Here is a 60,948-nt window from a genome sequence, read left to right as displayed (position 1 = left end):
ACATGCATTACACCATGAGAGCCTGTGTAAGACCAGTGGTGGAAAGTACGAAAACGAGCCATTTTCTTCCGCTTATCTGAAATCAGGTCACGGGGCAGCAGCCGAAGCAGGGAAGCCCATACCTCCCTCTTGCCACCTCCTCCAGCTTATCCAGGGAAGTATCATGCCATTCCCAGGCCATCTGATGGATGTAATCTCTCCAGCACACCCACGGTTTACCCTGGGTCCTCCACTCAGTTAGACATACCCACCCGGAACACCTTTCCCAGTCAGTGACAGCCTTAGCCTCTTTGTGATGTGGAGGAGCGGCGGCTCTACTCTGAGCTCCTCCTGAATGACTGAACTACTCACCCCATCTCCAAGGGAGAGCCCATCCACCCTTCAGAGAAAGCCACTTGTACCTACAATTTCATTCTTTCACCTTTAAAAGAACTTTAAAAGAAATAGCACAAGCTAGTTATGGTAATAAAAGAGTAAATCAGTGAAAACACAAGAATGCAAAGGCAATATTGTTCATCTAAGAGTTGTGCACAGTCCGTGTTGTGGTGAGAGGTTTGGCCTTAAACGTGGCAGTTTTAGGTCTCATAATGGCTGACATCATTTAAATGATTCTGCGTAATGAGCACTTTTAGCCAGTTCAGGTCTAATGTGACACTAAAATGTTTGGACTATTACTTATTGTAATTAGGATTATGAATGTAACTGAAGTAAAGTGTGAATACTGGTTTCACCACTTTGTAAAACAGTTATTCAATAAAAAAACAAATGTTAAACTCAGAGTATTATACATCTGTGTTAATTTACAGAGCTGCAAATGAGCCTGAACACTGTGCCTACTATGCCAGTATATTTGTCTTGTTAAATACTATAATTGCTTTGTTCTTGGTCCATCCTGTGTTGCCCTACTTAAAAAAAGAAAAAGTCCCCGTTTGATTGTCTGGTTATGGAATGAGGGTGAGTACGTGCAGGGGTGTTGTACCGAGGGAAAGCGGGAGTGACTAGGGAGTGATGGGAGGGGGCTGTTGCAAGCTTGGAATGAAAAGTTTGTTTGCATTTTTTTAAAATTTCAAACAAGTTGGATTGTTATAACGAAATTGGAATAAATCGGTTGGGTAACTGAAATGAAACCATGGTTTAGCAAGCTAATTTGTTTAATCTAGTTGACTGCTAATATGCAGTGCATCAGTGTGTCTGTGTGGGACAATGCCAGGTGGTAGTGTTACATTTTCATATCCATTTTAGAATTTAAGAATAGATTAAACTGAGCATGTTACAGGACTAATATATCACATTTCCTGCTCTTTTGCTAAGTAAACATAATAAGGATAAATGGAAGCATAAGTTTGTTCTTGTGGCCACATGTGAAAGTCTTTCTATACTCCTATATTCTTTTATTTCACTGTTATTTCAGCTGCTGTTATGTCTGGTAACAGGTTTTGACATTAAAAACAGTATGTATTCACTGTTGCTTCACTTTCTTTGTGGTAGTTTCTATCATAGGCACCAAAATCTGCAAATCTTGTAATTCTTGGTAATTTCTCCTGGTGAATATGATCAACCTTCTCCTTCTGACTATAATAAAAACGCATTCCCTTCATATGCATTGAATAAAAGGCAGATTTTAGAAAAGTGTCTTGTCGAGCCAGTCAAAATTTCTCATGTTTCGGACTGTCTGGACAGGGGTGGATAATAAATAAATATACTGTGCAGGCCTACACAGGGGTGCTCAGGTGGTAAAGCAGGTCACCTACTAACCAGAAGGTTGGTGTTTTGATCCCAGTCTGCTCCAGTCAGCATGCCAAATAACCTTATAGGCAAGATACTGACCCCACGTTAGCATACGTGTGAATGTTAGATAGAAATCACAGCATAGAAAAAAGTGTTTGTGTGAATGTGTGTAAATGGGTACTCAGAATAGCAAAGTGCTATATATGAACCAGTCCATTTACCATAAGGAGGGAAATGTTAGGAGAAGGAGTGAAAGAAAACTGAAGGAAGGAAGTAAGAGGTTATGAATGGTTTATCTGTCAGCAGCTGTTAAAGACAGTGAGACGGTACTATATCTATCACATTTCCCTAGTACAGTTTAACATACTCAAATGCATATACCTTAATTTGTTTATGCTTTATTGGACCCAGAAGCCAGTCTGCTCAAACAGCATTTTAAAACACCACAATGACACAATAAGGTGCTGGAAGCATTTGATAGGTCCTCAGAGAGTTTCGTCCATATTGACATGATACCATGATTCGTCATGTCCAAGAAACCAGCTAAGGGATGGATTTGGCATTCAACTGCAGCTCACTGGGTATTTTCTCTTTTTCTGATAACTCTCTATAAACCCCAGAGATGGTTGTGGTGGGAAATCCCACTAGATCTGCATTTTATGAAATACTCAGATGAGCCTGCCTGGCATTAACTAACATGTGATGTTTAAAGTAACATGAATCTCTTCTCCATTCTGATGCTCACATTGAACTTTAGCAAGTCGTCTTGATCATGTCTACATGCCTAAAATCACGTGTTAGCCAGCAGCCAAACACACATACATCTGTCTACATTTGTCACATTTTAAATGAGGTTTCATTTTTGGTGATCAAACACTAAAGAAATGTAACTGCCCTGCTTCAGATGCAGCAAAACAGGCCCTGACCATGATACTACCACTACCAAGGATCACTTTTCACTTTACCTTTCACCGTCTTCCTCCGAGTATGGAGCCACAGTGAGCACTGATGTAAAATCTGTTAGTGATTCAGGCTGTTGCTGCCACCGGTACACACTCCTATTGTTACTACTCGTGCGGTGAATGTGTGGTGATATAAAACTCGTGTGACCGGTTTAACCTGCTCTGGTCAGACCCTCTGCCCTGAATAGAGTCTCTATGTAAACAGAAAAACAATGAACAAGCTGTTGACAATCAGCAGTTAGACATCATCAGAAGACTGAAACTTGACTCAGTGAAAAGGGGAAATAAACACCACACCCTCACCACTAAACAACACATAAAAATATGGGTTAATCAACAGAAGCCATGGATACTGCCCTCTATTTTATATTAAAGCAACATAATTTTGAAGCAAAAAACGAACACACAGATCAAAGTAAAGATATTGAAATAATTTATTTCCCTGATACAAGTGTAAAGTATTGCTATAGTACAATTATAGGCCTACAAAGCATCTTAAAGCACGGATTTTTAAAGTTTTTAAGGCATGTGGAAGATAAGAAGACAGTATATACATGGGACACACTATGGTGTCTTTTTACTACAGAGGACTACACAGTTTGTAACAGGATATAGTTTTATGAAACGCCAGTGCAGATAAAATGGGTGTAATGAGGTATGACACACTATAAACAGAATATCACCTTGTCTAGTTTTACCAACATTATTATTATTATTATTATTATTATTATTATTATTATTATTATTATTATATCATCTTGTATTGATTTAGATTTTAAGAAATGTTAGAAGAAAAAGAAAAGGTGGGTAGTCTCAGAAACTTTGGTGGAAGGGATCCACCATCCAGTTATCTTCTTAAGCACTTAGGTTCACAAAGCGTTAGAGCCCCAGTCCATCAACAGGGGATAAAACTAAAACACAAAATCTTCTACAGTAGGTGTTCAGTTGGGTTTGAAAGGCAATGTCATACATTTCACAAAATGTTCACTCTTTTTATCATTCTTTGAACTCTTATTAGCAAAGAAACATTTCATCAGAGGACAGAGGTGATAACCCAGAGCCACAGCATCGTGAGTGAAACCACAACACCGACCGTGTTGCTTTACTGCAGAGGGCAAGGGTCCAGTTCTTTCCTTTAAATTGTCACGTGTTCAAACATCATTATAGCATGAAAGTTGACCTTTGTGAAATGACGTAGAAGAAAATCTTACGTAGTCTTACGTAGCAGAAAATCTTCTGTATGTTTAAACAGGTGTAAGAGCCATGCCAGCAGCTCCGTGAGTGCTAATTTTAGTAAGCTATTGTGGTACGTTGCAAAGTAGTCATTATGAATGGGAAGTTTGTCTGAAAATTCAGTTCATCTAATGAATTTGTCTTTTTATTCATTTTTTAATCATGTAATTTTGTAATGTTCTTCGGGGTTAAAACAGGGCGTTACTCATGCAAATGTGAGTGAATGTACAACAGCTGTTGTTGTTGTACACTGGTGTTGTGATATGTTGGTGAATGTATATGTTTGAAATAAAAAATGAACTGAACTGAACAACTAATGTGGATTTTCACACATACATCTGAAAAACCTGAATGATCTTTGAACATAGCTCTACGTAAATACAAGACAAACGAGCACTGATCTATTTCTGAAGCTGATGAGCTGATGTTTACTTCCTCATGGAACCAGCCACTGAGAAATTTAAACATTTACAGAAAATCAGAAATATCAGCAAAGAAACACAAGGATTTACTAGCAGCAGTGTAAACGATAACAGGCAAAGAAGCAGCTTTGTAGTGTTTTACTGCACGTCAGCACAGTAGTTCAGTGCTACTAATACACATTAACACATTAACATATCTGCTAGTTGTAGAGGTGTTTCCATTGATTTGGAAAGTCGAGTTTCACCTAACATTAAAAGAAAGAGGAACAACAGAGCCTAATGCACTTTTTTTCAAGAACAAATGCAGCCATTTTTTTTTTAAATGAACAAGATGTACATGCAATAATTCTTATATAACTTTTCTTGAAATTAAAAATATTTTTCTGAATTATTAATTTGGATACTTATCTTAGAAATTCCAAAAACATGTAATAAAAAAACTGCTCTGTTTTCCTGAATTAGATTAGTCCAGTTTAATTTTTTATAGAACCAGTCAAAAGTTTGGACTCGAAAATAAAAAGTATTTCTTTTTTCACTAGCTATTTTTGTGCAATGCTAACAGCAGTGTCTTGATTTCATGTGATGACATCACGAGCTGTACTTTTCTCTGTCTTTGCTTCACACTCATCTTCCCTGCATGTGTGGGGTTTTTTTGTGTGTATTTGCATCTTTCAACTCTACACCTTGCATATCAGTTGACAGATACACCAGTGGGACTGTCTTTTATGTGTTATCATTCCCTACATATACATTCATATTGCTATGATGTCTGGAAGGTGCACAGTGAAATAATAACACACCTCAAATGTTTTAAAACTAAAGTACGATTATTAAATGTAAAGTATAGAAAGTGGTTAAAGTGTAGAGAGTAAAAGTAAAAAGCTGTTAGAAGATTTGGGAGTCAATGGAAGTACAGATGGATTAAAAACTGGCAGCAGAAGTAACAAGCCCTACTCGGCGTAAGCAGGAAGAACATTCCCACATTCATGGAGGAGGCATCTCATTATTTTGGAAAAACAGAGCAGATTTTTTCTGAGATTGAAACACGGGACTTTTTTTTCTCGAGTGACTGCATTACGCTTCTACAAGGATCATAGTGATGCTCACAGTGGAGAAAATGAGAAGAACAGGCTACTTCTTGTAGTTTGTGCCATGTTTGCTGAAGTCCTGATGCCTTCATGTTGTTGGACTGCGGTTGGTGTTTCAAAGTTCACAAGTGCAGGTGGTTGGAAAGGAGCAATAACCTTGTTTCTCCTCACTAGAAATCAAGAAGAGAAGATTTTAATTGCCTTCAGGTGACAACAGACACATCTGTGCAGTCTTGGGTGTGTTAAGTAAAAAAAAAAAAAAGAGCAGTTTTCAAAAACATCCTGGCATCTTTTATATTTTCTTATGTACGCTCTATTGCCAAAAGTATTTGCTCATCTGCCATCACATGGATATGAATTTGGGTGACATCCCAATCAGTCTCTGTACTAATTCATCCCAAAGGTCTTGCTTCAGGTTGAGGTCAGGACTCTGTGCAGGCCAGTCAAGTTTTTCAACACCAGACTCACCCGTCGATGTCTTTATGGACCTGCACTGGTGTGCAGTCATGTTGGAACAAGAAGGGGGCGTCCCCAAACTGCTCCCACAAAGTTGGGAGATGAAATTTTCCAAAGTGTCTCAGTATGCCGAAGCATTAAAAGTTTCTTACACTGGAGCAAAGGGGTAAAACCCAACTTCTGGAAAACAACCCCACATTATAATCCCCCCTCCACCAAACTTTACACGTGGCACAGTGCAGTCAGACAAGTACTGTTCTCCTGCCAACCACCAAACCCAGACTTATCCATTGAATTGCCAGATGGAGAAGTAGTTTGTCACTAGAAGTCTCCACTGCTCTAGTGTCCAGTGGGGGCGTGCTTTATACCAACGTTTTGCATTACACTTGGTCATGTAAGGCTTGCATGCAGCTGCTCAGCCATTGACACCCATTCCATGAAGCTCTCTGTGGCGTGTTCCTAAGCTAATCTGAAGGCCACATGACGTTTGGAGGTCTGTGGTGATTAACTCTGCAGAAAACTGTTGACCCCTGTGCACTATGCGCCTCAGCGTCCACTGACCCGCTCTGTGATCTTACCTGACGTACCACTTTGTGGCTGAGTTGCTGTCATTCCCAAATGCTTTTGCTAACAGTTGATTGTGGAGTATTTAGTAGCGAGGGAAATTTCCTGACTGGACTTGTTGCACAGGTGATATCCTATCACAGTACTATGCTGGAATTCACTGAGCTCCTGAGAGCGACCCATTCTTTCACAAGTGTTTGTAGAAGCAGTCTGAAGTCAGGTGCTTAATTTTATTACACCATGTGGTTATGGAAGTGAATGGAACATCTGAATTCAATGATTTGGATGGATGAGTGAATACTTTTGGCTGTATAGTATATTTTATTCAACCCTCCAGTGAGCAGGATTTTTGCCACAGAGGATGAGGTTGTCCATCAAAGTGAAGCTGTCAGGCTGCATTTATTTCTGTCATGCTTGAACTGATGTGTTGAGTGCAGAGTCTTTACTGCATTCCCACAGTAAAAAACCCATTGTCTTTGAAGTCAGGCCTTTTTTTTTTTTTTTTTTTTTTTTAGGAGGTTAAGGGTAACAGCTGGGAGCATGCTTTTCATCCACCCAAGCCAAAACATTTATTTTACTTAATTTTTACTTGAGGAGACAGATAGGTTCATGGCTCAGATTTCCTTTTTTTTTAACCTACAGTATTTTCAGTGTTTCTGAGTCCCACTCTTAATGTCAGAGGCTTTGAGATCAGATTAACTCGGACGTCTGCGGGCTTCCTGCAGAGCCTGAGTGGGACCGCTTAATGTAGACTGAAGAACGGCTTCATATAAGCCTGAATGAGGATTTTGTGGTTATGTAAGAGAAGTGCTGTAGAAAAAAAAGAATACATGAAGGTTTCTTAGGCTGACACAAGGACCGAGGGGCAGGGAGGAGGGAACTGGACTCAGCTGAGTCACACAGAGTGGATGTCAGAGGGGGCTTCAGGACCCCAGGGCTATCACCATCAAAGAAGAGAGTTCCAAGAAGATGAGATAAATTGCATGTGAGTGTTGAGCAAGAAAATGTTAGCATGTATTAGGTAGTAACATCTTATGAATAAAGGTCAGTTTGTTATGGTCATGAATCACTACGTGATTCTATTCTGTTCATGGAGCGCCTTTATCGGGGCTAAAATATGACATCATGAGAGCCTCCACATCTTCTTGCCACAATCACAGGATCAGTACAAATTAAAAGAAAGTATTATCGGTGTAATTTGCTGCTTACACTTTATTGACGACTGATCAGCTCCAGCTGGGTCGCCTGGGTGAGACTGTGTGAGGCTGAAAATGCAGAGATACCCAGTGACCCCTGAGTTCATTGTGCACAGTGTTCCTAAATACAGCAGAACAACTAACTATGGCTTCTTTTATGTAATTTTATGAGGACTAAATATAATATCTCAACAACAGAGTTGATCTTGTTGTCATGACTTTGTCTTATAAGGTAGTCTTAATGGGTTTTAATGAGCCCCTTAATGAGCCCTAGTTGAAGCCTATAGTTTCAGGCATCCATTCAAACATTATGAGCCCACTAAACGGCCAAAAGGTGGCATCCTACAAAGTCTACTCAGAGATCACCTCATTTAGTATTTAGTATTTAGTATTTATTTATTTATTGTCATTGTCAATTGGGATTTTTCACAAACATGGCCAGTAGAGGTTGACTCTAAAAGTGAGCAAGTCCCCAAAGACTTTCATGTTTAAAGCACACACCTCTAGAACATATATGAACTTTTGGATACTTTTTAAAATGATATTATGTGACAAATAATGGAACTTCCTGTGAAGGAAGGGTCATCCAAGAAGGTTTTACATGAGTTTTATATTATTCTGTCTCTTGGAGGAGATATGAGACTGTGCTTTAGACGTATACATCCACAGTGTCTTTTGTCCTCTCTTCCTCCACTCATCTCCAACCGGTTGCAGCAGGTGGCCGCCCCTCCCTGAGCCTGGTTCTGTTGGAGATTTCTTGTAGTACAGATGGAGTTTTTGCTTCCCACTTTCTCCACGTGCTGGATCAAATTGGGTTGTTTGCTTGTTGGTGTTTAATAAAGCGCCTTTAGGTGACTGTTGGTGCGCTTTGTTGCTTTAAATATATATAATAAAACTCAATTGCACTGCACTGAACTGAATATACAGTTTATCGGCTTGCCAGCCATACTTGGCACTTGATTATGTAGTGCTCCAACCACCTGACTCCAAAATGGCTCTACATGGTTGCAACCAAAAACACTAGTATGAAAGCTTCAAAATGCATGGTTAAAATATGGGTGGGTTTGTGGGTGTTGGTGGCTTTATCTTTCATGGTCTTTGGTAAAGCAATGTCTTGAAAGACGTGTGCCAAACAAACAATGTTGCAAGTGACCCCATATGGATGTGAGAATATATCGAAAAGTTTGGAGCTTTTATGCACAAAGCGATTTTTATGAGCTGTTTGGTTGGATGTAAACCCCAAAATAAAATAAACCTAAGCAGGTAGTTTATTTTAGGCACCAAAAGCATAACTTAATTGCTACGGTATCTGCAATTGGAGATTTTACAGTCACTTCTTGGCATGACCACCAGATGTATACTTTCTGTTTCTAAGACTGAATGAAACAGATGAGGTGACACGAATGGAACTATTCAAACAATTCAATGGGCTGATAACATTTAAACTGTCGTTTCTGGACATAGAAACATCTGAGCTTGACCTCCCTGAATATTTTTCCCCTCCTCCCCCTTGTGTGACAAGTGAATGTAGCCTGAGATCTGTTCTCTAGCTAAATAATTCAGTTTGATGCTGTACTGAGTGAGGGGTGTACAACCACAGATGGATGTTAAAGCTTCAGCTTGAAAAATAATCTTGTTCACTTTCTTTTCAGGAGCCAGTCTGAGCCTCATTCAGCAGGGCTCCGACTGGATTGCTTGTTAAATGTTTACTGGTCTTCGGTGCTGGGCCTGGGTTGCTTGTATTCTAACGATAAGCTATAGCATTACAGAACCCATTAAGACTCTGCAATTGAAATTACATGGCTTACCAAGTAGACATCCAGTTCAGAGTCAGATTGGCTTCTGCTGAGGGACGGCAGTGGATCGTCCAGAGCAATCGTTGAACTGGAGGCTCGTCGGTCTTCACTGCAACATAGAAATACAATTTACTGTTGTGTATGAGCCGAGTTAATGTCTACATCATCATTCATCGTTCAGCATCCTCTCAGAATATATTGTTGAATATCAAAAGAAAGATGTAGCTTTAGCTCTTTAGAAAACAGTAAAAACACAGTTATTTGGAACATTTCATCAGTGGCAGGGGAAAAAAACTGCAGCTCACAAGCCACAAGAAGCAAACTTTAGAGCTGAAAATGAACTGCAACTCCTAAAAACACACAATTCCTCAAATGGCCACTTCATTGCTGGCTCCATAAGGAAGTTGATCCCCATACACTAAAGCCTTTTTGAGCAGCTTCCTGATAACATAGTTCACCACCCTGTCATCCAAATATGGTCCTTTATGGCTCCAACAACATGGCAACGGCCAAATTTCAAGGCTTCAAATATGTGCAAGTTAAACAATGTCCACAAAAATAATCTCAATGGTTACACACTTTCATGTCTGTGTCAGTGTGAATCAGATCAAAATATCAACTTTTCAACTTCTCTTCTGAAAACTGGGCTTTGATCTGAAAGCAGTACATGTGAAGTACCTGTTTTCATAGTCTTCTTCCTCTTTTCCGCTCAGTTTTAAAGAAACGGCAGACTCAGGTAGAAGATCCGGCTGTTTGGAGGAACTGTAAACTGTTAAAAACAAACACACCGTCAGCGAACAAGTCAAGCAAAGCTTCTAATAAAACAAACATAAACAAAAGAAACAGCTTACAGTTTCCATCCAGGTTGTCCATGCTTTGGGCTTTCTTCTCCTCCTTCATCTCCTTCAGTGGTGACAGAATCTCCTGGGAGAATGACTTTGCATAAAGAGAGTTCTTCTTCCTCTTTGAAGATGCTCCCCTTAAAGCTTAAACACACAGAGAAAGAATTTAAAACAAAAGCTGCGTTTATGCAGGAAACAGAATGGTGGCAGGTTAGCATGACTTACGATGGCTCTTCTTGAAAACAGTCGTGCCCATGAATTTCAGAAATCTGTCTGCATAAAAACTGGGCCTGTGCACTGACACTGTGTCCTGAAATGAAAACAGGGCACACGTGTGAGCAGCTGCATACATAAGGGATAAAACAGCCTGGAGTTAAGGAGAAGTAAGAAGTATTACAGACCCCGTCATGTACAAGAGCCTTCCAGGAGTGTTCCACCTTCTTAACGAACCTGAAAATGATTAAAAATTGAAAATCAAATGAGTTCATTATGTAACATTTTTACTTGTGTAAATATTTATGCTTGCTCTCGACCATAGACTGTATATAATAAAATGGAGGTAGCCACTGTGGTTGTGCTGCACAGCCTTGAAATTTTTGTTTTTTTGTTCTTGCTTTTCACCACCAGGGGGCAGTGGTTAACCGTATATGTTCACATAAACGTGAGCTGTTTAGCTTTTTAGATTTCCTTTTAAATACCTCTATTTCCCCTAGGGGACAGGTGTCGAACTCCAGGCCTTGAGGGCCGGTGTCCTGCAGGTTTTAGACGTGTCCTTGATCCAACAATTAATTAAATGGCTAAACTACCTCCTCAACATGTCTTGAAGTTCTCCAGAGTCAATGAACTAATCATTTGATTGAGGTGTGTTGACCCAGGGTGATATCTAAAACCTGCAGGACACCGGCCCTCGAGGCCTGGAGTTCGACACCCCTGTTCTAGGGGCTGCAGTTATAAATAAGAATGTGCTTTTATTAAGGACTTGCCTGGTTGAATAACGGTTGTCCTGACTGCACCATCTTGTGGTACAAAGTGGTATTACCTGAAATTATATCTTTTCAACACAATTTACTGTCACAGCTGTTGGTATTCGTTCATCCATTTTTGTTGCAAATCCAGCTTTTACATGCCTTCTATGCTTCTGATGGCTTTGCTGCAATGCATCTCTTTAATTTAGTTGTGGGTTTTGGACTTGGAAGGCCACCTCAGCCAAGTTGAGCCTGAGCTGCAGCCGTGCCTCACAGCCATGACTGTGTCAATCTTGCCATGAGAGATGGGGACAGATCCCATTTTGGTAGATTTTCCAAGTTTAAATAATAAATAACAAATAATATAGCCTGTGTTTACTGAGCCAGTAATGAGTGTTTAAACTAATTTAAATGTTTCTGAAGCAGGAAAACAGGATGAAAACCTGAGAATCATAAAATATAAACTAATAATAATGCCAAGGAAACAAGAGTCACAAACAAAAAAAGAGTCGCATGTCTTTGCCTATTTTAATGAATTTGAAAAAAAAAAGTCTACAAATGTTTCTGTAATGCTGCATGGGGATGGTTGATCCAGGTGCAGCTGAGTAAGGATGATGAGACAGTTTGTCTTCTGCATGTTATTTTTGTGCATGTTAATGCTGTGAGCTCACCTGTAAGACTGAAGAATGTCGATAATTCCTAAAAAGATGAGCAGACTCTCGTCTTTATGTTTGGCAGGAATTCCACCAAATCTGGAAAAAAAATTATGATAATTTTACAGTTTTTTAAATGAAATTATGCTTTTGAATGTCCAGCTTTTCTACATTTTTGACCAGATCAGCGAGCAGTGGGGTTTTAAAAAAAAGCCACTAGAAAAATAAGGGAAACAAGACCTAAAAACAGGCGTTTTAGTATGAAGCAAACCGTTCTTATTAGATTTGACTGTGTGCAAACTAGTATGTATAAAGTATATGGTAATACTTATTTTAAGATAAAAATAACTTGTGATGTGAGATGTTAAAAAAGGTTTCCTCTATCATATGTGCTGCTTAGTCCAAAGTGTCCACTTACGTGTCATCATCTGCCACTGGTTCTGGGTCCTTGACATTCCCCTGGATGGACTCGAGGGCGGTGGAGTAGAGGACTTTCTGTCCTCTCCTGCTGTCACATCTGCTTCCTCTGCTCAGCGGCTTCCTATCCAGAACGTGAATCCCCAGCAGGAGACTGTAGTCCATGATCTTAAAGCTTTCCAGGACCTGATAAGAGACCAAAACTGAACTCAGGGAATCAAATTTTAAGAACCCCCTTTGAAAATTAAAAATTTTTCTTTAATGTTTAATAATTAGTTTGTCAGCGCTAAAAATTTTTAACCTTCCATTCTTTTAACTGTTTAAATACTACACATGCTAGTGGCTATCAGGTCTGAAACCATGACACTAAGTTCCCCAGAGCCCACTGATTTACAGGGACACTATAAGGTTCTGGCCAAACAAACAACCTGCAACTACTTCAGTGGCATTGTTTAAAAGAAACTCCCATTCTGAAATGCCCACCTTTAGAGCATCAAAAAGCATGTCACAGTGTGACCTGCACACTACAGACCTTCTGGTGGACCTTGAATGCGGTAGGCCATGAAAGATTTACATTATAAAAATAAACAAAGCTAACAGAACAGCTGTGGGATTAAAATAATCCATTACTCTTCATTTAAATAAATCTGAATTAGTGTTGTATTTTCAGTAGAGGAAAATGAATGAAGTAATGGTGGCTATGGCATGCTGAAATCAAATCATCAAAACATTAAAATGAGGTAAAGTTCACATCAGTCATTGTTTAGGCAACTCGTGTAACGAAATACAGACACGAACCACTAAAAGGGTCAATCGAGCCTACAGAACAGAGCCTGCGGTATTAGACATTTTGTGGTTATGTGTGTCCGAGGCTTCTAGTTGCTTACATAGGCCTAGTATCTCTCTATATTCCCAAATAAAGAGATATTTCATTTGAATCCCACAGCTGAGCTGAACAGGAAATTTTGCCAACTGTTAATGAGATTTTGTCTGAGCAAATAAACATTTATTTATCCCTCAGAATGATCTGGTGATCCTCTGACGTTTAATCTACCAAAAAGAAAGAGGTCAATACTTTAATTTGTTCCCTACTTAGACCTCATACCTAAACCCTTCCATTATTGGCATTTATGAGCTAACAGGTTAGCCACGTGGAGGTTACAAATGACATGCCTGCTAAAGAAAGCTACTTGATACGGACATGAACCCCACAGAGCTGCACGAATGCTTGCTTATCTGTCAAGCAATCAGCTGCAATCACCTTTCTGATTTCCTATTTTTTCTATATGTTTGTCACACTTAAATGTTTCAGATCACCAAACAAAGGCAATAGAGAATTTCCCGTCATTATTTTGTTTATTATATCACCTTTTTGATATATGTCCACATTTTTTACTCAGTGGTTTTAACAATATAATAATTTGAGTAATAAAATAAAACAAAAATCACCTACAGTTCAATTTTCTTTATAAAAATAAATGAATAAAAAGTTTTACTTTGAAGGAAGTCCCACTCCCAGAGATCAACCCTGGATCTATAAGCAAAAATACAGTAAAGCATAAGCCTCAATCCCTCTGACCAAGCACTTATGTCACGAAGTACCTCTTGTAAATAAAGAGGGCCTTAAAATGTGCTGCGTTACCTAATGCACTAACTGAGGTCGTATACAGCAGCCCAGTATGAGCGTATTACATCCAGTTTGCGCTTTAGCGTCCAGCTGCTCCGCCTGACCATTAGTCAGGTGTTTCGCTCTGCTGCACGCTAATCCTTCATCAAGTGACCACTATTGTTTCTCGCTAATGAAACAACAGGCATGCACTAATGCAGTCATCAAAACAGCTCAGGGAATAACAAACAGGGACACAGTTCCAGGTGCTGGCCTGTGTGATGTTATCAAAGTAGGGGAATTGCGCAGTTATCATTGGCTGAATATAAACTCTGGATTTTGGGTTTATTTTGGCATAAAAACCAAGTGAGTGATGTTTTTCTGATAAAAGTTTTATCCTCATGACCATTTAGTTTGGAGCTCTGGAATAACTGGGATTTTCTGGGACCTTTCCTTTTAGAGAGTATAGCTAAGCATTTGAAATTTGGGCAACACTTACCTTCCAAATTCTTAAGAACAAGCTTTGTGGAAGATCCTATTAAACCCGCGAGATAATTCACAGCTAGTGAGCATCAGGTGTCTTGTGTCATATCGCCTAAATCAGTTCTGAGCATGTCAGACAAACCATCTCTTATTGTTGCACAACATGTGGAAAAGGTCAACCGACCAGAATCTCTGAACACTGTCAAAAGCTCATGTATGAAAACAGGATGTTCTTACTGTGTCAAAGTTATTAGCATGTCTGAGCTGCAAGCAAGGTACATGCAATGTAAATCAAACACTGATATCATCCTAACTCAAACCAAGTGGTTGTAATTAACCCAACCAAGCACCTTTAAGTGCCTATTGTAGGATTTATGGTCCCATGTTTGTGCAATCCCATGAAACTCCAGCAGTGCATCGCCCTATGATGATGGCAATGGCAATTTCATTTATATGGCACATTTCATTACAAGCAAACTCAATGTGCTCAGCACAGGAGAACATGAAAACCAGTGTAGGTTTACAATGCCAAACTCAGTGAAAACAGCAAACTATAATAAAGAAAGACAAATTAGAACAAAAACCAATAACAAAAACATACTGAATGCAGGCATGTGTACATAAAAAGGTTTTTCCAAATACCTGAAAGCACCTTGGGCACCCTTAGATCTAATTCTGGGAACAGTTAAAATATCTGCAACTGATGACATGAGAGGTCTGACTGGACAGTGAACAGTGAGGTTAAAAGGGCGATAAATGTAGGTAGGATGATGATTAGTTCAAAAGTTATTGTGAACAACAGGGGAGGACGAGTGAGAAGCAAAAACAAAAAGATTAAAGATTAAAGAGGGCGCGAGAAACACAAACAATGGCTGCTTTTAATGACTCAGTTTCACTTGATTAAAAAGAACAAAGACACCAGCAGTTGTAGCCCACATAACTTTGATGTTATACCCTTGCGACAATGCACAACCGCAAAGTGCAGCGCCTACAACAGACAATAACCTGCTGCCATGCCTAAACAGCAGGACACTCCTACAATTAAGAAAAAAAAAAACCGCGTCAAAAGAAAATTAATTAGCGAGTGTGCAAAAAACAAAGCAAAATAAAAAGGTATAAACGGACTGTTAAGCATAGCCTCCTGACTAAAAAACTTCCAGTGTCTCTAAAATGGGAGCATTACAACTCAGCTCCCAACTTTGCCATCCTGACACACACGATGTTCATAAAAGTGAGATGCAAGCAGCATCGGATAACCCCGCATTATGTGAGCCCTCAGGATGAGAATGTATTGCTGAAGGCATGCTAGACTAAACACTAAATCTACTTCACTAGCCAGCAGTTTAGTGGATGTGGCTTACAACATAAAAATGGTAGTTTAGCTGGATTTGGTGTCCTCGGGATTCCCATATACTTGTTTGCCATTCACCTAGGGACCATTTTTTGCCCGAGGACAACACAAAGGTTACGGTTTTAATGGTCCCCAAATGATGAGCTAGCAACCCTCTTAAGGCAATCTTTTTTTTAATTAAGTTGTTAGACTATGTTGTTTCAAGTATCATGAAAAAAGTACATTTTTGACTTGTGATCTTTAAAAATGTTAGCGGTTGATATATCCGACAAGTAAAAATGCACATCTTAAAGGTGTTCCATTCAATATCTATCTATTGAATGCAACACATAGTTGCTAATGGATGTAACATCCTCATGTAAACATACCCGACAGTCCCTCTGCAAGGTTTTCATCAAGGCACTATATGTGTCCGGGTCAAAGACCAGGCCCTCGTGCATGTCCTGGAAGTCCAGGTCTTTGAATGTGGGTGAGGGCTTGGAACGCTCTTTGCGTGAGGCACGGCGTTTGTACGAGGATCCCTTCAGGTCGTACTTGTAGTGCATCTTCATGGCTCGCGGCAGCACATTGTTCATGACCACCACTCGAACGGTGATGCCTCCACACTGGATGCAGTAGAGGCCGTAGAACTTGGGCAGTAACGTCCTCGGGTTCTGATTGAGATTCTACAATAACAAAGATGATGGGTTTTTTTAAGTGATAAACAGAGAAGGAGTAAATGTCCCTGATAATATTGGTCCAAATGAATCATTTTATTGTCCATTTTAAGTCAATTTAAGAAGAGAAAGACTGAAACTGCAACTTTCAAATAGGAATTAGTCCAAAATAAGTGGTTGGAGAAGAAATGTGAACATACACATGTAAACAGGTCATTTTGGGAACTGTAGATTATATCAGTGGCATATTAAAAGGTGATATAGTAATCAGTTCCCTTTCCCCAAAAGTAACATTTTAGCTAGTCATGTCCATGTGCTGATGCATGTGCACAGCAGTTCCATTTTAGGTTCAGCCGACAGAAATCTTCTTTTCTAATAAAGATTATAATTAGGGATGGATTGTGTGATCCTGACCATCTGTTAACTCCTGCACCTCCCTGAACTTGGTTGTGCTGGGTGTTTCTTCCTGTCAAATAGGTGTTCTTTCTCACCACTTTCACCAATTAATTTTAATAGGTGGGGTTCTCGCTAATAATGTTGAGTGTTTTTCATTAGCATATAAAGCAGCTTGAGCGAACTGTTAAAACTTAAGTAATTACTAGTAGTATGGAACTGTATGTTGCACTTACACAATACTTCATGTGTGGCCAGAATAACCCCCCCCCCCCCCCCCCCTCCCGCCCTTTACCTTGCTTTGAGTAATGCAAACATATGTTGCTGTATGGCTTTAATGCAAATGTGCTAAGACTTGTTTATTTAGTAGCTCACCATGTAGTAACCAGGAAGCAGCTTCTGCAGGAACTCTGCCTCTTTAGGCTGCACTGTCTTGATGATGAACTCATCATCGCTGGTGAGGTAAAACCAGGAACTGCTAGCACCGGGGTTGGACAGCTCTATCAGCGGCTCATTGCATATGGAGTACTGAAATTCAAAGTGAGGCAACAGTTTAAGCCGAACAATGTTTTGCAATCAACTCAGGGGAAATTTACACCACATTGTCGTGAGCCAGAATGTGAATTTGGGTCTCCACCCTCACCAGATAGTCGTCTGGTTTGATGCCAAAGAGCTCTCTGAAGTAGCGAAAAGCCAGTGGGGCGTATGTTTTCAGACGGAAATCTGGGAAGTGATGTGCCGGGGTCAGGTTGCTACCCTCACTGGAACACATACAAAATATTCATTAGTCTAGCTATTTGCAACTTTTAGGAGCACTGTGACATGAGCATGTAACAGGTCATGGTTAGAAATGCACAGGTGTAACTATTGAAAATTACTGATAGCTGATATCCATGAAATGAACTACTGGAAAGAAACAGCTGCAGTATTATCTTCCTCTAGTGACCAAGTGCAAAATGCCTACTGAGAAATAATGGGGTTGCTGAAACATGTGGTTTCTGTCAACCCACAAGTGATTATTTGCACACTTCTAAAGGTAACTTCCCTCTTTTCTTAACAGCAATACAGGTTGGCTGCCACTGTGTTTGTTTAAATAACTTAGAGTAAGATTTCTCATAATAATAATTTGCATTTCTTTCTTTCGTTGGTAATATGTAGTCAACTTATTTTTTTTGTCACACTTAGCTGACTTACATAGTTTTGGTTCATTTTGGGGTTTAGGCTTAGTACTTGGATTGTGACTTGATGTGCTATGTAATGAGGCCAATCTGGGATTTAAAGCTTACTCAAATCTCCCAAAAATGCATTCAGTTCCTTGGTAGGTAGTGATAAAATTAAACTCCCTGACATTTCAGAGTAAACCTAACATGCATAGAAAACATCCTAGATATATGGGGGGGAAATCCCTGTGCATGTGCATTGGTCATTCTCTGAAAGGATTGCAGTGCAAATGTGAGTGTACCTTGGCAGGAAGACGCTCTCCACCACAGAAAAGTCCTGCATGAGAACATCTCTGTCTGGTTTCGAGCTGAGGTTTCCCACAGCATAACCGATGCCCAGCTGGATGGCGCCTTTGAGTGCAGCTGGTGTAGGCTAACAAACAAATTAGACATCCTAGAATTAGGAATTTTTTTTGTGGCACTTAGTTGCACATTTTCTTGCTTTCTTTGTAACATAGTTTATCGTTGTTCAACACTTTGGTCTGGTGCAAAAATACCTCAACACTGGATTAGCTATAGCATTGGCAAGCTTCTCTCAGTAGGAATTTTAATCTCCAGTATTTGTTAGCATGCTGACATCACCAATAATGGCTCCTTTAGTTTGTTTTGTAACTATGAGCATGTTAGCATTTAATTCAAAGTAAAACTGTGCTTACAGTTGCCTCACAGTGAGGACAGCATTAGCTAGATTAATGGTCTTATTTATATCATTTTTAGATATCGTGTTAATATACAAAGAGGATAGTAAGCTGAAGCTTTTTGATGTAGGAAGCATGTGAAACACAAACAGCAAACTATAAAATTTAGCTAACACTGAAGAACCAGAAACTGTAGTTTCTCTAGTGATCACTTCAGGTTGGCTCTCTTCTCAAAATGTACAAGTTTACAGCAATAAAAGACAGATTTATCACCTGGTACCACAAAAAATATTTTGTCCTTTATGAGGGAGTTATTTTTATTCTCTGATCTCCCTGACAGATCTCCCGATTCAGGTAGCTAGGCCTCTCCTCTGCTAACATGGAGCTCACTGTTATTATCTCCTCTTTGAACTTTCCAAGAATCTATTGCTTTAATTTTGATAAGAAACATTCCAGTATTTTGTTACTCTGTTACGTATCCCTGTTATTAGCCTGCATGTGTATCTGTGTGTTGCATGCATAGAGAGCATAAAACATGGATGTAGCTAACAAGTGATTAGCCAATGAGAATACAATTGGTACTCCAAAAGTTAGCATTCCCATTGTCACTTATAGTCACTTAATACTGAAAAACAAAACATATGGCCTAAAATTCTAACACTGGGGCTTCAAAACTGCAGAAACCTAAAACAATGGGTGATGCCATGGGTGTTATGGCCATCTTTTATACTGCCTGTGATAAAGTACAGTCTTCAATGATAAAATTGTGCTAAATGCAAAATTATAATCATCCCTACAGATTTTAATGGTCAGCATTTCTTTTTGTTTTTGTTTTGGTAAGATTCTGTGTATGGATACAAAGATACCAAACAGATACAAAATATGTCTGTTGTTTTTAACAGGGGCTCATTCTGGATTTTTTTCAAAGTGACACCTGGTGCTCTGTGAGGCTGTATTATGGGCACAGTTAAACGCCATAGTGTGTTACAGTAAGTCACAGCATTTCATTGTGGACCAAATGTAACGATATAGTGTGACTAAAACAATTGTCTTCATTTATATCAGAAAATAATTAAAATAAACAAATCATTTAAAATAAACTGCTTTGATTATATTGCAAGTCTGGAACAGGCTCCCGGCACTTCAGGACAACCTCAAATACTAAACGAAGCCTTAATACCTGTAAATTAATTTTTCCAATTAAAAGAAAAGCAGACATTTTACTTTAGAACTTATTTAGAGCTTTTTCCTGCGAGCCAGAGTGTGAAGCCGATCAGCCTAATCACACCATTTTCCCACCACTTGTTCCCTACCTCACAGAGCAGCTCTGTTACATAACACAGCTGATGAAAGAGTACACTGTAAACCCCAACAGTCTACCTGACTTATAAAGTTTGTGGATATAACAATTAAAATTCCTCACAAAGTTGAAACAACTTAAAACTTTTCTGTTCGGTTAACGATTCAAACAGTTATAATTGTACATGGCTTAGAAGTTAAGAGTAAATACTGCTTTCTTAATTATGATTTTTGAGTAAATGTTTTTTTCCGAGCTCCGCGTGTGGACGTCATGACGTCATGACGTCTTCTCTCTTCTCTCTAACCTGAACGACGTTGACAGAAAATTCTGTTCAATATGGCTGCCCTTCTCGAGCGACTGGAGAACACATTTGGAGAAACTTGTAAGTAAAACGGAACCTTCGTTATGTTTATTTTTTCCGTAAAAAAGCAAGTATATTAATATGTTGCAGCCAATAACTTGTTTTCGAATGCGCTGTTGTGTTAAAAAGCACAGACCCAGGTGGTGAATAGTTGTTCGCGGTTGTTCGCGCTCTTTTTCAAACATAGATTATGTCGTCAGTTTTACAGTTTTAACCGATTAAAACACAGTTTTACGAAGAATCACACATAAAGAAAGGGTCTTAGTGATATTTTAACGACCCCTTGCCAACGCAAGAAAGTTGGCGTTTTTACAACAGCAGCCTCATTGTTCGGCAGGTTTTTTTTTTTTTCCTTCTCATTAGCATCATTCAAAAGTGACTTAGCTAGCAGTGGCAACTTCTATCTAAAACAATTGAAATATAGCAAGGTGTTGTATATTTAGTGTGCTGATAAGGTTTTCAATATTTTTATTTTTTCTTCCAAGGCTGAAGGCCAAAGACAAAAAGACAGAAGAAAAAAAAATTCAGACTGCAATTAATTTCAGGTGGAGACAGTAAACACAGGTGAGTTGAAAGATCTATTGAAGAAACCATTCATTAAGTCCCTTAAGGTGAAGATTTCATATATTGATAATGATAAAATTAACACAAATTAAAAGTTTCACTGATAAACACACAATTTTTCCTTGCTTTGAATCCCATGTTCTATATAGATCACAGCTCTGATCTGGAGAACACTATTTTAAAATACTGTGTAGGGTTTTTGTCAAATGATTAAGAAACATACTCTCTGTCACAAGAGACAGAAAGGTTGTGTCTTAAAAGAAAAGTCTCCAAAATTTAGTAGAGTCTGATGTCATGCAGTTTCATAAACATGTATTCTCCCCAAAGAATGACACCTGAAAACTTTGCGTTAAATGAACTTTTCTTTTCCCTTTTTAGGAGGCGCCTGATATCAACGTGAAACGCACTGCAGTACTTCGTGCCCTTCCTGTATACCTGCGGGAGGAGGACCCAGAATTCTTTTAGACATGTAATGTAAGTGTATTTTTGCATTACTTAAATTCTGCCAGTAAGATAAAATGCTATGGATTTTTTTTAAATACAATTTAATACCCTAGCAGCTACCAAATTGTACAAACAAAATACCCTCTCTGTAGAAAACCCACACACACACAGGTCAGGAGCAGGGCACAGGCGTATCACAGCACTATGGCTATGCTGCAGGTGGCCCAAAAACCAGGCTGAAGTCAAGATTTAGTTTCTTTTTGAGATAAAGTCATGAAATAAAAAATTACTTTTTTTTTTTTAGAAAAATAATAAAAATACAAATTATGTAATGCAAGAAGCTAACACGTTAATGTACATTTTTCAAAAAAAGTAGAGTACCCTAACTCGTTACAAAGTAACCCACTACACTGCTGAATGTTTTGCTAGATTACAGGTCATGCTTGTCACATTCTCTCAAACCAACCTTACTTATTTAATTGGGGCGATCGTGGCTCAAGAGTTGGGAGTTCGCCTTGTAATCAGAAGGTTGCCGGTTCGAGCCCTGGCTCCGACAGTCTCGGTCGTTGTGTCCTTGGGCAAGACACTTCACCCGTTGCCTACTGGTGGTGGTCAGAGGGCGTGGCGCCAGTGTCCGGCAGCCTCGCCTCTGTCAGTGCGCCCCAGGGTGGCTGTGGCTACAATGTAGCTGCCATCACCAGTGTGTGAATGGGTGTGAATGTCTGGATGACTGAATGTGTAAAGCACTATACAAATACAGGCCATTTACCATTGATACTGTGTCTATTCCAGGCGGACGCATTGGATGAGTCGACCCTCATTGACACTCCAGTTGCCCTTCTCACAGTGGTTACCGACGGCGCTTCCCAGTCCAGTCCATTTTACTTCCTCAAGCATGGCTGTTTTGGTGAAAGGCGACTAGGTGATGCGTGATATTCCCAGATTTGCAAATGCATTTGCTTTATTGTTTGGCTTGATCTATGCTCTGCATTTAGACTACCCCAGGAAGCTGGTTCACACATTTGCCTTAGTCCAAAATATCTTCATGGGGCTTGATGACGGCAAACCCCTGAAACCCCTGCCTACATGCTCTTAAGGAATATAAGGCAATGTTTGTTAGGACACGCACTCTGTTACTGAGCACTTTGTTTGAAGCACTTTAAGCACTTTAAGTTTACTACAGGCTTTGGGTGGATTTAACTCCATCAGTTTACCTAATTTTCCTATACTTGACTGCCTTATCTGGTTATTTGGAAGCTGATCGTCTTTGTACCCATTTTAAAAAGTTGTTTTTCATTTCTATTTAAAAAAAAAAAGTGATTAGTATTTGACTTTTTGTTTTGCATTTTTGTGTATTTTGAGAAAGATGCAATTAGGACTGATGTCGTCCTTTGTGAGTTTATAAAAAGATAAAAGATAAATGTTCTACACAGAATTTATAATGCTCACTTTTTGGTGCCGATGTCCATGTTAGTTGTTTTATAAAAACATTTGTGATGTTTTTAAATTTTCATGAAAAAATGTTAAATAAACAAAATGTAAAGTAACTGAATTTCTGTACTTTTTTTTAGTAGTCTACACTCACAACATAAATATCTTTTAATTAATAATCAGATAATTTGAGTTTAGGTTGTAATATAATTGCATTGTGTTGCATCAAAATAATAAACTACAAGAAACACAAAAATATTGAAATTAAAGTATACAGTCTTTGAGTAAAGCTCAATTAATAAAATATAAAATATAATTTAAAATTTTTAGGTTAACAATAAATACAAATTTTGAGTACCCCATACTTAGAAGATATGAGTTTTTGTACTTAAATCTTTTGAGGTAATCAGTTTCCACAAAAGTTTTAAGTTCAGTCAACTTGTTCGGGTTTACAGTGTAGCTGCAGTCACGTTATTGCACTTCATTTGACTTAAAGTAATATTGCACATGACTTTCTGTATGACTTTTTGGATTTTTATTACCCCTTTAAGCTACTAATTATTTTTCCCAAGATCATGGTGTAGTCAATAATTAAAATAAATAGCTCAGGAAAGAAAATAATAAGTTTCACATTTAGACTCTCAAATAAAAAAAACAACCTTTGGTTTCAGTGTTCTGTTTGACCGCAGATATTTTCTGTTTTGACATCAGCAATGACTTGGGTGGGAGTAATTTTGTTCCTACCTGAAGATTTTTCCATTGCTTGCTTGAAATGATCCACTCACCTTTTTATGATCCTTTGACGCTTTAGAGGTTTTGGTTCCCCTTCCTAGGGTGCTGGCAGGGGATGCTGACATCTTTTGGACAGAGAGAACTGGACTAGAGGGAAGCTCGGCTGTCCTTCCTCCAACTTTGATTCTGCCCGAGTTCCTTTTTTCCCCTCAGTGGTAAATGGACAAACAAAACAATTTACAGAAAGTGCATTTTCCAGGTAGGCTGCTCCTGTGGATGATGTAAAGAAAAAAGGAGTTACACAATGTGTTGCATTTGCATGAATGTCAATGCAAAGCGCACACACACTAGTGAAAAGCTTCCCAATCAGTCTTGTCTAGTTGTTCCTGTGACTTACAGTATATCCTGGGCTTTCAATAATCTTTCTGTCTGGGGTACTTCTGGACTCTGAGGACCTTTTGGTGAATGTGTTAGTCTTTTAACTCCAGAATACTTCACAACAACGCTTGATCCCAATTAAGAAGGATTGGGAACTATTACATGTTCAATCCCCCCGTGTTATAACAGTGCACAGTGTTTTCCTGATTATGTGATCATCAGCTTCCAAAAAAGGACACAGTGATTAGCGAAATGAAGCCATATACCAAGATCTGTTCATTTCAATTGCATGGGCTTTAGATTATGGTTTATTTCCAATGTAATTCTCCTGAAATTACAAAAAATACAGACAACCCCAGCTAAGGGTAATTAATGTGAAAAGGCAAGAGGGGATACTCTATAATACAGCCTGCACCCATGTGTAATTACCAGTGTAAGAAACTTTAAAATTAAGTTTTCCCTTCCCCTCATATACCACCAAATATATTTGCTAATTTAATTTCATAAATCTGAAGCTTTGTAGTAAATATAATAGAGTAAATCATGTACCCCACTTTAAACTCACCTGAACTGCCTTCTGTGGTGTTGCTGCTAAAAAGAGACTGGGTGGTTGCTGTCAGCTTGCAGCATAGACATCTGTGCAAAATCTAAAGATCTAAAAGCTTCTTTTAACACAGACAGATTTCACTTTGCTTTCTGTTTAATTTAGTTGCGCTATAACCGAGTACAACAAACCACTGGTGGATTTGAATAACTAAAAAGACTGTTTCAAACTATCCAAACAGGTGGCGTGATAAAGGACATGTATTGGTATTTTAATGTGAAACAATTCACAGGTGACCTTCTTTGGCTTGAACAGAAGTCCAACCAATTTGCCTGCATACTTTTTTTCTGGCCCTAAGCCATTGTGCCACTGGATATATTGAACCCTGCCGTTCTTTCAAATATCCTGAAAAAACTCCCTTCTTGTACTCTGCATAAGTTCTAATTTTAGATGCTGAAAATAACTGTAGGACTATGATGTGGAAAGTTGAGGGCTGTATTGTGAGGTGTTACTTTCAACCTCGTGAAAATATATGCAGTTTTAAAACTGTGAAAATTAACTTCAGCAATTCCCCATAACCACATATTTATATCATTCTTTATCATGGATGAAACTCCAGGAAGGTTTATAATTAAATTACAACATATTCAGTACCTCGTATTTTCATGCAAATGTGCATTCAAAACATACACAACCACTTAAACTTCAAACAAACAAATATGGAAACAATTGAAAAAATTAATCTGCACATAAGCAGTATTGGAGATTCAAGCATTACGTAAGTGTAACAAATAAATTATACACCTTTAATCAGCAAAATCTATAATCTGGAAACCTGGCAACAAGTCCATATAGGTTACAGCTGCATTATATTTGTGCCAGAAAATGGGCAGATGCACTAACACTAACACAGTTGACTTACGTGTGTACATAAAGGCATCAGCTGGAGGTATTCTGTGATTCAGTTTGCAACTGCACCAGCATTTTAACCAACATTAGGAAACACAAGTTACTTTTCTTCTAGTAACATCATCTTGTTTAATGAGCAAATTTGAAAACTCTATCCTGGCAGACAAGCCCCTGTCTAATTTAAGCACTGTTTCAGGATGTGGTTTCGCGGTCTGTCTCTAAGAGAATGCAACTGTCTTTTCAGGGGGTCGTGACGGCAAAACTTGTTTTTTCAAGGATCTCACATGCAGCTCTCCTTTGCATGTTTAAATTAGAAGCTGAATAGATATAAAAACCTTGCTAAAGATTATTAAAAACTGACCTAGTGGATCAGATCAGTGAATGAGGTTAATTGTATGGACATAAACTCTTTGGTAGATTATTTTTGGTTTGGCTTTGCAACACTTTACATATTGACTCCAACTTTACTCCAACTCTTCAGAGGGGACATTGAGGCTTGGCCAAGCTAGTAATGCAATGCAAACTCAACTGGGTTTGCTCCCGATAAGACATAAAACCCCTCACCTAGGAGTCATGCTAGTCAGATACCTGAACCAAATGAGCTGGCTCTTTTCGATGTGGAGGATTAGTTGCTCCACTCTTAGCTTGTCAGAAATGACCCAGCTACTAACTCTATATCTAAGGGAGAGCCAAAATTGAGCCAATTGAGAGCCCAAGATATTTGAATTCCTCAGCTTTGGTACAGGAAGTCATCGCCAACCCAAACAGCCACTGAAGGAGTGTTAAGACAATTCAGTCCATCAAAAAAAGTATTTATTTACATTTAGGAGTTATCTCTATATTCATGCCTGGATGGCTTAAAAGGGGCCAATAGTGATGCATTTACTGTATATAAAAGCTGAATGTTCCTTAACCCTTTAAGACCTACCATAAAACCAAGTCCGCCAGAGCTTATTTTATATATTTTTACATGCTGTGGAGCCATTTCTGGGAGCATTTCAAGTTGCTATACATCAATACAACCATTATAGCCTAGATTTTAATAATATGTATTCATTAAGTGCATAGTAATTACATAAATTGCAAAAAAGTGCAATAAACTACAAAAAAATTGAAAATCGTTTTTGCTTTTTTAACATATATTTCTAGTTAGAGAAATTTAAGAGGCTTATCCCTCATAACTGTAAATACAAAAAAGTTGCACAAAATAGTTTCCCACCACAGGAAATTTATTTTGAGTGTCTTCATAGTTTTATTTTTGAAATACACCAATTTTTATACACTGCAGGAAAAACGAATTTGCAAAAAAGCAGCATCTGCATCTAAATAAACTATTTCCAGCAGTGCAATATGAGTCCTAAGCATCCCAGAAACGACACAGAAAGTCATAAAGTCAAAGATAACTTTTAAAAAGACCAGTATAGGCCCTGAGGCCCTGATGGTAAAAAAGACTACATTTCCACGAAAATGACGTCACTTCCAGTTTCGGGCAGGTAATGGCGGAAATGCAAAAGTTCGCGCTGACGTCTATTCCAACGTAGGAAGTGTTATGAACAGCTGATCGGATCGGCAAAGCGTGTTTCTGGAATATTACGTTTTTGTTCCTGCAAGCGCTTTTTATGCAGTTTTTGCAAAGCTTTATGTGGAAGGAAACCGTGACCTAGGACAAGCTGATGGCATAAGATGTAAGTACAACTCCTCCGGTTTCATATGCAAAAAAAATTATTGCGCTAGCTTACATGGTTGCAGTGCTACCGGGATTTAAAAATAGTTACGCAAAACAGAGCGTGCCCGCTCCGATCGGCTCTAAAGGGTTAAGGCAACTGAAAGGCAAAGCTAATGTGATCACGTCTTAAACCTGATTCTTTTTCTAACAGTCAAAGATGGCGACTTCTCTCCTTATATAAAGAAGATCCATTAATATAAGCATGTTTCCAGTCTCTTTTTTTATGGAATTTGAGGCTCATTTTGTAAATTACAATATTATTTAGCATAACTCAAGCTACTTTACACTAACTTACTACTGTTGATGCTGATGATGCATTTGTTACTTCTGAGCTGGAATATTCTATCTCACATTTTAGTGTTGTTTCTTTCCTTTCTTGAAACGTTGTGCTGCTGTTATGTCCTTCATTTATATACCATGTACTGGGTTATAAAGCACTTTCTGACACTATACTGTATAACTAAGTATGACATTCTTGCTTGAACATGCACAGATGGATCTTTTGGTATTGTCATATATTGTCCATAAAAGTTATATTAAAATATTAAACATTCCACCCTGAGTGGAGCCCACAGGCCCTCATCTCAATATAGTCTAGACTAGAAACACATTTCATTATGATGCAACAAACGTCAGCAGTATTGCTAACATCCTCCAAACTCACACACATCTGAGTGATCACTTCTTTACAACTCTGTCATTTCGAACAGGAACTCAACGCCGGTCCTTTACACTGCTTTTTATAAAAGACCTCTGAATTGATGTCTACTTTTAGCTGGGTGCTTTCACTGAAGGCCTATATTTAACTCAGTCAGTTCATGTGAATGTTTAAACCTGAACCCTCCTCACACAGCACACACACGGCAGCTGTTTTGCATGCATGCAAATGATGGCAACTCCTCGCCAGCTGGCTATGGCACATTTTATTTTTCTCTGACGAAAAGGAAGTGGAGCTGATTTCCTCTTGTGATACCATCGCCAGCATATCTTCCCTCTAAAGAGGCACACGAATGGCCCACACATGCTAAAACAATGACACATTCACAGCTAAGATGGCACAGATTAAGATGGAAAAGTTGACCGCTTGCCCCCCTTAACACAAAGTGGAGAGGCGGAAAAAAGAAGAGATTCTCACTCACCTTGATCGGCATGGTGCTGTGAAGAAACTGGCCAATGCGTGTCTGGGAAAAGGCAGTGACAGAGAAATACTGTGTGATATCAGCTCTTAGGCTGACTGTGGTGAAATGAGGAGCCAAGTGCTGCAGCGACTGTAGAGCATCCTCACCACTTCCTCTCTCCCTCTCTCTCTCTCACTCGCTCTGTCTGTTTGTCCCCCCGCCTACCTGTTGTATTATTTCCCAGCACATACATGACTCACTCTGAGTTGTAGAAAGGTTTAAAAGTGCAAGGTGTTAAAGTGCCAATGTAGGAAAAAGTCTTGAAAATAAATATCATGCACAACAGCTTTTAAAAGCTTTCTACCACAAATTTGGTCACATAAATATTGTTTATAGTAATGGTATAAAGCTAGCTCATAGAGTTATGTTGTAATATTAATATATGAGCTCAGAAGAAGATTTTTTATTAAGATATGAAATTGCAAAAAGCACAAAAGTTGGTTGACAGGAAATGAGGGGAAAGACACAGGAAATGACATGGTGCAAGGATCAAGAACTCCTTAAGAGTCACAAATTTGAGATACTCTACCTTGATTTGAAATTCATATTTCCTGGTTTCTTTCTGGAATAAGATTTTACATTTTATAAAGGTTTTTTAAAAATAGGGTTGACCACTCAAAACCTATACATTCAATACAGCACCTTATTTACCTCACCTGCCCGGCCAGTTTAGAATCCCCAGGCTACCTAACAGGGATGTATTTGGACTTCAGCCGGAACAAGAAGAACATAAACGTCACACAGAAAGACACCGACCAGCAGATCTGAACCCAAAACCTTGTTACTGTGAGGCGACGGCGTATGTTCTGCTATTGCAGCATCTGAAACAACCGTGTCCACGGTCTCATTTCCATCTAGGTGACCCAGTCTCTCTGCCTTTGTTTCCTTCCTGGTGTCGGTAAAGCCATCCCCCGTCTTCCTCAATAACTTCAAACATATTAAAAAACCTTTTGGGCTTTTGAGAAGAAGCCAAGTCACTTGTCACAGAGTAACTGTTACCACAGCACCGGACATCAAATATAAATGCACTTTGTTTTTGTTTAAATCTGGTCATCCAGTGGCCTTTAAAAAGTGTCCCTTGATGTCTAAATTAAATTGATAAAATTAATGAACTCAAGTGGCCTTTTCAGACTGATACCATTTTGAATTCCACCTAATTTCAACACAAGTTCATTATAACCTACTGAGCGACCCAATCATTGATTCAAAAGTGCAAATGCAAGTCTTTTTTTTTTATGAAGTCAGGGGTTATTATGAAGTAGTAGTGGTTTTATCTTTGCAAAAAGAAACAGCAGGACGGACGGTCTTAGCAGCACCTTTACCTTTGTCCCACTTGATCAACACCACCACACACACAGTTGGAATGTCTTAGAGGTAGATTCAACACATTATTATAAATGTATTAAAAGGTCAAAGTGTAAGCATTCATTTTCACATGCTTTCATGTGAAAATGAAGTTCACAGGACTCTGTGCAGCCCTAAACTAAGTGCACCCTTACAGCTTCAACAGGATTGAAGAAGGTAAGTGGCAGCCCGGTTCCACTTAGCAAATGCACTTGATTAAATATTTTTCACTAAATGTACCTGTATATTGTTCACATGTTTGAAATAAATTAACAAAACAAACGAACAAAACAAACAAATTATCATTAGGAAGTGTGACCAACAGAAATTTGGGCAGTTTGTTGGTCTGCACAAATATTGCCTGTTTGGAAGGATTGTCAGGAGAAAGCCTCTTCCTGTTACAAACCACATGGCAGGACATCTTAGGACTAAACAAATTGCAAGACTTCTGGAACAATGTCATTTAGCCAGACAAGACCACATGTGTGGTCATAATGCACAGTGATACACTTGGTGAAAACCAAAAACAGCATATAAAAACACCTTATACCAAGTGTCAAACACGGTGGTGGAGGGGTTATAATTTGGGCTTGTTTTGCGGCCACAGGACCTGAGCACCTTGTGGTCATTAAGTTAAGCATGAACTCATGAGTTACTCATGAGCAACACTGAACACATGAACACTGATGTTTTCCTGTCTCAAACATAAGGTCGGCTGCTCCACAAGTAAAGCCTGGTAACAGGACCATGATCTCAAGCACACTATCAAATCTACAACAGAATGACTGAAAAATAGAAAAATACTAGTGTTGCAATGGCCTGGTCAGAATCCAGACCTAAACGGGAGTGAAATGGTGTGGGGGACATAAAGAGAGCTGTGGGTAAACTAATGTCTGCAAACTGCAATAAACTGAAGCAATGTAAAGAAGAGTGGGCTAAAATCTTCCTATAACAACATCAGAGACTGAGAAAGCTGATAAATCATGATCTGAAGTAAGTGCTGCTTTAAGTGACTCTACAAGATGCTGAATCATGGGGTATAGTATTTCACACTATGCCTTAGAGCTGTGAAAACCCAAGATAGAGGCTTTATAGAGCCAGACTTTGAGACTTCAAAATGCAGAGCCCAAAACCAATAGATGGACTTCACGGATGCTACGTCTATCATTAATTCAGTGGACGGGCCTCATGGAACATGTAGTGAAAGGCACCTACATCCACATTGACTTTTATATTTGATGGAAGTATTTGTTGGCTTTTTGTTTGCCATGGTTCCTAATTTAACGTATCACACACTGTCAGCTGTCACAGTTAACTTGATCACAGCATGAACCAAATGAGGTGCGTTAACTTCCTGTAAAGTGCAGCATTCATACAGTACTACGACGTAAACACCATCATTTTGTATTATATACAAACTGGAAGAAAGTTGGTTTATTTATTTTTATTTTATTTATTATTAGCCTGTTTGTTTGTCCATTTTCACCAACCAGTTTGAAGTCTATTGACAGTTCTTTATTTCTGTATATGTTTAATAACCTTCCACCATTAATCATTTAATCTTTGGTGTTCAAAAGGCACCGCATCTAAGAGCCACAAACATGATGCAGTCATGAAGACGTTATTCTTGGTTAATCGCGATTGCATCAGTATCATTCTGCAGAATAAACACTCACTTCCTGTCAGTTTTTTAGCCCTTCCCCTGCCATAAACGTAGAACTGACTATGACGTTTAAATAGCCTTAGTTTTGCATAAATGTATGCATTGCTCATGTTTGCGCGATATCATATGGTCCCGGTAAGTTCCAGATGGCTTACGAGTTGCTACATGAAATTACTGAAGCTTTTTCATGCATAAAAAGATCATGTATGAATTCATGTTTCCTAAAATAAAATTTGGCTCTGAGTCAGTAGTCTCCTTATTGGATGAGGGTTAAAGTTTAAATTCATTTTAATTAAAGGTCTTTGGTGGAATAGTACCAAGAAAACGAGTAAATTTCCACCACAAAGCATTTCCTCTAACTGAGCACAGACAGGGAAGGGGAAGTTTTCTACACCCTGCCTTGTGTGTGCCTTCTCAGATACACTTTAAGGCACTGATGTCAGTGTTTCTTTCTTTAGGAGCTTCTATGTATCCTCTAGGGGGAGTAGTGGCAGCTCTGGCACATACCCTCCCATTGCCAGTAATGATAGTTATTTATCGAAGCTTTTCCTGTTGTTTGTCATATTTCTACTTGTCTCCTCCCTTTCTTTTGTTTCCTTTAATCTTGCTCCTTCCTCTTTTTTTATGCTGATTTTATATTGTTATTGTTTACGCCTAAAAGCAGTTCTCCATCGCTTACTCTCCCTTTCTGTTTGTCTTCCTCTTTTCTCTCTCCAGCCCTTCCTCCATCTCCCCTTTGTCCTCTAAGTGGGCCAGAGGTCTGCTTGTCTGAAGTTTGTTTGGGAACACCATAGGGGACAGATTGCCCACTCCTTAAACATCAAAACGGTGACTAGAGGCGATCGTATATCAGCTCAGTCCACCAAGATTGAACACACAACTTTTGTCACATTTGTCTGTAGGTCAGTCATGAGGCTTCACAGCTGCTGGTTTGCTGCTGGCTTTAAGTTTGATTTGACTCCAGCAGTCGGTCATTTAATAGAGAGATTCATTCAATGCTGAATACAGGAAACTGTTGTGTCCTCTCTCTATCACCATTGTTTTTATGGTCCCTCTTTCATGAAAAATGTTTTAAATATTCATGTAAAAAATATTTGGTCTTATCTAAAAAGGAAGTCTTAAGCCTGAGGTGAAAACAAGTAAACATAAAACAAAATACAGGAAGTCTTGCTGTTTTTTATGTGGTGTAAGAATAACCACAGAAATCTGCTGAGGCCCTTTGTTTGCAGTTGAAATTGCATTTTAAGTCAGTTCTGAGAACATGTTGGCAAAACCCCCAATTCCAAGTCTGCATCGTGGGTTTGAGCAAACATGTCCAGAAAATGTCACAGTTATGTAATGGTTATGCAGTGTTGTGTAATACTATGCACAATACACTTTAAAAAACAACAACAAATAAGAAGACTGCATTATACCACCTTTAGCTTTGATTACAGCCTGCTATCCCTGTGGCGTTTTTTAACACCATAACTCAGAGGAATATAGAACATCCAAATATAAAACAAACTGTCATGAAACACAGGGAAAGGAGGAGAGGACACAACAAAGGGCAAGAGGAGATGCAATGCATACATAAGGTAAGGTGGGAAACACAGCAGGAACAAATCAAGAATAACAAGACTGACTGCGTTACAGCAGTCATGAAATATTTTTGCTTAAATGTTCTGCAGAACGAATGCAGCGCACATACAGTACAGATATTATCTGAAACAGCATTACACAGTGTTACACCTACTTTACAGTTTCACCACAGTGCAACGTCTCTCAGTATTGTTGAGATGTTTTCTATTATTATGTCCAGTATCAAATTTCTGCTGTACTCAAATCTTTCTATTCTCTCTTTTTCTTCTGTGTGAGGGATTCCTGCATTAATCATGCAGCTTAGAAACTTCATATGCACACCGTGAAAACACCTCCAAATAAATTCAGTGAAAGGTTGTCAAGATAAGGTTGTCTAAAACATTTATGAATGAACTTGTATAGAAAGTGTTTCTAGGAAACATTATCTAACACTTCTACATTCTTAAAAAAAAAGTATGCTTGGTTTAACTTTCAAATAACCAACGAACCAGTCCATCAGCTCAAAGCTATTGTACATTACTGCATTTTTGTCATAATTAGTGGTAAAATTGAATGATGATGAGATGCTCCCCACTCATATAATTACAAATATGGGAAAATATGCTCACTTTACTTTTGCTATCAATGGCTTGGCTCTATTAACAGGTTGTACCACATACGACATGGGCAAGAGTATGAGGCAACAACTCTTAACTGATATCAGCACAAAACCTGTACAACAGGAGCTTCATGTCACTGGTTTCCATTAATGTTTAATTCTTGTCAGACAGAAACAGAAAAAAAAAAACAGCACATGTTATAGTATAGTGACTCTGAACTTTTTAATATAATAACATACTGTTGTTCCAAATGCTTGGTACACTGTTCACTGATACAGCAGGACGACCAGATGAAGAAACACTGTCAGACTTTAACAAATGCTAAGCAGTTAAATCATTTCATGTATAAGAGTCTATATTTAGTGGTTGATGTGATAATCGCAGGTAGATATTCTCAGAATCTGCAGCACAATCCACAGACACCAGCATTGCAGCAGCCGCAGCAAAAGCGACACTTAATGCCACGCTTCTGTCTGTGGTACGGCATCTGTGTGAAAGAGGAGAAGAGCAGAGAGTTTATCTTCAGCTGCAAGTCACTTCATTGTTTCTAATTTTATGTAAAGCTGTGAGTGCACAGTCTATTTTAAACATCTTCCTGTATTTGAGAGATCTCACAATTACTGTCTTCATTCATTCATTTATTGAATGAAACTCACCACCCATGAGTCAGCTGATATCTCCTGATGTTCAGCAGCTGGACTGTCATTGCTCACAGCCTCTTGTAGCTCTTGCAGTTCTCGTATCTGTAGAGAAAGAAAACAGATCTTAGCATCTTCACAACAAATTCATGCAGAAGAAGCACATTACATGAATTTAACACAGTCTGTAACCTCAGCAAATGTGGCAGAGCTCTGCTGAATGCAAATACACATGAGTGCAACGGCCACTGCAACTGCAACGCTGAACGTCTTCATCTTCAGGAGGTTTGAGTGGTTTAAGGTGGTCAGATCCTTTGACTCTCTCGTTGACTCTTGTCAGCTCCTTTGTGATGGTTGACTGAGGGAAAAGGTGCTGGTATTTATACTCATTTGCTCCACTGCTGCCTCGTCACTTAGAGTACAGAAACTATGAACAGGCTTGCATCAATAGGACAGGGAAAACCCATATAGTTAAACATCCGAAGAAAAGGTCAAAGTTCATGCCGACTGAGAAAAGTACAGATTTTCTCGTTCCTCAGGAATTTCCCATTCCCAGAATTTCATAGCACAGGAAAATAAGGAGTTTTGCAAAGTATTGCAAAACTCCTTATTTTTGCAATAAGGAGTTTCTGCTCCTCAGAACCGCAAACCGTGGAGTTTGCGGTTCTGAGGATTCCTGCTCCAACAACCACTCAGTATTAACAAACTGTATGTCACAGACAATGTGTGAGATTATACTGTTTTAGTAACATTGTGTCCTCAGTTACTGCATCAACTACATGCTTGTATTACACAGTTTATCACAATAAACTTTATGGTCATTTAGATATAATGTGGAATTTTGTTGTCATTTTAAATGTCGTATTTTCCTTTGTTACATTTGTAAAACTGACTGCTATGCACCGTCCATCCATCAATTCATCCATCAAAGCTGCCATAAAACCTAATTTTTGGATTAACCCTCCGAAGTCTGAATCCCAGCTGTGCACATCAACATCACTGATTTGCACAAATACAGTTTATAATGAAGACATGTTAAATATTAAGCACTGAAAACAGTTTGGTTGTTGTTTGGAACGTCATTTAACAAGAATAAGACTGTGGATATATGTTTTGATAGCTTTGGGTTCTCTTTGTTTTTGCCTAACAATCATAAAGAAATGTATTATATTTTGTGTGTGTCCTCATTATTGAGCTTTAATCCTGCATAAAGGCCAAGATGAATCTCTTAGAGTAGAACTTTACAGTAACTATTAGAATAAAAAAAAAACACACATTGACTGCTTTAGTTTTTAAGATTCACTTCTGTCTTAAGTATTTTTTGTCTCTATATAAAAGATATCAAAATCTGTGCATACAACTTGATGTAAAAAGAATCTATGTACATTCTGCAGTCTATGATGCTAGAATGGCATCACAGCATTTAAACATGTTTTGAATGAAAACATCAGTATATGAAAACAAAACTGAAGAGACACTGCAACCGTATGAAGGAAGACGACTATTTAGTGAAATTTCTACATTTCCCTGAGGATTAACTGCTCTGTCATTTACCAAGAACTAAAGTAAGCTCAAATTTCATTTTATAGACTTAAGATCATTTACTTAAATATAAAGCCTGATTTTCCTGCCTGCTAGGACAGTATTTATGTACTTTACATTGTGCAAGTCTAGACTATATTTTACATCATAGAGAGGATGATGTGGATCTATTATTCAGGAAAACAAATGAAGACTTAACTATTTGTCAGCTGTTGTAATATTTGACAAATTATACATAAATTAGAAAATGTTCTTAATCATATCTTAGAGTGACAGAAGCTCTGCTGTTAATCTTAGTATCTGCCGTTTTTACATGCTTACATGAACACACACAGTTACTGTCCCTCCATTTAGAAAGACAGAGGCATCAGAGTGAGCATCATTCAACACAGATGCTCTCACAACACAAATCCTGACGTCGGTTTGCAATAAATGTAATTTAAAAAATTTACATTCATGTATGCTATATGCATTTTGTCCATTCCAAAGTTGTGAGTCTATACCAGCTAAAATGCTGTCTTTAGTTATTAACATTTGAAATGATGAAGGCACTTGAAAGTAACACAACATTAGCTGCCTTTCCAGAAAAAGACAAAAACCTTTCAGAAGTACGTAAGGTTTTGTGAGGTTTTCCTCCCAGGCTTCTAGACTTCTGATTGGCCAATATTTCTACACAGTTAGGATTTGGCATGTTCCTGACTTTGTTTTTAGGGTTTACATGTGGAAGGAGATATTTTTTCAAAACTGCACATGTGGACGGGAATTTTTTTTAAACGAAAAAGGAAAATTTCCGTTTACAAAAATGCCCGTGTACGTGTGGACGTAGCCTAAAGTTATCACAAAAAAAGCAAATTCGCTGAACATTCTGAGTTTTTTAGTGATCATTGTTGTTTTCTGTTCCTTGTAGTCAAAATGAATGGAAGCGGAGATGGATCACAAAATAACCGTAATGGTAAGCACATGTACTCAGTCGTAAAATTGATGAAAAACTGATTTTCAGCAGATATTTATGAATGCTAATTAAAAGATAAAATGATCTTGCAGGCCGACAGGTTAACCCAGAAATGTTTCCAAGAGGAGATCAGGAGCCAGCTTATGAACCTGTTGGTGGATTCTGGGGTTTACTGGAAAGACTTTATGTTACTCTCTATGATATCTTTTTTTGGAGGCTGACTGAGCTACTAGATGAATTAGAGGATCGATATGATGTCTTATATATTGACTTTCACAATGTCAATGACGACAATGTCAACAATGTAAACAATCACAATATTAATGTGAGAGACAATAATGCCAATGTTGACAACAATGAACTGCATGATGATCATAACGCTATTGTTGTTGTCGGCATTGAAAATGACGATTCTGATGAGGCATTTGAAGACTGTGAGGATGTTCACCCGTACATCCCAGAAGAGGATCCTCAGCCAGGTGTATCCAGGAAGAGGTCTAGAGAGATGGATGTGGAAGATGTGGAACCAAACAAAAGAATCAGATGGAGCAAGGAGTTTTCTGATGATGACTCTGACTCTATCTCTGCCTGTGACACTGATAGCGAGGGCTGTCCTCATCTTGGTAATATTGCTGATGAGGTACCGCTGCCTGTTGGATCCACGAAAAGGTCCAGAAAGGAAGATGGAGATGAAGAAAAGCCTAATAGCAAAAAATCCAGGCTCGCAAACTCTGATTCGGGGACCAGCTCAATTGTGTATGATCACTCTGAGAGCAGTAATGATGAACTTTTTGAAGATGCCCATGAAGAGCCTGACAACCATGAAACTGGAGGCACGAGGAAAAGGTCCCGAGAGGATTTGGAGGAAGAAGAGGAATACTTGCGCGTTTGCAAATTTCGGAGGTGTTCAAATGAGTCCACCAGCACCAGTGATGACAACTAACACTATTTCAACTGGATTTTTCTGTATCCTTTTAGTAGGCTGATGGCCTGCTCAGGTGACCCTGAATCCTCCCGTGGTTTTGCTGCAATAAGCTGGGCATACACTGTGCAATTTTTTTCAGTCGTGTTATTCAGCTCCTGTTCAAACTGTACGATTGACTCGTAGGGGTTAGAAGTTCGTAGGTCACGATGCAGGGTCTCATACTATACGGCCCGCTGCTCTGTGCAACCTGAGTGCTCACACTGTGTGTCCATAGCATGAAGGTTATAACACAAAAGTTTACACTATTTTCACGGTTGTTGTGAGGCCACATCGAAAAGGCTCAGATGAGCTTGGCAGTTCTACAAGTTGTGCCTCCATCCCTTGTGTCCGGATCACACGCTGCACTGCTGTGCTGTTCTGTCTTTTCGCTTTCATCTCTGTGTTTGCGCGTGCGCAGTGTGAGACGCTGCGTTGACACCCTCACGACGGCCGACAGGATTTCAAACAGGTTTGATTTTCTTACGACCAAACGACTGATGATCGGGAGCTGGTCGTGAGGTGTTAATCACTTCTCGTTACCCCACGTATACGATGTACGACACACGATTAAGGCCAAACTCGGGTCGATCCCCAAAACGGTCGCACGACTGAAAAATCGGCTCAAAATGGGCCAAAAAATCGCACATTGTATGTCCAGCATTAGGCGTAGGCTGCCGGGGGATTCCCATGATGCACTGGGTGTTTCTTCTTCACCCACTATGTGTTAATAGACCTCTCTGCACTGAATTGTACTTGTTGTTAACCTCTGGCTCTCTTCCACAGAATGTCTTTATCCTGTTTTCCTTCCCCCTCCCCAACCGGTCGCAGCAGATGGCTGCCCCTCCCTGAGCCTGGTTCTGCTGGAGGTTTCTTCCTGTTAAAAGGGAGTTTTTCCTTCTCACTGTCGCCAAAGTGCTTGCTCATAGGGGGTCATTTGATTGTTGGGTTTTTCTTTGTAAGTATACCTTACAATATAAAGCACCTTGAGGTGACTGTTACTGTGATTTGGCACTCTATAAAAAAAAATGAATTGAATTTAAAATTGAATGGATGTCACTGTGTAGATTCCCTCCATACACAGCAAATCCAGCATGTCCAAATTAACACTGTCGGATTTGATTTCAACACTATTAAAGTGTCTATATGGGTCCACACCAGAGAGTGTTAATTTAACTATTTTTAGAGAGTTGGTACGTTAACTCTGATTTAGTGTTAAACACCAAATCTGTCTGGAGTTGATAATTTAACACTTGGTGTTAAGAGTTTATATATTAACTCTCAAAGAGTATTTTAGTTTAACTACGTAAGAGTTATCTTCTAATTCATTCTAAAAAGTGGGAATTTTACTGTTCTGAACTTCTAGAAATTTCCTTTGGAAATAAACATTTACTAAAAAGATGCAATGGTTTTTGAAAAACATTTATTCTGAACTGTGCACCACAATTTCAAAACATTTTCTGAAAGATGTAACAGTATACATGTTCTCACTTTCATTAGAATTTTGTTTATCAAAAGGTCTGACATGGTAAATGCAAATAACAGCATTCTCATCACTTATTTCTTCAATACAATATGCATGTCCTTCATTCATCCCTTTGTGGAACTTCAACGCACTTCTGCTCTCCCCCATATTCCATCTTCACAAGCATATCCTGTGCGGAGATTGAATAAAAATTAGTTGACACTAATTAATGGCACAAATAATCCAGTAAACAATTGCAGCACAATAAAAAAAAAAAAAAAGTAATCCTCTTTGAGCTATTACTTGTGTAAAGTATTTTCCCAAAAGACAAGGACACAGGCAACAGGTAATACTGAACTAAATGTAAAACCTCAACCTTTTTCATTTTTACCTAAACCGTGTGCACAAAACTCTGGAGGGATCTAAATGCTAAGGTACAACAACAACGACAACAATCTTTATTTATAGAGCACATTTAAAAGCCAAGGGCATGCCAAAGTGCTTTACATAAAAGAATAAAACAATAAAACAATTAACACTATAACATCAGTGTTAGATTTGTATTGTTGATTGTCATTTATGCTTAGAAATATTTACTTATATATGCTTAGAGTTTTGTAATTAGTTGTAGATTGGTAGAGGTTTTGATCCTTGATAGTCTGCAAACTTTGTGTGTATTAGACAGCACTTTGGGAGCATGAGAGGTCATACCGTGTCTTATTATTTTATGGTAGGATTAACGTAGTTGCATCTGTTCTAGTCTAAGTGCTCTTTGTTTAGATGAACTGCAGGACTTCCTCACCGTGTTATCTAGGATGAACCATCTAGGGTGAGGGGGAGGCTACCCTCTTCCTGACCAAGGATGTTTGACCCTTTGATCAGCAGTCCTCACACACACACACACACACACACACACACACACACACACACACACACACACACACAGGCAAGGTACTCTTTGTTTGTATGTAGACGTCGTATGTTAATGAACCTATGCATATTCATGTACCCTCAATAAAAGGATAGTGTATGGGAGGACGGACGAGACCAACTGGAGTCAAGCGGTTGTCCGGTTCTCTCCCGTGCACGAGTAACATGAAGAACTTTGCCTATTTGTGTCTTGCTTAGCAGTGTAATTATATTGTCTTAACGTTCCAGCGAATAGGTTTATGCTACAAACCTAACATTAATTGGTCCTTCGATGCCGGAGCCCTGGAATCGCATTCACCGAGGGGAGGAGAGGCACGCTGAAAGCCTGACGTCAGCCAGGAAGTTCCTGTGGATTCGCGGTCTGTCTTTTCTCCTCGATGAATGACGGTCGGCGGGATTCGGGCTGATATTACACTCTAAGCAACGCCAAGTAAGTTTAAAGAGGCCGACTCTATAACCGTGTCGTTGTGCAGTCTCCGCCACTGTGTGAGGCGTTGAGAAGAGGCCGACTCTATAACCGTGTCGTTGTGCAGTCTCCGCCACTGTGTGAGGCGTTGAGAAGTTCGCTACTTTGTGTAGCGATACCCGGGTTCCTTGCTACTTTGTGGAGCAAGAGGTTCCTCGCTACTTTGTGTGGCTAGAGGTGAGTTCTCCGCCGCTTTGTGGGGCGTTGAGAAGTTCCGCGGGGTCCAGATTGTGCTGGACAGTAGGCCTATTTTGTGTTGTTTTTGTTGTCGTCGTCGTCGTTGTTGTTGTTGTTGTGTGAGTGTGTGCGGAGCAGAACATGTGGTCTGTGACACCGACTGTTGTTGTTATCACGGGTTTCTAAGCAACCAAGAGTGAGTCGGAGGGAGACAGACGTTTGTGCTGGACTTTGCTCCTGGCAGCACAAAGTATTTATGTAAAAAAGAGAGGGAGCGACGGCTCCACAGCTGCGCGGGTTCACGCGAGCGCGGTCACGCGGACCTGAGCCGTGCGGTTAATCGCAGGCTTATAAATGGAAGAGATTCAAATGTTAGAAGTTTTCAGAAAACACACCAGCCTTGGAGAGCTGTGGAGAAGGCCAGCCCACATCAGCAGCACTTAAGATATGCTCTGGTGAATGGCTTTCCCCCCACCCCTTGCTGACACAATGTTTATTCTTTAGCTTGCCCTGATCGACGGCAGCCTGTGTGCCAGACCATAGATTTAATTTAGGTGGATAGTTGTTAAAAGTAATCTACATTAAGCTTGTGGTTGCTCAAATTCAGTACAATGACATATGAGGTGAAGTGTTATAGATAAATATTTAAGCTAATGAAGTGCATAGAGGCACTTGACCTGTGTGAAAGACTGTCGTCTTATTATGAACCATTGTTGAGATGTAGAGCACACCTGTGAAAACAACTAATATGCTGAACCCTGTATGAAACATCTAAAAGTACATGATGGAGAAGCTGAGTTGAATATGAAAGTGTAAGACTTTGCCACTGTGGGCAGAGCAACTACTGTGTGATGTTGCGTTGCAGTTTTTTTTTTTTCTTCTGAGCTGATGAGCAGGCTACACATTATCAGATCGAGAGCTGTCTGAGAACTACTCTAAGAGAGGGAAACAGCGCTATGATAACTGTGATAACTGGAGTGTGCAACGTTTCCATGAGCAGTTTTCCTGCATCTTGACTTGTGTGTAGAGTGTTCATAACATCAGCATCATGTTTTTGATTATTTGTTTGTTGGGTTGAAAAATAGTTAAATAAACTGGTGATCATATTTACGGATCACCATGGCACATATCATCAGCCATGTGATTTATTTTTGCAGATGACAAAGTGAGTGTGAATGTGTCTGACATCACAGTGTTTTTGTGCACTGTGCAAGAGTAATTGCCTTTGATTGTGAGTGACAGCGGTGATTTTGCAGGTCACCAGCTATTGTAAATAAAAAAAAAAAAAAAAGAGTGAATAAGAGGGAGAATTTATATTGTAGAAAAAAATAATCATAGGAAAAAGGTTTTGTGTTGATCAACCAAAAAAAAAACAACTATAATTTCATTTTCTGCTTTTAAGAAAGGACTGTTCACAAAAACACAGAGCGAGAGAGAGAGAGAGATATGTGTTGATTAAGCAGTGATGATAATAATGAAATGTCTTAGTTTGTCACTTTCAGGTGAAAAGCAGACCTGAATCAATTTTCCACATGCAGCGGTCGGAAGAAAGTTATAGTTTAACATCATTGGAAACATGCAGGCCAAGTTTCTGGCTGACTTATTTACAGTGCCATGTGTTTCTCAACCTCACAAGCGAGCTCACTCCTCCCTGAAGATAAGGAATGCAGCTCCATGATAAAGAGACAGCAGCAAGTCCTGAGCACAAAAAGTCCCAGCAAAGCAGCAGCAATGTGGATAAACAGCAGCAGCAGAAGAAAGCAAACCCATCTTCCTGTCTGATTGGATGAATTCCACGGAGGGGCGAGCAAGATGGCGGTGGCAGCATGTTGAAATGCTCAAAAAGGACTGAGTGACTCGGGCAAGCCACATGCAGCTAGCATGCTGGCTAGCGACATGAAAGAAATGGACCCTTCATGATGCGTTCAATGTGCCAGCGCTGTGGTGGGAAAGGCTCCATCATAAACACGCCCTGCACCGAGGTTCAGGCCAAGAAGAAGAAGACGATGACTTCCAAGCCCAAGAAGGTCAGCCTCAGCGTGGGCGAGCTGATTGTGAAAGCCGTGGCCGCTTCCAAGGAGCGCAACGGCCTGTCCGTGGCCGCCCTCAAGAAGGCTCTGGCTGCCGGAGGCTACGATGTGGACAAGAACAAGGCCCGTGTCAAGACCGCCATCAAGAGTCTGGTGGCGAAGGGCACTCTGGTGCAGACCAAGGGCACCGGGGCCTCCGGATCCTTCAAGATGAACAGGGTTACTGAGACCAAAGCTAAGACGCCCGCTGCGGCCAAAGCCAAGAAACCGGCAGCAGCTGCTAAGAAGTCGCCCAGGAAGGCAGCAGCAGCAGCACTTCAGCCACTAGCACGAAGTCAACCGCATCAGAGGACAATAGTGAGAGTGGCTGTGACTTCACTGTGCATGTGAAGAAAACGTTTGAGGAGAACTGAACAGTTGGAGTTTGACATTTGCCACCTGTGGAGTAAAATGGCAAGAAGAGACAGTGGGACACAGGACAAAGCTGAAGGAGAACTGCCGGCTGTTGGACTGTTGAAGTGGGAGAGGACAACAGAGTGAGAAGACTAGGTGAGAACGCATAGGAATTATTTAATGTGGGAAATCAAAATTTGGGTTAGCAAACCTGGGGAAAAGAAAACTGACTGCTTAAGTTGGAAAATTGAGACGGAGTCTGAAACATTGCGAAAATAGAAACATATACAAAATCACACACACACAAGCAGAACATGCATTAACCCTACTAACAATTCCAAACACAAAATGACTCATGAAGACTCGTAGCACATTAGTTAAGAAATGATTAAATAATAGCAGAGAAGTGTGTAGGAAAGGCAGCTTTAAGAACATGCTCTGCTGGATATGCAGCTCCACAGACATGCATTAGACCTGCCTAATAACACAAACACATGTAATGAAAATTAGCTTGTTATCTTTCATCAGTGTTACAATAGTGTCAATTTAGCAGACACTTGTTATTAAATACTGAATTTATCCAATGCAAAAAATTGACTCTCCAGGTTGCAGGACAACAGTTTAACTTTTGTGGGAAAAAAAATCCTGGTTTGATAAATCAGTGATCAGACAATAAATTTAGTTGTTAAAATGGTAAATTGGGAGAAGCTTCCTGCTTGATTAATGCAGCACAAGTGATTTACTGTATGAGGGAAATTATCTTTTGTGATACTATTTTGAACATGCTTTTCTGTCGTCCTGTCAACTTAGTGGGTTAATAGCTGATATGCAAATTAGTTGATTGGTTTTAGATTAATGAAAGGTGACTGAATTTTAGTATGAGTGAATGAGATGTGTTGGAGTTGTTGTGTGTTGAGTGGAGACTCTAAAACACTGAGTTTCCTGCTTTGATGTGCGAGTGAATCCTGTATTTAGATACACAACTCTGAATACGTCAGAACAGACTGTTTTGTGAAGTGCATGACAGCATGTCACATGTTTTATGATGAATGGAAAAGGAAAATTGAATAAAATAGATCTGTGGCCTAAATGAGTGAAGAGCACAGACCTGGTAATTAAACTCATAGCTAATAAGACATTAGGATTATGTTGTGTGTTGTGCAGCTGATGGTTGATTTGGAGTGAATCTAGCTGATGATTTTTCTTCTTCTGTTGTGAAGTCGAGCCTGCCGATTAGTATGATGGTATGATAAACCATGCTAATGGTATGATTTACCTGAGATGAGGAGTTTGTGTCATGACTTAACAAGGCCTTTTTATTTTGATACTTTCACAGTGCACTGAAAGTTTTGTTCGATAATCTCTGTTCTTTAAGCAGATCTGCACGTCGGGAATTAAAAGCGCTACACGTCGTCGAGAAAATTGTGCCAAGTGAGTTCTCCACATTTAAATGGACTCTGGAGAAAGCCACTTATTTGGGACAATTATTAAATGACAGTCCCAGTCCAAAAGGATTCAGCGATGTATTCCAAACTAAAGTTCTTCTTTTTCTTTTTGAAATGACGTCATTTTGCTGAGAGTGGAAACTAAATGCGACGATAGGTTCCACTATCAGCAAAGAAAGAAAGAATGAATGCATGAATGAGTGAGTGAAAGGAAAACAAACTGACTGACTGGTAAAAGCTGACAAAAGCTGACAAGACTTTACTGATGTAACACGACTGTGTGAAGTTGACCCCCGCCTGGCAGGGGTGCAGATGAGTCTGTGTGTGCTTCCCTTTACAGAAGCAGGAAGATGACAGCAACACTCGAGGTTGCGTGATGATTTAACATTTTAAATGCCATTTTCTGTGTCTGTGAATTTACTATGTGTGTGTCATTCACTAGCTTGTGTGCTCACAGAGATATCTGTGACAAAGTATGCATACGCCTGCGCAAGCGCTAACATTTGCATTTTCGTTTTTACAGCATTACGGTTCTTCATGTGTTTGATCATGTGATTTATAGGAATACTGGCTAATGTTTCTCTACTACAAGATTTCTGGGTTTATGTGTGAAGAAAACTGTAGTTACAGGCATATGTTGATGGAGAAATTAATATAGTTTGAGACATACTGTGATGAGACCAGTGTTACTTTTTCCACAGCGAGTGTTAACTTTATGGTGTTTTATGGCACCTCTAGAATCCGTTGACCTGTGTCTGACCTCCGTCTGACCACAGTCAATGTGTATTGCTAATGTTTGTTTCTTTGAGAATGCTGTAGTAGATTCAGCTGAAGCGGACAAGTGACATGGGTAAAACAAATATGAGATTACGGTATTTATGGAATAGTTTATTATGGGCTCATTTGCTGGCCACTTTTGAACCCATAATAATAATATATGAGTGGAGTGACTTTGCTTAAGAGAAGTCACTGATTACATTAATGTTAACAGAGTACATGGGATAATCCATGTCTGAGGTGAATTAGGGTAATAGTTGTAGTTACTGATTTGAGAAAACCTGCACATGACACTTGTCTTGCTGATGTTGAATGCTTATTACTCTTATGATACAATTGTTTACAGGTATGAAGTTTGATTTCACTTCCAGATTTTGCTTTCCAGGCCGTGATGGTGTGTATGCAGGCTCCTGGGAGAGCCAGGTGTTAAGCAAACTTAATATGCAACACACGCTAACATCTTTTATTGCAGGGTTACGGAGCTACTCCAGAGGAGATGCCCTGATGTTGCCTGGGACATGATCTAGCTAATCTTTTTCTTTAAGACAGGGATCCAGGTTTGGTGAGTTGACGCATGGGAATGTCCATGCGTCAAGAGGTGGAGTGCAAGGATTAACATTAAACAATGTTTACTATTATTGTTGCAGTGATTTGTGTGATTAGCCATTTTATTTACAAATATTAAACCTATGCAAGTGGTGCATCCATGTTCAGATGAGGCTTTGACGGCCTATAAGTGAAGTTCACTGAACTAAAGAATGTGGTTTGATGATTGTTGACATGCTCTCCAAATAGAAGTTTTTCTTCTTAGCAAGGAAATACAGGTGCAGCAGTAATCTCCTGAGAAATCTTCAGAGGCCCAGTGAGAAGCGTGAACCATTCCAGGCATAGCTGACAGCCAGGCAGTGGTTGAGGTCAAAGGTCAAGCTGGTTGGGGCCCATCATGAGATCAGACCTTGGAGCCACAGCAAGGACCATGAAACTGCCTGCAAAATAGAGGAGAGGATCGTCCACAAGATGGGAGAGAGGCTTCAGGAGGATCAGAGATCATCTTCAGCACAGCAGACATCACACAGAGAGCTGTGCTACTAAGCTTCCAGGAAATCAAGAGGAGACTTCCCACAGCAAGATTTTAAATACAATGAAAGATTCAATATTGACGCTGAGGAAGACGACTAAGGTGTACGACGTGCTCTGCCTTAAACCTTCAGCAGCGTTGGAACATAAACACTCAGGGGATGGGGAGCGTGCCAAGCTCCATCGACAGCGCAGAAGGAGTTCGGGGATGACATCATGATTCTGTGAAAGCACAGGAACCAGAAGCTATGGTGGTGATGACAGCAGTTTCCTATGAACATCACCTAATGCTGTGCCACTATACTGTGCATACGATGACACTCTGAAGGCTGCTGGGATCATAACAGCAGTAAGACAACTGAACCCTGCACCCTTTCCACAGAGGTGTTTCTCTGCAGAGCATGGACAATGAAGGAGTCATAAATATCCCCCTCGCAGGATGAAGGCCTGAAGTGAGGTGATGGGAGGCCATAAAACTAGAGTGCTGAGAGGTCTGCAGCTTTGGAAATAGCTGAGAACCATGTTGACAAACAACAAAACCAACTGGTATGTTTGAATGTTTATTCTACATACATTTGGACTCTGGTCCTATGGACAACGATGGAAACAACTGGAAGAGACATTCATGACGCCCTGCAGAACTCAAACCACTCTGCAGAGAGACATGTGATGTGCACACCTGGAGCAAGCATTACCAAGCTGAGATGTTTTTGAAAATGTTACTTTTTTATTTTCACTATTAAATTAACAATTTCTTTGTTTGCTCGTAAGATGCAGTTTGCCATGAGATGAGCTCAATGAATGGGATAACTGCTAATACATTTGTTGAACTGTGTACCTTTTCAGTAATTTAGGGTGATTTGACATATGCTGAGTATAAAAATGTTTGCATTGAAACTGTCAGACATGAGGTATTCATACCTGGGAACTTTTCAGGCATAAAGGTCAAAAAGGTGGGAAATGTTAGATTTGTATTGTTGATTGTCATTTATGCTTAGAAATATTTACTTATATATGCTTAGAGTTTTGTAATTAGTTGTAGATTGGTAGAGGTTTTGATCCTTGATAGTCTGCAAACTTTGTGTGTATTAGACAGCACTTTGGGAGCATGAGAGGTCATACCGTGTCTTATTATTTTATGGTAGGATTAACGTAGTTGCATCTGTTCTAGTCTAAGTGCTCTTTGTTTAGATGAACTGCAGGACTTCCTCACCATGTTATCTAGGATGAACCATCTAGGGTGAGGGGGAGGCTACCCTCTTCCTGACCAAGGATGTTTGACCCTTTGATCAGCAGTCCTCACACACACACACACACACACACACACACACACACACACACACACACACACACACACACACACACACAGGCAAGGTACTCTTTGTTTGTATGTAGACGTCGTATGTTAATGAACCTATGCATATTCATGTAACCTCAATAAAAGGATAGTGTATGGGAGGACGGACGAGACCAACTGGAGTCAAGCGGTTGTCCGGTTCTCTCCCGTGCACGAGTAACATGAAGAACTTTGCCTATTTGTGTCTTGCTTAGCAGTGTAATTATATTGTCTTAACGTTCCAGCGAATAGGTTTATGCTACAAACCTAACAATCAGAGTCATATAAGTGTGGAATTATGTTCACAGGTAAAAACCACTAATAAGAGTAAACTATAGCACATAGCTATAGCAAAGTAAAGCGGTACCATCAAACACAGTGATAGAGAACATAGACAACGCAAGACAACGCAAGACAAACAGAAAAATTAATAGAATAACTCACTGCAAACAAGGCCAGGATTTAACTGGTAGAAAAAGCAAGTTCAAACAGATATGTTTTAAGCCGTGATTTAAAAGATTGAATAGAATCAGACGCCCGGATGCCAATCGGGAGATTGTTCCACAGCTCAGGTGCAGCTAGAGCAAACGCTCGATCACCTCTAGACTTCAAACGAGATCTGGGCTGAACCAACAATAACTGCGAGGATGATCTTAAAGCCCTCGCAGGAGCATATGAGTTTAAGAGTTCCTTAAGATAGCTTGGTCCTGTGTTATTAGTAATTTTAAAAGTAAGCAACAGAATTTTAAATTGAATACGAAATTTCACAGGCAACCAGTGCAGATCAGCGAGGACGGGAGTGATGTGAGCAAACTTCTTAGTTTTAGTTAGAATGCGTGCAGCGGCATTCTGGACTGTCTGTAATCTATGTAGAAGGGTAGAGTGGAGACCAAAATAAAGTGAATTACAATAATCTAGCCTTGACGTTACAAAGGCATGGATGAGCTTTTCCAGGTCATTGTGCGGGATATAGTGTTTGGCCTTAGAAATAAGGCGAAGTTGGTAAAAACTGGATCTGACGACAGCAGACACTTGTTTATCAAGTTTAAATGAGCTGTCAAGTAGCACACCCAGATTCCCGACAATGTCAGAGAAGGAGCTAGTGAGAAAACCAAAGGCATCACGAAGTTTGGCACGGAGGTAGGTAGGTAGGTAGGTAGAACCCAGTCAGGACATCTGCTACTGCTGTTTGCTCGTTTTTATTTTTATTTTTATGGGCGATCATTTTCAGGCTTCAAGTAGCACCATTATACCAACATTTCAAATTCTAGACATTGCTTTAGGTTTATTTGACCAAAGGTTTGACTGAAAATTCACATGCAAGCTTTTTTTCAAGGCTGTGGTATTTGCCCGCAAACAATACCTTTCAGCTAGCTAAAACAGAATATTATGCTATCACCGAGCAACATGGCTAATGCCTTTCACACAGCTTTGTCTCAACTCCAAAGAGCCACAGAAGTAAAAGCTCATAATAATAATTGAAACAATCTTTGAAAAAAATGCCTTACCAAGCATCGCAAACAACTCAAATATGTAGAGCAAAATGTTCTGAAACGGCTTCACTTCAGCTTTGATTGGAGCCTGTGGTGCTGGGGGCGGAGTCTGTGAATTTACTCTGTTGGTGTCATAGCCCCTGTAGGAGTTCAGAGTTAAGAGGTCAAGAGTTAATGTTTCCATTGTAACACCTCCAGATTTGAAATAGAAACACTAATTTTTAACACTCGATTTTAACTACTATCATTTTACACCTCAGAGTTACATTAAAATAATGTGACTCTGCTTAGAGTAAAATTAACTCTACTTTTGCAAGAAGACTACTAACACCAAAACATTTAACACTTTTGAATTTGCTGTGCAGGAGCCCATGAATTTGGACACCCTTAAAGACTTAAACATACAAATTTGATGCAGCAAGACAACCATAGAGACAGGACTGAAGGAACAGAATGGCATCATCAAAGGGAGCTCACACATCTATAGCCTTACTAAGCAACAAACTAAAGGCACACATGACAAAAAGACACAAAAATAGCAAAATAACTGAAGACCGTAAACAATATGAAACTAAAACAAAAAATCATGAACCCACAAAATTTAAAACTCTGAGTTTATAACTGCAGTTTGATGGTTGACCACTATCACAGGTTTTAATAATGCTTCGGACAGTTCTTAACCTAGTTTCAGCAGCTTCAGTAATCTCAACTGTTTTCTTGATTTACCTGTTTGCTTAGTTAAATCCAGCTGGAGGCTTTTTCTTTTTCTTCTTCTTCTTCTTCTTCTTCTTTAAGCCAGACAGTATACAGTATGTCCATTACGTAACTGAGATCAAAAATCTCATTTTCAAGAATGACCAAGCCACAACACAAACACATAAGACCAACATCCAGATCATCTGTAATGTAGGATCAAGGTCAAAACACGAACAATTACTAACAAATTTCTGGCCAGCGACATCAAAATGACAAACACTGTTTTCTCTGTTACTCATAAAGGAGCAGTGCGATAGTTGCTGGATCTCAGAATATAGTCTTAGTTCAATATTCTAGCACAGTCGTTTAATTTCTGTGTTCTTTCGTGTAACTTGTTAGTTAAATAATGTCTGACCAAGTCTAACTTTGCCTTTTCAGTTTTTAGTTCTTAAAAATTTCAGTGTGACTCAACTGGATGATTTGTTTTATCGGTGGGTGTGCTGAACAACTGTCTCACTACGCTCGTGTTTATTTCAGTGAGTGTGACAAACTATCTTCGTGAGTCGTTTCATCATCACCACAACAATGTGAAAGCCAGAGCCACAACGTGATGACTCAGGAACAAGTCAAGTAGTGTTTTCAAACCTTTAGAAACAGGCAGCTCTTACTGAGGACAGAACACTTCCACAACATATTTGACACAGACGAACTCTAAATAACATAGAAAAATGCTCTATTAGAAGTAAAAGCCCTGCCTTAAAGCAGTCTGAATAACACAAGAAACTCCCGTAAAGTAAAAGAAGTTTCACAAAACAGACACGGTGTTATCGTTTTAATTACATGAACTATAGTTAGCTAGTTTCCTCACTGGTGCCCAGCTTGAGAGTCCAGCCTATCTAAGAGGCCACCATATAAATCTGAGGAGTGGTGAGATGATTTTGATTTATAAATACTAGATGAGGAATCCAAACAGCTTTTTGCATTAGGTTTATTGAAATTGAGATGTTTTATTATGTTTTGGGTAAAAATATTTGCTTTATGCTGTAAAAAAAAATACATCCTTGTGAGATGCAGATGGCACACACGTTTAAAAAGGCACTGACGTCTCACATGGCTGACTGTCAGAGCTGTTTGCCTTGTCAGTTTTGCAGCATCAGTCTCAGCCTGTAAGTTGGTCAGAGTCACAGTGTTGATGCAGCTGTGCTCATCGGTCACAGGCTGGGTGAACCTCTACCCTCTGCGCTGCTGGGAGGCTTTTAGGCATCTAAAACAAACACACAAAGACACACCGGAGAGGAAGACAAACTCCTGAGCATTTTTAATGAACAACACAGCACAGCCAGTGCAGGGCTTTCACAGTTATTTGCACTAGACAGAGAGGACAAGAGCAGGTAGAAAGCAAACCCAAGTAATTACCAGAGAAAAGAAAATACAGAGACACATTTAGAGTGACAGACAAGATAGTCAGCCATGCTACACTGCTGAGCTCAAATTATCCAGTAAGCACCAATCATAAAGTACATCTGCAGCCAAAAGTTAAAAAAAAAACATGCTCATCTGTGTCACATTATTCAGCAATCGATGCAGTGGTTGTGGAAATATTCAGTAGTTTGGAGATCAAAAGTCTGTACAAGATTTTGAGGCTATTTATCAAGTATATTTAGAGATATTTAATGTAATTTTTGGCAAATTAGATAATGGGTAAAAACTGTGTTTTTAAAAAAGAAACTAATGAGAAGTTTCATACTGGGTCAACCAGCAGGCCTGACTTTGCCCTCCCTTGTGACATACACAAGACAGGTAAAATATTTAGTTATAAAGGTAGAAAAGACAGAATCAAAAACATGATATGAAAAAAGTATAAAATGTTAGCATTAAACCTGAAGACAGCTGTTTCTCCAGATGTTCGATGTACTGCTGGCGTCTGTCAATCATTCTCTCCCACGCAGAGACCTCAGAGGTCAGGTTGGCAAGTCGTCGGGCCTGTTTATCAACGAGAACCTGCAACACAGCAACAATGTTAAAGTGTAAGAAGATCTCTGAACTTCATTGATAAATCCATCGAAGCAACTGCTGAAGCTTTCTTCTTTGTAAGGTTCAATCAGCATGCTCCTGATCCAGGACAGCTCCAGTGCTAATGGTACAGCAGCTGTTGATATTTATGCAGCATTTGGAAAGTTTGTCATGTTTTTAACACCCTCACAATTGACTTCCTTGCCTCAGTAGCTCTGTTAATGTTGGTAAGGTAATGTTGGCTGAAACCTGCCCACATATAAAGAGATCGCTTGGTAGTGGCCATTTCCAGCTCCAGTTGCTTAAGTAATGTGCTAATTTATTTACCACCCCCTCATATGCGAGTCATCAATATACTTTGCAAAACATTTTTTTGCAGCAAACGTGAGTGTGACTGATGACTTGGTCTCTTCATGATTCCTGATAATTTATTGGTTAACTTCCTGGTTTTTGCTCACCTTCATGGAGCTGATGCCAGTGCAAGCCCCACCCCCTGACCTTGCCTCAGTCAGGCTCCTCATACTCTGGAGGATCCGGTTCATGCGGCGTTGCATGCCTGCCTGTTCAGTCTCCAGATCCTCCGACTCCTTCTGCAGGTCTCTGACTGTCCTCCATTGTCTGTCCCTCCTGGCAGACGATGTCTGCAGGACCTTCCTCACCTGGAGAGAAACACATTTAAATCAGCCAAACCACCAAGGAAGATGCAGAGCTATGGGCTTAAAATCTAATATTTTATGCCATTTTAGTTGATTTTGATTAATAAAAAGTAGAAGATGGTTACCTGTAATTTTATCAATACTTTCAGCTTAACAAAGCTGCCATATTCAATGTTATATTTTACCCATCTTACAAAGGACAGCACAAATATATAATAAAATAATAATATAACAATCAGTTATTAGGTAATTAATCAATTACTGGATTTAAATGACAATAAATTAGTAGCTAGTGTGTTAGAGTAGTGTTATTTTTAATCAAATAACACTACACTAACACACTAGTGTAGACTCCAAAATTTTAGACTCCAAAATGAACTGTTTTCTTCAAAGTTGTTAGTTGTAGCTTTAAAAAACATCCAAAATATATAATCTGAAGCATATGCTGGAGATTTTGGGGCAAAGATTGCACACTAGGTTGTCTGATTTGCTGTGAAAAGTAATTTGCAGAGCTCTCACTCACCTGTTTGTGAGTCCGTCCCACTTGTATATTTTTCTTACGAAGGCTCTCCAAACGCTTTGTTGCCCCGTCCATCTCTCTTCCCATCATTTGCCCGTGCTGCTCCAGTCGCTCCACGTTCTCAGTCACCTCTTCCAGCAGGTGAGCCAGACCCAGCGAGAGCATCTTCACCTGAGACACAGGGACCTGACCTAGTGCAGGTGAACACCAGACATGGTGAAGTCCTACCAGTAAAGTGGACAACTGCAACACTTGGCTCACCCTCATGCTCCAAAACGTCACCAGTTAGCGGCTTTAAATCCCTCTATTCAAATCTACTGACAACTCAGAAGCACATCTGATTAAATACCAGAGTACCAGCAGCTGTTGAGCTGTTGAGAGGTGATTAAACGTCTGCAGAGTCTGTAGTGTACTGATATGTCTCGGATGTTCCCAGAGGAGGTCTGGAGCTCTGTATGGTGAAGGATAGAGGGATGAGGAGAGGGTGGAGAGCCACATGGAGGCAAGAAGGGGTGTTCCCAGTCTGACGTATGAATTATAAAATAGGAGAATTTAACCAAAAGTTTGAATATTATATTTAACATCACAGGCTGGCTTGTAATATATATTCACTGTATGAATTTTAAGTGATCAATATACTAATACCTTTCACATGTGCACATCACACATTGTTTGCACATGGAAAATTATTTAATAACTCCTTAAAGAAAGACGAACAATAACAAACGTTTGCAATGTTTAATAATTTAAACTAAAGCCAACACTTTGCTGAACTTTGAACACATTTTTCCCTATGTGAAAGAGTCTGTGTTGCATTTATACATGAAAGAAAGAGAGAAAGAGAGACGCCTGCTGGTTGTTTCAGGAGCTTCGATGATATTTATTTCTTCCTCCAAGCCAAGTCTGTGGTTGGTTAGAGGGAACACTATGTTTAAATCATATGCAAAAATAACATCAACGACAACAATATTGTTACTAATGAGGTAAAGTGCAACTCCAAGAGCAGCCACACTGATCAGGAGTAATATTTTCTGACTCTCACACAGTACCAGCTCTAACAGTTTCAGATCCTCATGTTGGGGAAACATAGGCACCATATTTAATTGTTGCCCATATTCTCTTCTGACTCTGGGGACAAACGATGGTAAAATACTGACCCAAGGCCATAGCGATGATGGTTTTCGCATATGTATGTGCAGAGATCAGAATGAGCTTAAGGAGAGATTTTTATTTAAAAACAAAAAAATACATCTAATGGGAAACTCTACAGATGTACAAGGATATCTACTTAACAGGTGTTCATGATCCTCTCAGCCAGTAATAAGACAAAAAGATCAACTGCATGCACTATCTAACGTTTTTGGGTTCGGGTCAGGGTAATGCTTTATAATACAGCATGTAAATAAGGGTGTAATACTCCTGTATTTAATTGGACTTTCAAGGTATTTTATTTTAAATTACAGTGTAATTATATTTTATATACAAATGCTTAAAGGCACACTAGAATAACGTACATTGTAAATATGCTGTACTTTCAGGATTCAGGGTTTATATTTGAATATTTTGTCTTTACACCTTTATGTTTTTACATCTTTATTTAATAGTCACTATGTTCATGTACATGAAGGATGTTCTTTTATTCAACTGTCCTTTTATTTTATCAAGATAATTATAATAACTTATAAGAAAAAGATAAATACCATTAAAATCTGCAGGCCATTGTGTCCTTATAATAATGGATCCATGTCTAACGTCTAACTTTTTTTTTCTGTCACAATGACTGTTCAAACAACTGTCAAAAGGAGTGTACAGAAAGCACTTTCCTGTAAAATACCAGGAAGTTAGGTAAGGTTAAACTACTCTGTAATATGGTCCACACGCTGAAAAGTACAGTGTACTTACAGTGTGAGATGAAGAAATATTGTTTGTTTTTTCTGTAAAATTACCAAGAAATTATGCAGTACTTAAAATTACTTACAGAATAATTTGTGTCTCCTTTTCTGCAAAATACCTGAAGTTATCTGATTCTTAAAATTACTAAAATTACTTATGCATTACTTAAAATTTACTTAGAGTATAAGAGTATATTGCCATTCTAAAAAATAACATGATTTTTGATTTATCTGCATTTAATAACAACTTACACTTACACCATGACACTTTTAAAACATTGACCTTCTACAAAAACAAAGAAAGAAAGAAAGCGTATACTACCTACCTAGGTTACATACAGACCAAGTATGGACATAAAGAACATACTGGAGCATTTACCTGCTAAACAGCCAGATATCCTCCATATGGGGGTAAAGACCGAAAACAGAGCAAATATTGGAGATACGGTGTTCAGCTGGACAGAAATATAACACACAGCTGAATGATAATGTTTCCTCGTGCTGGACGTGGGTGCTAGTGATGTGATTAAGTACACTCACACAGGCTTGTTTTGATTTCATGTTATAAAACACAAAAGATGAAACCTGCACTAAAATGTTTTATTTTATTGGATAAAAAGAGACAGGAAAAAGAATGAAACTGATTTACTCCGATGTGGGTTGTTAATGCCAGAAAGCTGATGAAAATATTATTTTCAAACCTTCTTGTTTGGCCTCTTTGTGCCAGTTAAGGTTTTCTGCAGTGAACTGAATTAAGAGAATAAGACTTCCTGCAGACGCAGGCTGAAAGAGTGGCTTTGTCAAAAAGAGGCAGACCAACAAACTCTTTGAATTGTTTTGGAGCAGGGACAGGCCTCATGCACAAATGGCACTATGTAAGCTCATAAAGCCCGATTTATAAAAGGAGAGAAAAGAGTCAGCCTCAGCCCACTGCTTCCTCCTGGCATTGTGCAGAAAAAAGCTGCAGGGCAGCAGAGTCACTGGGTCACTACATGAGCAAGAGGACAGGCTACAAAGTAAGGCAGCGTGTCTTTGTTATTAATGATTTCTGTGAATAATATACAATAAATAATGCTTTGATCCTCAATGATAATAAAGCTCTATATGTCAATATTTAAAAGGTGAGGTTGTCTTATAGGAGAGATTTTAGTAAACCAAAGCTTCATAGAAAATTATTATATCTTGTATTGCCTTGTCAATCTAATGAAAGACTTAACTGAGGGCTCTTTAAAATAAAATTATGAAAAGTGACATGGAGATCAGAAGTGTTTTTAAGCTGTAAATCTTAAGTTGCTCTCAGAATGCTTTTTGTAGCCTCATTAGCTTGTTGTTCTCGGACCCAGAAGCTACTGTAGTCTACCCTCCTGTCCAGAGTGTGGTTACATATCCTTCCTTCATAGGGAGTCAGAAACAACATTTAACTGGTGTTTATTGATAAATAAATGCATTAATAAAATATTAATATTTAGTTTATCTCATTTGTTTTGGGTGGGTCAGCAGTATTTAACTGTTAAGTGCACTAATTACTTGATTCAAAACGTATGATGTGTTCACCTGTGTTCAGCTGGACTGGCACTTTTAAATGGAATTAATTATTAATCATATAATACCAGATCAAACATAAAGCCTGTGGGCCAGAATCAGCCCGGCAAAGACTCCAATCCGGCCCACTTGAAAGCTTTGGAAAATGCCAAGAAATGCACAGATGTTGAACTTTAAGCTGTGTTTTTATAATGTGTACAGGTTTTCCTACTGATAAAGCCCTCCCTCAATTCCCATTCATGCAACAAATTAGTTAAGTAATAGATAAACAACTTAATGACAGAAAAGTTTTTCACTCCCCGTCACCACTACTACTACTATTGCTATGTTTTTTTTAAAATCTGTGAATTAAGAAAAACTTTATGTTTTATAAATACAGGACAGTGCGAGCAATGAGCTACCAGAACATTCTCTGTAATTTCACACATTCATCATGTAACTAAGACAGTGTTTAACATGCACTTCTTTTTCTTATATTAAGAAATCTCAGGGGCTAAATGTTTAGGAAATGTCATTCACTGCTCCATTCAAGATCAAAGTGAGCTGTCAAATGAGTTTGATATTCCTGATATAAACTCTTCTATAGTGGCTTTTTACTTAAACACCATTAGAAGTGTAAGGGTGAGGAGCCAAGAGCATGTGTCAGGGGTGTGTGTGTCTGTGTTTGTCTGAGGAGGCTGGACTATAACTCCATAGCTTGTCAGAGAGTCTGTAAGAAAGAAGCTATGAAGAGTATGAAGACGTGCATCTGGAGCATCTGTGACTGACACTTTGCAGTAAGTGAAAAAGATTTTTTGAGAAAAATAGATTCTCTTTTTCCCCCCTTTGTTTCTGCATGTTTTATTTTTGGATTTACATGGTGAAATGATCATATAGTCTGCAGCTCTATACAATATTTGATCATGTTATAGGTTTCAGTTCTTGTTCCATGTGCTTCAGCTACAATCTAAAATAATCTATGCTTAAATTAACCTCTGTCTGCAAAATAGGTCCGTGCATATGAGAGCTAAAACAAATCTATTTTAGTATCTACAAATGCAAGTTTCACAACTTTTTGGGCTGCTGGGCAGACTGTGTTTCCCCTGAGACTTTCACACTAAAAAAAGGAATGTTATGTGCGATGGGGGACTGAGAAGACTGTACAGATAAGCCTGTCAAACAGGCTTTGGCAAACATAACTGAAAGGAGAAACAGGCAGGCAAGAAGCTGTAAATATTAAGAACTGTTGCAGTACAAGAAAAGGAACAGCCCTTTTGACTTGTCCAAGCACAGCCACCACTTATAACTGTGTTGTATCAAGACTTGTGAGAAAGAAAGAGAGAGAGAACAGAAAAATACATTTCAGGCATAATGAAGTCATTACACCTGCACTTTCCCCACTGAGGCACATCAAATTACCTCTTGTTAAACAAAAAGCCTTTGGCAAGTTGTGAAATTACACAAGACACTGGTGACTGACAGAGTGACAACAGGGTGTGTGCACAAAGGTATTTCACAGCACAAAGCTGCTAGTGTAATCTACTGCAGAAGAGACTATCCCTGCTGTTTAAGAAAGGAACAGTTAGATCCTTACTGGGATAAGGGGGCTAATTGTTAACTGCCAGTGACTTTTGGTTATTTGTGTAACCACAGTTCTCAGAATAGCATCTGTGTTTTTGGTAGGTCTTAAGAGCTTGAAAAGAAGGTGTAACGTGGTAGACTAACGTGCGTGTTACAGAAGGCAAAACACCTTTAACCTTTTAAAAGACATTTCAACTCTTATCCCAAAGGTTTCTTTAGTTCTCAAACAAAAAGGTGGAGATTCCCAGGTATTTAAAACCTAGTGGGTGTTGTCACTTAGGGGGTGGTCAGTGACCCACTATCATCATGCATCATCATCTGTGTGAAAAAGGCGTGGGTCATTACCACCGAAGGTTTTGGGTGAAACCACTGTGATACTTTCCCCTGCTACATGTGACCTACTGAAGTGTTGTTGTTGTTATGCAAATAACCTTTAAGTAGGTGTGTAATATTTTTCCCTCTATTGTGGAAAACAGTTGTTCAGTACAAAATGCCTGTGAAGTGCAGCTGTTCAAACGTTGCCATATGTAAAAGCTACAGTGCAAAATATTGAAACATTTCCAGGACAGTACTTTTAATGCATTATTTTTATGATGCAGCTTTATAATCCCCGCCCCCCTCAACTTAAGAACTACCCCCAAGTGGCTCTTAATGTTACTGGAGTTCAAAGAAAGGGTGCCTGAACAGCTGGCAGGACCACATCCCAAGATCATCAAATATGTAAAAAACTAAATCCAGCAGGGAGGCTCAAACGACTTATTGTAGTTACTGAAATTGTTATTCACACTGCTAACTGCTCAACTTATTCCAGCATACTGTTAAAGTTTGGCATGAACCTGAGCACATTGTGTTCACTTTTGAAAGTGAATGAGTGCAATTGAGTAAGAGCGGAGAATTTATAGCAAAAATGATTTACGTGACATGAGAAAGTGGGATGAGTGACGGGTTTAAGATGGAGCTGTGGAGTGCGGCCACAAGTTGTAAATCATTGCTAAATGGCTGAGGAGATTATTTAGTCACTGTTGGCACTGCGTGTCAAGCATCCTAACAGTCATACATACGCAGTTTTACTTTGTCTTCAAAGAAAGAAAAGAGGGCTTAACAAGATTCTGAGCACAAGCCTGTTCATGTGATATGCATGTAGTGTTTGATGTTTACCTTGAGGCTCAGACCAATATTAGAGTCAATGAATTTATTAACTTACCAGCAGGAAGTTGTGTTCACATAACCTGTGAACACAATGCATATGTTTCTACTTATTGGTCTCTGTATGAGTCATTTAATTATTAAAATAGAAAAACAAACAAACAAAACACAAAAAAAACCCAGGCAGCATAATGCTAGCATGACTTTAAAACAGGGCCGTTGCTAGCCATTTGGGTGCCCTAAGCACAAATGCTTTATGGTGCCCCCCCCCCCGCCACTGAAAAAAAACCAAAAAAACATTAATACTTTTGAATTTCTCAGTGGAATTTGTTTAATTAAATAACAACAAACATGACAGTTAAACAAATAAATAAGGTTAAAGGAGGTTAAAAATACTGTTACAAATAAATACTGAAACAAAAATTGAACATTGGAACAAGAACAAAGAGCCTGGCAATAATGTGTAATTTTTTTTATAAAAAAATAATATATATAATATAATAGTATTATTATTAATATATTTACAAATAGTTTCACAATAGAATTTAAATAAGAAACTTATGTGGCTTTTGAACACAAAAGCCACATTCCTTAAGTAACTATGTTAAACATTTTTACAAGTATGCCCTAGACTCTAGGGCATACTCTGACAACCAGAAAATGCAGGCGTGGTGTGCCTCTCTAGGGCCTAGAGAGGCACACGCCTGCATTTTCTGGTTGCAAAATCAGCTATAAGGTCATCATATGATAGCTTCTGAGCCACGTCACCATTGATGCTGATAACAGCCAGACCACTTAAACGTTCCTGCCCCATTGATGAACGCAGCTACGTTTTAATGAGTTTGAGCTTTGAAAAGCTTCGCTCAGCAGAGGCAACTGTGACAGGCAGGGTCAGTGCAATACGCAGAGCAATCCACAGATTGGGATATACCTCTTGAAGCTGATTGTCATGTAAAAATGACAGCATTTCCAAAGCAGACGTCTGTGGTGGCAGCTGAGGAAGGTTGATGATTTCCTGCATCATCTCAGGTCCATCAATGTCAGCTACTCCCTTATCTGTCAGTGTCTTCTGTACTTCAGTGCAGTGTTTTTTTAAATCCTCCTTGGACATCCCATTCACTTTGCTGAAATCAAGCAGCACTCCATATTTCTCCTTCACTTGATTCATGGTCTCAAACCTCTCCTGTAGGGAGATTAAAGCAGAGTCCACAACACAATTGAAAAATGTGACCTCAAGCTTTTTAAGGGCATCATGGAGGGGCTCATCAACAGCTTCATATGCAAACTGCCTTTTTGTGCTCCTGAGCCTTTTCTCCTTCAACTGTGGTTCTATGTTCAGGGCCTCACAGAGTTCTTTGGCAGCTGACACAGCCTCATCAAACCCAGACTGTCTGTATTTAGAGAGGTTACTTTTGGCAGTGTCAATGAGCCTGACAGCAACATCGAGCTGCATGGAGCTGGACTGTAGTAACTTGTTCACCTGGTTTGTGATTGTAAGAAGTTCACACCACACGATGGAGCAAATCAAAAATCGAAATGAGGCTACTTCCTCAGCAAGCACTTGAGCCTCCACCTTTGCGACTGCAACACTTACAGCTTCTCTGGCTTCCAGGAGAGCATCCCTCACTTCTTTTGTCTGACTCCGGACAGCAGTTACACTTTGAAGCCTGCTTTCCCATCTAACGTCACTCCAAGATTTAAGTGTCAATTTCACATGTTTTGTTAAAATGGCCCATCGCTGGGTGGCACTGGAAAAGAAATTGAACAACTTCTGCAAATACCCAAAGTAGCCAGTTGCATCTGGAGAGGACTTGGCAG

General features: G+C 39.2%; 4 protein-coding genes, 2 long non-coding RNA genes and 1 pseudogene across 6 annotated transcripts; 3 read left to right on the top strand and 4 right to left on the bottom strand.

The window, feature by feature from the left end:
* Positions 1 to 3,768: 3,768 nt before the first annotated feature.
* pip5k1ba (phosphatidylinositol-4-phosphate 5-kinase, type I, beta a) lies at positions 3,769 to 28,312 on the bottom strand. Its single transcript, XM_085463174.1, has 14 exons — positions 28,198 to 28,312; positions 23,555 to 23,771; positions 18,274 to 18,404; positions 17,455 to 17,572; positions 17,187 to 17,339; positions 16,131 to 16,427; positions 12,324 to 12,508; positions 11,924 to 12,004; positions 10,689 to 10,737; positions 10,513 to 10,597; positions 10,297 to 10,431; positions 10,124 to 10,214; positions 9,458 to 9,554; positions 3,769 to 5,603 (listed from the first exon to the last, which is right to left on the bottom strand). Exons 2-14 carry the CDS (start codon positions 23,624 to 23,626, stop codon positions 5,601 to 5,603), a joined length of 1,497 nt encoding a protein of 498 aa, XP_085319300.1. The 5' UTR covers positions 23,627 to 23,771; positions 28,198 to 28,312; the 3' UTR covers positions 3,769 to 5,600.
* LOC146705497 (uncharacterized) lies at positions 20,251 to 22,607 on the top strand. Its single transcript, XR_014921373.1, has 4 exons — positions 20,251 to 20,351; positions 20,816 to 20,894; positions 21,273 to 21,368; positions 22,131 to 22,607. It is a non-coding gene; the product is annotated as an uncharacterized LOC146705497 (long non-coding RNA).
* Positions 28,313 to 33,767: 5,455 nt separating the features above from the next.
* On the bottom strand, positions 33,768 to 34,631 carry LOC146705495 (hepcidin-like). Its single transcript, XM_085465202.1, has 3 exons — positions 34,254 to 34,631; positions 34,080 to 34,166; positions 33,768 to 33,910 (listed from the first exon to the last, which is right to left on the bottom strand). The coding sequence occupies exons 1-3, from the start codon at positions 34,335 to 34,337 to the stop codon at positions 33,818 to 33,820; spliced, it is 264 nt and encodes an 87-aa protein (XP_085321328.1). The 5' UTR covers positions 34,338 to 34,631; the 3' UTR covers positions 33,768 to 33,817.
* An 868-nt stretch (positions 34,632 to 35,499) lies between these two features.
* LOC146705494 (uncharacterized) lies at positions 35,500 to 38,910 on the top strand. Its single transcript, XM_085463173.1, has 3 exons — positions 35,500 to 35,626; positions 36,511 to 36,555; positions 36,648 to 38,910. The coding sequence occupies exons 2-3, from the start codon at positions 36,516 to 36,518 to the stop codon at positions 37,496 to 37,498; spliced, it is 891 nt and encodes a 296-aa protein (XP_085319299.1). The 5' UTR covers positions 35,500 to 35,626; positions 36,511 to 36,515; the 3' UTR covers positions 37,499 to 38,910.
* Positions 38,911 to 38,922: 12 nt separating this feature from the next.
* Positions 38,923 to 49,281, bottom strand: LOC146705492 (uncharacterized). Its single transcript, XR_014921371.1, has 2 exons — positions 49,121 to 49,281; positions 38,923 to 39,171 (listed from the first exon to the last, which is right to left on the bottom strand). It is a non-coding gene; the product is annotated as an uncharacterized LOC146705492 (long non-coding RNA).
* Positions 42,471 to 43,046, top strand: LOC146705493 (histone H1 pseudogene; annotated as a pseudogene).
* Positions 49,282 to 50,772: 1,491 nt separating the features above from the next.
* LOC146705491 (uncharacterized) lies at positions 50,773 to 53,441 on the bottom strand. Its single transcript, XM_085465201.1, has 4 exons — positions 52,994 to 53,441; positions 52,273 to 52,473; positions 51,682 to 51,802; positions 50,773 to 51,065 (listed from the first exon to the last, which is right to left on the bottom strand). The coding sequence occupies exons 1-4, from the start codon at positions 53,255 to 53,257 to the stop codon at positions 51,058 to 51,060; spliced, it is 594 nt and encodes a 197-aa protein (XP_085321327.1). The 5' UTR covers positions 53,258 to 53,441; the 3' UTR covers positions 50,773 to 51,057.
* Between the last annotated feature and the right edge of the window lie 7,507 nt (positions 53,442 to 60,948).

Source organism: Copadichromis virginalis, linkage group LG7 (genome assembly GCF_057382275.1).
Source record: "Copadichromis virginalis isolate Kocher_CV1m ecotype Utaka linkage group LG7, C_Virginalis_male_GT1.1, whole genome shotgun sequence".
Classification (NCBI taxonomy): Eukaryota; Metazoa; Chordata; class Actinopteri; order Cichliformes; family Cichlidae; genus Copadichromis; species Copadichromis virginalis.
Note: the sequence above shows the minus strand (reverse complement) of the source record. Positions and strands in the feature narration are given on the sequence as shown.

Excerpts from the sequence above, each read along its gene's own strand:
- LOC146705491 (XM_085465201.1), bottom strand. The coding sequence starts at position 53,257 with ATGAGGGTGAGCCAAGTGTTGCAGTTGTCCACTTTACTGGTAGGACTT. Across the intron at positions 52,474-52,993 it reads TGGGACGGACTCACAAACAG|GTGAGGAAGGTCCTGCAGAC; the intron begins GTGAGTGAGAGC and ends GTTTCTCTCCAG. Across the intron at positions 51,803-52,272 it reads CTGGCATCAGCTCCATGAAG|GTTCTCGTTGATAAACAGGC; the intron begins GTGAGCAAAAAC and ends GCTGTGTTGCAG.
- LOC146705494 (XM_085463173.1), top strand. The coding sequence starts at position 36,516 with ATGAATGGAAGCGGAGATGGATCACAAAATAACCGTAATG. Across the intron at positions 36,556-36,647 it reads ATCACAAAATAACCGTAATG|GCCGACAGGTTAACCCAGAA; the intron begins GTAAGCACATGT and ends ATGATCTTGCAG.
- LOC146705495 (XM_085465202.1), bottom strand. The coding sequence starts at position 34,337 with ATGAAGACGTTCAGCGTTGCAGTTGCAGTGGCCGTTGCACTCATGTGT. Across the intron at positions 34,167-34,253 it reads GCTCTGCCACATTTGCTGAG|ATACGAGAACTGCAAGAGCT; the intron begins GTTACAGACTGT and ends CTTTCTCTACAG. Across the intron at positions 33,911-34,079 it reads TATCAGCTGACTCATGGGTG|ATGCCGTACCACAGACAGAA; the intron begins GTGAGTTTCATT and ends TCTTTCACACAG.
- pip5k1ba (XM_085463174.1), bottom strand. The coding sequence starts at position 23,626 with ATGTCAGCATCCCCTGCCAGCACCCTAGGAAGGGGAACCAAAACCTCT. Across the intron at positions 18,405-23,554 it reads CGTCAAAGGATCATAAAAAG|CCTACACCAGCTGCACTCAA; the intron begins GTGAGTGGATCA and ends TTTGTTTGTTAG. Across the intron at positions 17,573-18,273 it reads GAGAGCGTCTTCCTGCCAAG|TGAGGGTAGCAACCTGACCC; the intron begins GTACACTCACAT and ends TATGTGTTCCAG.